General features: G+C 37.0%; 2 protein-coding genes across 11 annotated transcripts; one reads left to right on the top strand and one right to left on the bottom strand.

Annotated features, from left to right (window-relative positions):
* The first annotated feature begins 1056 nt into the window (after nucleotides 1-1056).
* LOC104088864 (zinc finger A20 and AN1 domain-containing stress-associated protein 5) lies at nucleotides 1057-2215 on the top strand. The gene has a single exon (XM_009593612.4). It carries the CDS (start codon nucleotides 1254-1256, stop codon nucleotides 1794-1796), a length of 543 nt encoding a protein of 180 aa, XP_009591907.1. The 5' UTR covers nucleotides 1057-1253; the 3' UTR covers nucleotides 1797-2215.
* A 16752-nt stretch (nucleotides 2216-18967) lies between these two features.
* Nucleotides 18968-33016, bottom strand: LOC104088874 (uncharacterized protein At5g08430). 10 transcript variants are annotated; one of them, XM_070175851.1, is made up of 12 exons: nucleotides 32844-32991; nucleotides 32660-32689; nucleotides 31277-31372; nucleotides 29658-29809; nucleotides 27757-28473; nucleotides 26683-26795; nucleotides 25246-25305; nucleotides 24035-24085; nucleotides 23792-23863; nucleotides 22534-22744; nucleotides 20058-20123; nucleotides 18968-19708 (listed from the first exon to the last, which is right to left on the bottom strand). In XM_070175851.1, exons 5-12 carry the CDS (start codon nucleotides 28394-28396, stop codon nucleotides 19305-19307), a joined length of 1617 nt encoding a protein of 538 aa, XP_070031952.1. In that variant the 5' UTR covers nucleotides 28397-28473; nucleotides 29658-29809; nucleotides 31277-31372; nucleotides 32660-32689; nucleotides 32844-32991; the 3' UTR covers nucleotides 18968-19304. The 10 variants fall into 10 exon arrangements, with proteins under 10 accessions (XP_070031952.1, XP_070031949.1, XP_070031942.1 ...); XM_070175848.1 differs by lacking the exon at nucleotides 31277-31372; XM_070175841.1 differs by having other exon boundaries at nucleotides 32660-32989.
* Nucleotides 33017-72089: the final 39073 nt, after the last annotated feature.

Below are 72089 nucleotides of genomic sequence, written 5' to 3' on the forward strand. Positions count from 1 at the left end.
TTTAAAGTAACTTTTATTATATATGTGCAAGATTTAATTCCCGTAAGTATTTTATCTTCTTTTTACCATAACTGAAGACTTCAGTAATTTTTAGAATTAATAAAAAAGTACGAGTATATATCGTAAAAGTAAAAAATATTCCAGCAAAAAGATTAAAAAAAATTAAAACTAACAAAATAAAAAAAAACGGAAAAGGGCTAAAAATGCCCTTGAACTATCTGAAATAGCTCAAAAATACTCTCCGTTTATTTTTTGTACCAAAAATATCTCTGCCGTCTATATTTTGGATCACAAATGCCCTTAAAACGTTAGTCTTGCCATTGAAGGTGACATGGCAGTCCAACTGTGTTAGATTTGCTTACATGGCCATCCACCTAAGCAATTCAGCATGACAAAATTATTTTTTCGGAAAAAATATTTTTCCAAATTTTAAAAAAAAAATACAAAATCAACACTTATTCCGAAAAAAGTAAAAAAATCCGAAAAAATTATTTCTTTCGAAAATTTTTATTAAAATACAAAATCAACACATATTCCGAAAAAAGTAAAAAATTTTCGGAAAATTATTTATTTCGCAAATTTTTATTAAAATACAAAATCAACACTTATTCCGAAAAAGGTAAAAAAAAATCGAAAAAATTATTTATTTCGAATTTTTTTATTAAAATAAAAAATAAACACTTATTCCGAAAAAAGTAAAAAATTCTGAAAAAATTATTTATTTCGGAATTTTTTTTATTAAAATAGAAAATCAACACTTATTCCGAAAAAAAGTAAAAAGAAATCCATTAAAATAAAGAGGTCACCATAACACAAATAAGAAAAGAAACTAGTGTTACTTTTTTATTAAAAAAAACTATATCCCAAAGGTGACGATTAAGTAAATAACACGTCAGACCTAATCTAGAACCACCTCACCCTCAACCTCAAGTCCTCAACCCACCAAATTTCCCATAATTTAACCCATAAATCCTCAGGGGCATTATCGTCAATCCATCACCCCACACCACAATTTGCCTGATACGCGTATCCAATGAGGCCATTATTCAATCGCCATTACCGACCTCTCTTCCTCCTTAAAACCTCCTTTTCCCCTCCCCCTCTTCCCATTTCTTCTTCAAACTAAACCACAAACCACTCTCTCCTTTTCTCTCTCTACAAGTTTCATTTTTTTTTCTCTCTATATTGAAGCAAGGAAATCGAGTTGTTTGTTAATTTAATTTTCCCCACACAAAAAAAAAAAAAGTGAAAAAATGGCTCAGAGAACGGAGAAAGAAGAGACGGAGTTCAAGGCCGTACCTGAAACGATAACGCTTTGCGTCAATAATTGCGGAGTCACCGGAAATCCAGCCACCAACAATATGTGTCAAAAATGCTTCAACGCCACCACCGCTGCTACCTCAACTTCCGCCAGCTCGCCGACGGGGTCGGTGGTCACGATTCCTCACAAGTTCGCTGAGAAATTGGCTAGATCTGAAAGATCGGCTCGATTTAGCTTGTTGAGATCGTCGCCGGAGAGGAAGTCCGATCTGGAAAGAACGAGTCAACATCTGACGGTAAAGGAGGATAAAATGAAGGAAAGCGTTCCGCCGGCTAAGAGAGAGGTGAATCGTTGCTCAGGCTGTCGGAGGAAGGTAGGATTGACCGGATTCCGGTGCCGGTGCGGCGATTTGTTCTGCGGTGAACACCGGTACTCCGATCGTCATGACTGTAGCTACGACTACAAATCCGCCGGCCGAGACGCGATCGCGAGGGAGAATCCAGTCGTCAAAGCAGCGAAAATCATTAAGGTTTAAAGGGAAAGATAACACGTAAAAACGCATCCTTTTTACCTTTATCGTCAAATTTCAAATGATGAATTATGGAGATACCGAATTTGCAAACTCCATAACTCTGCTACTGCTGTTATTCTCGTCTCAGAGAGAGGGAGAGACGCACTACGAACATCAAAATATCGAGAGAAATTCGAAAAAATATATATATATTTATATAAAATTTGAAGTGAATTTGTTGTGTTGAAAATTTAACTCCCTCTGTGGATTGCTACTGAAGAATTAAATCCCTTTTTAATTTATTTTTCCAATGTTCGTTTTCTGTTTCGATTATTGAAAGATAGCAACAGAAAGATTGTGGCTTAGCAATTGATTTGTTCTTCGTTTAGTCCTTGTTTGGTTATTGAGCTAAATAATGAAATGGAACTTTTAATCAGCTACAATTCGTATCATTTTCTCTGAAAAGCAAACTCGGTGACCGTATCATTTCTGTGGCCGTGAGTGGCATATCGTCGTAAATTGGTCGAAGTGTCGAGGCAATTTGTTATTTGATTTTTTTTATAAATTTATTTATAATAATTATATAAAAGATGAGGACATAATAACAAGTGGGCGGCCAAGTTGCTGGTATCGTAATAAATTGGGAATGAATCAACGCAGACGTGAAAATGAGGGAACAGAGACCGGTTGAGTTTTAGTTTGAGTAGTCGCTATTATTATTGTGTAAACAAACGGAGTACTTAAAAAAAGGTTGCCTAAAACTAACATGTTAGGGAAGAAATTTTTTCTAAAATATGAAGCAGTCTTGGTGGGCGTTTGGACGTAAGAATTGTAAAATTCAGGAGAAATTATTTTTAAGTGAAAATATTATTTGAAATTTCTGTTTGGATATGAATATAATTTTGGGTTGTTTTTGAAGTTTGGTGAGTGATTTGATTGAAAATTTTCAAAAACAGTTTTTTGAAATTTTTCAAAATTTTCAAATTTTCCAAAAGACATTTTCAAATGAAAATTAAAATTTTTATGAACAAACGCTGATTTCGAAAAAGTAATTTTTTTAAAAAAAATAAAAATATTTCTTATGTCCAAACGGGCTCTTAGTTGCCAAAATTGAATGGTTATAGGTTCAAAGGTTTTCTGTTTTGTAGTCGAATTAACGACGATTGAAGGAATCCCGTTTCGTTTCATAATTTATTTTATTAACTTCAGTCTATTTCCCTGTCTAGACATAGGTTTTTCTTTGCTTAATTATGTTATAGTCAGTCCTTTCTATAATAGTTATCTTTGATAAAAGTACTTCATTATTGTATACGGTCGAAATAAATTTTGGCATTCACACGTCCGATCGAATTCGAACGATGATCGATCGAACTAAGACTTCGAAGATGGAACAAACAAGCCTCGAACCCGAGGGGCCGATCCATGTCGAGTTAGACATTATTTTCGAGCTACAATCCAAATCGAACTATGACACAGAGTAAAGCTATCATGTTTATGATCCAGAGACCAACCAACATTAACCCCGAATCAATTCGAGAGCTCGAGTCAGAATCGAGCTCTAGCCAAGATCGAGAGCTCGAGTCAGAATCGAGCTCAAACCAAGATCGAGGGCTTGGGGCAAGATCGAGCTCACAGACAAAAGCCGTTGCAATCCCACTAGCGAGAATCTTGACAGAAATTATGAAAAAACTAATTTATCATGGGTGTCCACTGAGTATTTTTTTATTATGCTTAGAGCAAGGTCCCTTTGTTATAAAGGGCATGTTTATCATTTATGAGAGGACAAGCTTTTGTCAGGCATAGATTGTAATAAAAATATTATATTCTCCTATATTAAAGAATCGTTCTTTCAAGTTTCTAAAAGTGATTCTACTTGTTGAGTCCCTAAGATACATTTTCTTTACAACCTTATCTCTTTCGCATTCTTTGCAATCCATACTTATATTTCTATTTATCCTTACAATTTGTATTAAGTTACGCCACATATCCTTGTAACTACGTATATATTCAACTCTATCCATTTTTCGGGTAAACAGTTTGGCGCCCACCGTGGGGCCAAGGATAACAATGGTTATTTGATACGAATCTGAAAAAACACGCCATTGTGTTTTGCGCTTATTTCCGAAAATATCTTGAATTTCGGATCAACTACGAATAACCATCAATCAAATGGCTTCACCGATCGATAACGGGGCCGGTCTTCAAGACGAAAATAACAACTTGACACCCAGTATAGAAAGACCACTTGTGAACACCGTTGGAGCTCGAATCAGAGCGCCAATTGATATCAATTCGCATGTAGCCATTGAGGCGAACCTACATGCTGAACCCGAGAATAGCATCCATGGTGGCACCCGGTCTGCGGCTCGAGACACTCATAACGTTGAGGAAAACGATGTTAGCTTGCGTATGATTTTCAAAATGTTGCAAGCCCAACAGGCAGCAATAGCTCAGTTACAGAGCTAAACCCAGCTACAAAGCAGGCCGGAGCCCAATCCACCCCGAGAAATCACCCACAGAACAGAACCAGCCATAAGGAAGTCAAATGAGCAAGAATCAGGGACTACTCCCGAAATTGCTAAATTACTCGAAGAACTCACAAAGCGAGTCGAAGCCAACGATAAAAAAGTACAAACTTATAACTCTAGGGTCGATCAGATCCTGGGAGCTCCACCAATGATAAAAGGGTTGGATTCAAAATAATTCGTACAAAAACCCTTTTCCTCGAGCGCAGCCCCGAAACCAATCCCCAAAAAATTTCGTATGCCAGAAATTCCCAAATATAATGGAACGACCGATCCGAACGAGCATGTCACTTCTTACACATGTGCCATCAAGGGCAATGATTTAGAAGACGATGAAATCGAAGTTGTGCTGCTAAAACTATTCGGAGAGACCCTCTTGAAGGGGGCAATGATTTGGTATCACAACCTACCGCCAAATTCCATTGACTCGTTCGCCATGCTAGCAGATTCTTTTGTGAAAACACATGTCGGTACTATAAAAGTCGCAACAAGAAAATCAGATCTCTTCAAGGTAAGACAAAAGGATAACAAGATGCTGAGGGAGTTCGTATCTCGTTTTCAAATGGAACGAATGGACTTGCCACCGGTCACAGACGATTGGGTTGTTCAGGCTTTCACTCAAGGTTTGAAAGAGCAAAGTTCGACGGCTTCACGGCGGTTAAAGCATAACCTGATTGAATACCCAGCCATCACATGGGCTGACGTGCACAATCGGTACCACTCAAAAATTAGGGTCGAAGACGATCAATTGGGGTCTGAACCCGCTATTCGAAGGGATACTAATCGAGAACTGGGTCCAATTGGGGATCGATACTGACCGTACAACGGAAGCCACAAAGTCAGTGAATCGAGACATAACCTCAAGCAAAATAACAAAAGAAGTGATTGAGGTCAAGGGTCCCGAGGAAACAGAAGTAGTTTCGATAGGTCTGCCGGATCTAAGGAAGCACCTCGGTTATCAAAATATAATTTCAGCATTGATGCACCCACCATCGTATCGGCTATCGGACGCATCAAAGACACTAATTGTCCTCGACCCATGCAGACCGATCCTGCCCAGAGGAATCCCAATCAAATATGCGAATATCATGGCACACATGGCCATAGAACGGAAGATTGCAGGCAACTAAGAGAGGAAGTAGCCCGGTTATTCAACAAAGGGAACCTTCGAGAATTTTTAAGCGATAGGGTGAAGAACCATTTTAAAAACAGGGACTTCGGCAAGCAAAACGAACAAGAAGAACCACAGCACGTCATTTACATGATCATCGGCGACGCCGATACCCCTCAGGGACCAGTGCTTAAACACACTTAGACATCGATTGTGAGAGAAAAGCGATCTCGAACTCAAGATTACACACCCATAGGAACCTTGTCTTTCAGTGATGAAGATGCAGAAGGAGTCATACAACCTCATAACGACGTACTGGTAATATCCGTATTCATGAATAAAATTAAAATTAAGCGTGTGTTTATTGATCTAGGTAGCTCGGCCAACATCATCAGATTGAAGGTCGTAGAACAGCTCGGCCTGCAGGACCAGATCGTACCTGCAACCCTGGTTCTAAACGGATTCAATATGGCATGTGAAACCACCAAAGGCAAGATAATTCTACCAATAAACGTGGACGGAACCATCCAGGAAATGAAGTTTCACGTAATCGAAGGCGACATGAGATATAACGCCCTTTTCGGAAGGCCATGGATCCACAACATGAGAGTTGTACCTTCGACCCTAAACCAGGTCCTCAAATTTCCAAAATCGAGAGGAGTCAAAACAGTGTACGGAGAACAACCAGCCACAAGAGAAATGTTCGCCATCGAGGAAGTGAAATCAATATCATCGTCTCTGCCAGTAGAGGGATCGGGCTCAGAAAGGGAACGAGATACCAAATAGCAATCACAGACATCGGCTTTGACCCGACCAGATAACCAAAAGTCCGAAGAAGATGATGATCAGAGGATCCCTCGATCCTTCGTGGTACCCGATGATTCTGACGCTACCAAATCAACGATTGAGGAATTGGAGCAAGTCACACTAATCGAGCACTGGCCCGAACGAAAGGTATACCTGGGAACAGGGTTGATCCCCGAACTCAGGAAGAAACTTATTCAATTTCTTGTCGATAACATTAATTGCTTTGCTTGCTCCCATTTAGATATAACAGGGATCCCACGGGACATAACGATGCATCGGCTAAGCTTGGATCCTAGGTTTAGACCGGTAAAGCAAAAGAGAAGACCCCAGTCCGAGGTAAAACACGCATTCGTAAAAGACGAGGTAACCAAACCTCTTGAGATAGGGTCCATTCGGGAGGTGAAATATCCCGAATAGTTAGCCAACATAGTTGTAGTGCCTAAAAAAGGAAACAAACTTAGAATGTGTGTGGACTATAAGGATTTAAACAAAGCATACCCCAAAGATTCTTTTCCGCTACCTAACATCGATCGCATGTCGATGCCACAGCCGGTCACGAGATCCTCACTTTTCTCAATGCCTATTTCGGGTATAATCAAATCCAGATGAACTTGGAGGACCAGGAAAAGACTTCATTTGTCACCAAATACGGAACATATTGTTATAATGTGATGCCCTTCGGGCTAAAAAATGCAGGGGCTACTTACCAACGCCTAGTAAATAAAATGTTCGAAGAGCAAATAGGTAAATCAATGGAAGTTTATATTGATGACATGTTAGTTAAGTCCCTGCGCGCAGAGGACCATTTGACCCATTTGCAGGAAACGTTCGAGATTTTGAGGAAATACAACATGAAGCTCAACCTCGAAATGTGTACTTACGGGGTCGGTTCGGGCAAGTTCCTCGGCTTCATGGTGTCAAATCGAGGAATCGAGATTAACCCTGATAAAATCAAGGCCATCGAAGACATCACTGTCGTGGACAGCGTAAAAGCTGTACAAAGGCTAACGGGATGAATTGCGTCCCTAGGACGATTCATTTCGAGATCATCAGATCGAAGTCACAATTTTTTCTCCCTACTCAAAAAGAAGAACGATTTCGCTTGGACCCCGAAATGCCAACAGGCATTGAAGGAACTGAAACAATATCTGTCGAGCCCACCACTACTTCACACTCCAAAGGTAGACGAAAAGCTTTGCTTATACTTGGCAGTATCAGAAATCGCAGTAAGCGATGTCCTGGTTCGGGAAGAGCAAGGTACGCAATTTTCAATTTATTATATAAGTCGAACCTTAGGAGAAGCAGAAGCTAGATATCCACACCTAGAAAAATTGACACTTGCACTGATAAGCGCCTCTAGAAAGTTACGACCATACTTTCAATGTCACCTCATATGCTTATTAACCACTTACCCGTTTCGTAATATTTTGCACAAGCCTGAACTATCAGGCCGATTAGCTAAATGGGTCGTCAAACTCAGTGGATACGATATCGAATATCAACCCTGTACGGCCATCAAGTCTCAAATTTTAGCAGACTTCGTGGCCGATTTCACGCCAACCCTCGTACCCGAAGTTGAAAAAGAACTGTTGAAATCGGGTACATCATCGGGGGGTATGGACCTTTTTTACGGACGGGGCTTCGAACATGAAGGGGTCCGGGCTAGGTATAGTTTTAAAGCCACACACGGGTAATACTATTAGGCAATCTATTAAAACTACCAGGTTGACTAACAACGAGGTCGAGTATGAGGCCATGATTTCAAGTCTCGAGCTAGCTAAAAACTTGGGAGCAGAAGTCATTGAAGCTAAATGTGACACTTTGCTAGTGGTAAGTTAAGTAAACAAAACCTTTGAAGTTTGAGAAGATAGAATGCAAAGGTATTTAGACAAACTACATGTCATTTTGCACCATTTCAAATAATGGACTTTACGGAATGTTCCACGAGAACAAAATAGTGAGGCTGATGTACTTGCGAATTTGGGATCGTCAGTCGAGGAAGGTGACTTGAGCTCGGGGACTATCGTTCAATTCTCAAGATCCGTGATCGAAGAAGGTCACGCCGAGATAAATTCTACGAGCTTAAACTGGGATTGGAGAAATAAGTATATTGAATACTTAAAAAGCGGAAAGCTCCCATTGGACCCTAAAGAGTCAAGGGCTCTACCGAAAGACATTCGATGGACCATTAGCAGTATGCTTGGGTTCAGGAGATGCCGCTTACATCCTACGTGAGGTGCACGAGGGCACTTGTGGGAATCACTCCGATGCCGATCCATTAGTCCGAAAAATAATCAGTGCAGGGTATTATTGGATCGATATGGGAAAAGATGCGAAGGAATTTGTTCGAAAATGTGACAAATGTCAAAGGTTTGCATCAATGATCCATCAACCCGGAGAGCAACTTCACTCAGTCCTATCCCCATGGCCATTCATGAAATGGAGAATGGATATCGTCGTCCCTCTGCCATGGACACTAGGTAAAGCTAAATTTATTTTATTTATGACTGACTATTTCTCTAAATGGGTCGAAGCACAAGCGTTCGAGAAAGTAAGAGAGAGAGAAGCTATAGACTTCATCTGGGATCATATCGTATGTCGATTCGGGATACCCCGCCGAAATAGTATGTGACAATGGGAAACAATTTGTGGGCAGCAAAGTGACGAAATTCTTCGAGGATCACAAAATAAGAAGGATATTATCAACACCGTATCACCCCAGTGGGAATGGACAGGTCGAGTCAACTAACAAAACCATCATTCAGAACCTAAAGAAGAGGCTGAAAGACACTAAAGGAATGTGGAGAGAAATCCTACCCGAAGTCCTTTGGGCATATCGAACGATGTCAAAATCCAGTACGGGGGCAACCCCGTTCTCCTTAGTATATAGGTACGAAGCATTGTTACCAGTCGAAGTCGGTGAACCCAGTGCCAGATTTTGATACACAACAGAAGAATCAACTAACGAGGCTATGAACACTAGCCTCGAATTATCGAACGAAAGATGAGAAGCTGCTCTCGTCCAATTGGCCGCCCAAAAGCAATGAATCGAAAGATATTATAATCGAAGAACCAAGCTCTGCCATTTCAAGCCTGGGGACTTAGTGCTAAGGAAAGTCACCCTCAATACCTGAAATCCAAACAAAGGAAAACTAGGACCGAACTGGGAAGGACCATATCAGGTTCTCGAGAACGTCGGAAAGGGATCATACAGGCTCGGTATTTTAAACGGCAAACAACTATCAGGCAATTGGAATGTGTCACATCTAAAACGATACTACTGCTAAGGTACGACCCCTCCATATTCATCTACATTTCAAAACTGACCCTGCAGAAGTCCGATCAGGAGCTAAGATGGATCCTTCGATACGAAGCCATAGATTTGAAAGCACGCGTTGCACTCTTTTTCCCTTAGACCGGTTTTATCCCAAAGGGATTTTTTGGCAAGGTTTTTAACGAGGCAACCAATGATCGTGCTGCACTTACAACAATATCCAAGGCCTCTTTACAATCGACCTCGAATACTGGGGGGGCATTAGGCCCTCAAATGTATCAAGTTCAGATGCAAGAAAGTTATTTCGCAACAACAGGGTTCCAATAGGAAAAGTTGTAAGAGCCAAATGGTCAAAACGAACCATGCTCATGTAGTTGGCCCGAACCCAAGCACGAAACATAAACACATGTGTAGTGACTTGCAAAGAAAGTTCTCCTCTTTACCGACATCTTATACCCAAGAAACATTCCTCTATTTGGAGATTTATTACGCAAACAGAATTAAGATAAATTCGACCATTACGCCTACGGGCTACATTTATTCGAGTTCGAATCATTCACTCGACTTATAAGCCTACGGGCTACTTTTATTTCGAGTTCGAGCAAGCACTCACTCGACCATTACGCTTACGGGTTATATTAATTCGAGTTCGAATCATTCACTCAACTTATAAGCCTACGGGCTACTTTTATTTCGAGTTCGAGCAAGCACTCACTCGACAATTATGCCTACGGGCTACATTAATTCGAGTTCGAATCGTTCACTCGACTAATAAGCCTACGGGCTACTTTTATTTTGAGTTCGAGCAAGCACTTACTCGACCATTAAGCCTACAGGCTACTTTTATTTCGAGTTCGAGCAAGCACTCACTCGACCATTACGCCCACGAACTACATTACTTCGAGTTCGAATTATTCACTCGACAACTAAGCCTACGGGCTACTTTTATTTCGAGTTCGAGCAAGCACTCACTCGACCATTACGCCTACAGGCTACATTACTTTGAGTTCAAATCATTCACTCGACGACTAAGCCTATGGGCAACTTTTATTTCGAGTTCGAGCAAGCATTCACTCGACCATTACGCCTACGGACTATATTACTTTGAGTTCGAATCATTCACTTGACGACTAAGCCTACGGGCTACTTTTATTTCGATTTCGAGCAAGCACTCACTCGACCATTATGCTTACGGGCTACATTAATTCGAGTTCGAATCGTTCACTCGACAAATAAGCCTACGGGCTACTTTTATTTCGAGTTTGAGCAAGCACTCACTCGACCATTACGCCTATGGGATATATTTCTTTGAGTTCGAATCATTGACTCAACTAATAAGCCTAAGGGCTACATCACTTCAAGTCTGAAAAAACACTCAATCAATCATAGAGACTACGAGTCCAAATTCGATTAAGTTGTTTAGATCCTTGTAAAAACATTCATAAAGGCATGAATAAAATCTTCACGAAACAGAAGCAAGTCGGCAGAATTATCAATATACAAAATTATCTACATGGTTGATTACAACATAAAAACTAAGGACTAAACTTCCTGGTCATCCTCAGGAGCGGTCTCTTCTTTATCGCCCCCCACCCTCCGTTCTCGGATCCGCTCTTGCTCTCATCATCATTATCATCGCTATCAGAAACCAGAGCTTCAGTATCGGCTTCGAGCTCTTTCGCCCTTTTTATCTCTTCATCGAGATCGAAACCACCATCATGGATCTCATCGAGGGTTTCCCTTCGAGATCGGCACTTAGCTAGTTCGGCGACCCGATGTGCTCGAGTATCGGCGGTCTCGGCTGCCTCTCTTACTTGAACCTGGGTAGCTTCAGCATCGGCCCGATAGACGGCCACGAGTGCATCCGCATCGGCCTTTGCCTTTTCGGCATCAGTTTCGGCCTTGGCAAGTACAGAGGCCAACCGAGCCTCAAGCTCCTCTATTCTTCTTGCTTGAACTAGGCCTTTTTCCTTCATTCTCTGAAGTTGGGTTTCGGCCGATGATAACTGGGCTCGAGCAGTTTCTTTTTCTGCCGCAAAGCGGTCCATACCTTCTTTCCAGTGCAAACACTCCGCTTTTATTACGTCGACCTCCACACGAAGCTTCCCGAATATCTCAATTTTTTGCTACAGCTGTGAGACCGAAACGTTAGCCATCGTTCCGTTATCAAGCCCATAGGCTTTCAAAAGTATCATTACTTGCTCAGACAAATCGGTCTGATCTCAGTAAGCCTTGGCCAACTCAGCTAGAAGGTCTTTTACTTCATCTTCTCTCTGCCCTAAGAGAAGTCTTAGGGAGTTCCTCTCATCAGTAACCCGTTGAAGGTCGGCCTCGTATCGACGCAGCTCGTTTTGGGATCGAGAACATGCTTCTCGATGAACTGCCGCTGCCTACAAAGAAACAAGAAACGAAGTTAACAAAAAGTAAACATAAAGGTAGTACCGACAAAATAATTTTAAAAGCTTACCTGATTCAAAGCCTGCCGTACCCCGTGAAAATGATCTGATTCATCACCAGTACCGGCAACGTCCTCGATACCGGTAAACAGGTCACGAAAGGGATCCTCTCCATCGTGAGGCCTGTCTAGATCGAGGGCCCCCAAAGCTTGGGCTTCCCAAATTATCCCTGCGGAAAAAGCGGGAAAGGTAGGCAAATCTTCGATTGTTGCTGCCCCAAATGAATCAGCTGGAGCATTCTCTTCTGTTCGAAGGGATTCGAGGGCCCCTTCAGTCATATCCCCCATCCGTTGGCTCCGATGAGATGCGTCTCCGATCTCCGATAATTCGGGGATTCCACCCCGAATCTTTCTCAGGTATATCCTCAGTTCGAGGCAGAGCCTCATGTAGCATCATCGATCCAGCTACCGATGGGGCATCAGTGGTTCTCTTCGTTCGGGCTGCCAGCGCGGACCCATCATTTTCTTCTTCTTCTTCATCTTCATCCCTTAGACGCAGAACTGATTCCACGGTCAAAGGAATAGTATCTTGTTCGGCTTACGGGCCATCCTCTTCTTCAATTTTGGATCTTCGAGAACGGAGGCTCTTTTCCTTTTATTTCCCTTCACCGGTTTTGGGACAAAGGCCAAGATTTCTTCCTCGTTGGACAAGGGCCTCAAAATCGTGTCTTTACCCAAACCTGCATATAGAAAATATTAATAAAACATTTGAAAACCACCTCGTTCGAATTATCGAAGAGTACGAGAAAGGGGCTTACCATAATTTTTGGCCTCCCACCGACCTTTTGACAAATCACGCCATGAGCGCTCGGCGTATGTGGATGTCGAAACAAGAGCTTGTGCCCAGTTCTTGAGATTAGGAACTGCTCCGGGCATCCAGGGAACCGCTACATCACAAAAGGAGGAGTGTCGATGAGAGAAGAAATGAAAGAACAAAGTAGAAGTAACAGCAGGATCACACTACGTTTCATATTCCACTCCTCGGGAAAGGGCATCTTTTCAGTTGGAATTAGGTCCGAAGTCCTCACTCGAATGAACCTGCCCATCCAACCCCGATCCTTGTCCTCGTGAATGCTCGAGAACAGAGCCTTGGTAGCCCGACGCTAAAGTTTTATTAACCCTCCTCGAAAAAGTCGAGGACAGTATAATCGGATAAGATGGTCGAGGGTGAACGACATCCCCTCGATTTTGCTCACAAAATATCGGATCAGGATAACGATCCACCATAAAGAATGATGGACCTGGCCTAGGGTTACCTGGTATTGATGACAGAAGTCAATAATAACGGAATCGAGGGGACATAAAGTGAAAGGGTAAGTATACACATTCAAAAACCCTTTCACATAAGAAGTGATATCTTCGTCAGGAGTAGGAATTATTATTTCTTTTTCACCCCAATTACAATCTTTCTTTAGCTGTTTGAGGTGCTTTTCGGTTATCGAACACATGTACCTCGATACCGGCTCACACCGGCCAGGGACCGATGAACCTTTATCGACCTTAAAATCAAAAGTAAGAACACACACTCCGGGAACGCACTTCTCAGGCCGTGGTTCTGCCGGTGTCTCATCGGCGGCACACTGTGAAGATGAAGCCTTCTCTTTCTGAGGAATGGTTTGTGATGTTTTCGCCATTTTTGAATTCAAAGGTGAGGAATAGAAGAAAGTGGCAAAGATTTGGTAGAATTGAAGAGAAGCTTTTGGGAAATCACAGATTTGCGGGTAAAATCAAAAAATACGAAAAGGGACTTAGGAAATTTGGAAGATTGAAGATGTAAACGTGTTAAATGGTAATAGGAAGGGTTATTTATAGGCTTAAGCGATGACGGTTCAGTATCAGCGGTGGCCGTCCACCGTCTGACATACATTAAATGCCTTGAAAGACTAAACCGACGGGACAGCTATCACATGCGTCATGATCGAGCCTGATGGGGACGTCAGGTTATAATCCGATCGAGATGTTAAAAAATCATATCGTTTATCACCACATTCTTCCTGAAAAACGAGGGGACTATCTATATACGGTCGAAATAGATTTTGTCCTTCGCACGTCCGATCGAGTTCGAATGATGATCGATCGAACTGAGACTCCGAAGATGGAACAAACAAGTCTCAAACCCGAGGGACCGATCCATGTTGAGTTAGACATCGTTTTCGAGTTCCAATCCAAATCGAACTATGACGCAGAGTAAAGCTATCATGTTTATGATCCAGAGACCAACCAACATTGACCCCGAATCAATTCGAGAGCTCGAGTCAGAATCGAGCTCGAGCCAAGATCGAGAGCTCGAGTCAGAATCGAGCTCAAACCAAGATCGAGGGCTCGGGGCAAGATCGAGCTCACAGACAAAAGCCGTTGCAATCCCACTAGCGAGAATCTTGGCAGAAATTGTGAAAAAGCTGATTTATCATGGGTCTCCCACTGAGTATTTTTTTATTATGCTTAGAGCAAGGTCCCTCTATTATAAAGGGCATGGTTATCATTTATGAGAGGGCAAGCTTTTGTGAGGCATAGATTGTAATAAAAATATTATATTCTCCGATAGTAAAGAATTATTCTTTCAGGTTTCTAAAAGTGATTCTACTTGTTGAGTCCCTAAGATACATTTTCTTTACAACTTTATCTATTTCGCATTCTTTGCAATCCATACTTATATTTCTATTTATCCTTACAATTTGTATTAAGTTACGCCACATATCCTTGGAACTACGTATAAATTCAACTTTATCCATTTTTCGGGTAAACAATTATAACGGTCAAATTTTCTTTAGAACCAATTATTCATGTTATATTATAATATAAGTTCTCTATAACAACATTTTACTGTAGTAACAAAAAAGTATCGAAACAGACGAAATTATTATAGAGACGTTTAAGTGTATTAGATAGATCGTCGCTTAGTGAAGAGAATTAGTTCTAGAGTCAATTATAACTAGTAGTTGTTTACACTTATATTTGGTTGAAACAAAATTGTTCACTTTCGAAAAAAAAACTTTTGCCTATTTCCATAGTTAAATTTGATATATATATATATATATATATATATATATATATATATATATATATATATATATATATACTATTATAAAATAAATTTTGATATTCAAAAATTGTAAGAGAAGTGTTGTAAATGTATTGGTGTATAACTACTAGTGGTTTAACGCGTAAAACCCGTATAAATATAATCTATACTTGATTGCAACAATGAAAAAGGGAAGAAGAGGAATTGAATTTATGTTACATATATAGTTGTCACATCCTTCTTCTACTTCTGTTATGGCGATCTTCAATTTAGTCCATTTGAAATATGTCCTGCAATTCTTTATATCTGTAAGTTGTTTTTTATCATGTGGTGTAACATATTTCCTTTTAAGAGCACATTTTTATCGTAGTAAAACACCGAAATTGTTCTCGACTGGATGATGAAATTTTGCCTCATTTTTTTCCCAATTATTTTAACAATTAACAAAACGAAAGAGAATAAATATGATTCTCGTAGTTTATCCTAAAGGATCTTATAATTAAATTATTCATGACTATTTATGTCTCTAGCATGACCGATCGATAAAATTTTCATAATATTACCGGAAGGATCCTCTGTTCCTTACTTCCTTTCAATCCTTACAAACCAAACAAAATTCTTCTACATTTACTCGCAGTTGATACTTAAACTAAATCATATCAATTTGTTCCAGTTAAACGATTTGATGAGATAAAAGTATACACTGATTAATCATAATTAAGTAAGAAAAAAGTCTATGTGCAAAAACACATTTATGTCTATTAATTTAATATAAACACGATTAAGTTATACTATTATTCTTCTTCTATATCGGATGTCTGCTAACATGACACTAAAGACAATGGGATGAATCCTTTTAGCAGAAAAGAAATTCCAACAATAAGAAACATGTTCCGGAATCTAACCTAACCATTTCTATATTGGAAACTACAATATTTTTCTACTAATCCGTGTTTAAAACATTTGTTTGTTTTTTAAATGATTAACTAAAGTAGCTAATATAATATTCAGTGGATTTAAATAATTAATCAAATTCACCGGGAAAGGACAAATGATCGGTGGAATAAAGGACAGTGTTTAAAGTGTCAGAGACCATATAATTATTTTTGCATTGACAAGGTAGAACGGCGTAACAAACAATGGAATTTAACGTTTTCCTTTTTTAATTGTGATGACAGGAAAATTTTAAAAAAAAAAACGAATTCAGCAATATCGCACACCAACCTTTATTTATATTCTTTTCTACCAAATTAAATGTTTGACAAACTCGATTGATTGCTAAGGTGAATTTTTTGCTTAAGAAATTCTTTTATAAGAACTGTTTTGTTAAAGGATTGCACTTTTTAACATTTTTAGCAGATTTTTCATGAAACATAAAAAATAAAGTGGTTATATTCAGCTTCTTGTAAAGTCCTACTAGTGTTCGCAAAATTGTTCTATGTTTCTAACTTCGCTAAAATTCCATTATAATATCAAACCCATTAGATTGTTCTTAAAAGCATTGACGGATCTAGGATTTGAAAGTGATGAGAGTATCATTGTCGAATAAAAATTAGAGCAAATATTAGAGCTGGAATCGAATCCAAGCAATGCACTAAAAGTCAAGTTGTGCTCCTCTAGGGTGTCAATTAAAATATATACACATAGGCGTATGTAGTGTTATAGTATCCGGTATATCTGAATCCATTACTTTTAACACAAAGTATAAATTTAATGTAAAAATTCACTAAAATTACAACATATAGTAGGTTTGAACCCATAACTTTAAAAATATAATAGATTCAATACTAAGAACCGTAAATGCTGAACGAATAGAATTAAAACGTCTCTGCATATACAAACATTTTTTTCGAAATTCCCGGGGCGGTGATCCCGTTACCCAAAAAGTAGGTTCGCTCTCCTTAAAAAGCAAATCTATATACGTAGAAACTACACATATCAATACAATTAAAATTTAAATTATTTGAGATGAAAGAATGTTGTGTTTCTTTCCAAAATATAATAACTTAATTGTCATTGTGGTTCTAAGTAACGTTAGGATAAGATATTGGATATGTTTTGTAACATGTATCACAAAGCAATATATTATTATTTCTAGTTCTCATTATTTTATTATTTTGTTCCGGTACCGATAAAAGCATTTCTGACACAAGCGTAACTAACCTTCAAGGCTAAGATCGTTCAACTTGTGTGGTTTGCATTTATTTTTTCATTGCTTATTTCAACATTAATCTGATTTCTCGTTTTGTATCAAGTTAAATCACATATCCTTAAAACTATGTACAAATTCAATTGTTATCCAATTTTGAGGATAAACATATTTTTACCTTGTTTCGATTTTATTTACAAGATTCTTCGTTTAGTACAAAATAAGGATAAGATCTTTCAAAACGAGAGGAAACCAATGTTATTGGCATTCTTATTATAGGATATTAAAAAACTATACTAGTGCTTGAAAGCAATGGAATCCAGCTTTTAAAGTCTTCCTTTATTTCACCTGATATAATAATCTTTAATAGGGACAATGATATTCAAATATGATCACAAATAAGAGCAATTGATCCCTTTCTTAGATGCTTACCAAAAGTTAAAACAATATTAGCTTCTGTCCCTGTATTCCCTGGGCCGAATCGGAGTCAGGATTTGAATGTTATGAATTTGAGATAATAATTATTTTAAATTATTAAGTTCTAAATTAATATTTGTACATATTCAATGAATTTTTAAGACCAATATATAATTTTAAACAAAAGTTGTTGATTCAGTCGAACCCGTATCTCATACTCTGGCCCCGTCTCTGTAATCCTACCCCACTCCCTACCACCTAGTGGTGGAGATAATGTGATATTGCTTTGCCGAAAGTTCATAAATACTATTGTAGTACTAAATGTTTTCTTATAAAAACTTAAAAAGTACATATAATACATAGGGTAGACTAAATGGCTAATACATCTTAAAAATAAAGCAACGTAAATAATAATTTGGAAGAAGGACCTTAGTGTCATATTCAAAATTGAGCAGTAATAATAAGTTGATATCGCTTACACAAAAATCTACACATGATATTGTACTACACCTATTTCCCCACTTCGCTTAAATTAATCCAAAAGAAATTAGATACTATATGACAACGTCACATGAAACCCACTAAGTAATATTGGTTTTTTATGATTGTCATAAAGCAAAAAAAAAAAAAAAAAAAAGATTTTTGAACTTCATTATTGAGGAAGAAAAATTTAAGTTTGTTGAGAATCATAATTTGAGCGTGACATAGATAGGATTGAAAGTGATTTGTCATCTAAAATACCCAAATTCCATGAAACCAAGAAAGATTCTTTTCAGTAGACTCTTGTTGGCTCTTTTTCGGGCACTTAATTAATTAGGATAAATAAATAGCCCACTTCTTTATTCAAAATTTAATTAAGTCACCAAAAAGACTTTTTAGGCATTCCAAAAAGTTGCATCTTTTTTTGGTTAGTCCAATCATTTTGTCATGTCAATTTCATGGCTTAATAATCTAGACAATTTGTAGTCATGTGAGAAAAATAATGTCAATGACTTTTTAGAGTGGCCAATGAAATGCAAAAATTAGTTCCCCCTCACTAAGCTATAATTTAATTAAAGTTTGACACCTAGTTCAAGTGATAAGGTGGAGACCCTAATGATAGGTTTTTAAGTTTTATTCCCACTATAAAGGGTTATATCTTTAGCAACTATGCTGGTTTTGTTTAGCTTTTATAAGTTGGTATTTTCCAGTAAGAATATGATTATGGATATAACCACACTCCATTAACGTGAAGATGTCTAAATTTCCTTCTTTGTAGAATTTCATAATGTATTTACGTGCTTTACTCTTTCTTATTTAAGTTCCAAATATATGCGTTCGTCTTTTAAAGTATGTATCGTTCACTAGTAATTTTTGCTGTTGAGAAGAAAAAGAAATGATTAATGAAATGCAGCAATGGCTGAAACAATTGGTAACAAAAATTACTGTAAGAGCATTTTGTTGTACTAACTGCTAAAAGGCCACATTATTGATTGGTAACAAAAGGTTCTTTTTGTTCATCACTTCATTACAAAGCCTCGTCTTCTGCTAACTCTGAAAGGTTACCTAATAACAAAGTAAAAATGACTGGTAACAAAACTCTGAAACATGAAATGCAGCAATGGCTGCAAGGATCCATTTTCATGAGAAAGATGTATCTTCAGAATGATCAATGATCATAGAATAAAGACATTTAAGAAGTAAAAGAACCTTTTTCTTTTTTTTTTTTAACTCAGCAACCAAGATTGACAACTTTGATACAACTTTCTTATAGAACACTGAATGTGGTGCTTTCATCTGACGGGGGAAAAATGGCGAAGCACATCAATCAACAAGACAGCTTCTTCTAGTCTTTGGCCAACCATCCATACTCGGAAGCTTGGCTCGAAGTAGTAAGCATCACTCCAGCGTTTCAACAACGTCAAAGGAAAAGGACCCTGTATGTTTCCCCTAGGATCCAGATAGTGCCAAATTGGGACTTCAGGGTTCATATAAGTAGCCTGTTTTCCATCTTTTTGGTCCTCAACATCTGGATCATCATCGCTCAATTCAATTACCTCAGTTTGAGTAACCTGGACCTGTACTTCTTGAGTGACATTGTCTCCTCCAGAGGCCACCACCTGCATTTCTCCGCTTCTTTCAGCTCTTACAGGAGCCGTAGTATCCATTTGTTCTTGAGTCATGTCTGCATATTGATCTGCATTAATCAGACACAGAAACCAATTAGAGGACCGTAAACAACCCTACTCGTTTCTTAAGTTACCAGTAATTATTGGGTTCCATAATTGGCCTTCACAGTATTAAGGGGTTTTCCTGCGTACATGCTCCTCCATTGACAAGCAAATAAGAGTTTTACAGATCTCTCTTTTTATACCCTTAAAAATGCATCATAACAAAATATTTGCCACCTTTGATCACTAAATATAAATGTGAAGAGCCTTGGCAGAGCTAAGGATTTTAAACCCAAATTACTCCCATCTCAATCAAAAAAAAGAGAATCAAATTAAAGGCTCTAAATTTAAAAAACCAGAGGAAGAAGGAATTACCATTTCCATCAACAACGGGTGCATCTCCACTTACAAAAACCCTGTTGGATAGGATCACGGTATCTCCTGAAAATAAAATACAGTCAAACTTAGAGAAGTATAAGAACTCATATTTCAGATATTGACTGAGCAAAGTATTTTGATCCTTAATCAGATTACAGGCGACAATATAACAAAAGAATAATAGAAATGTAAAATAGCTACTTACAACAACAATAACAACAACAACCCAGTATAATTCCACTAATGGGGTCTGGGGAGGGTAGTGTGTACGCAGACCTTACCCCTGCCCTAGGGTAGAGAGGCTGTTTCCGATAGACCCTCGGCTCCCTCCCTCCAAGAACTCCCCACCTTGCTCTTAGGGTGACTCGAACTCACAACCTCTTGATTGGAAGTGAAGGGTGCTCACCACTAGAGCAACCCACTCTTGTCTCGTAAAATAGCTACTTACAACTACAGAAAAGATTTAACCCTACCCTCACACTATGCAAAACATAGTATATAATTAAAAATAGGGTAATGAAGTGGATGAAAACCGTGGAGACCAAGGTTCAATTATCAGCAGAGACAAAAATGCTAGGTAGCCTTGGTGGCCAGAGTTATCCGATACCACTGCTGATGGGAGGTAACAGGTACCCGATGGAATAGTTGATGTGTGAACAAACTGGTGCGGAGACCACCGTTTAAAGAAACATTGATGGTTGCTTACTGTGTAATGAGGTGGCAAAAAGGATTCTTGGGTGTTCTTTTCTCTTTTTTCTTTTCCTTGCCTATCGTCTTTCCCGCCTCTAATTTTTGTGCATGTGATAAGAAATGCTGGACATATCAGATCAATCTGAATGACCATCAACGAGAACAAGTATTGGAACCGTCAGTTGCCAGCAAACTTAATTTGATTTTATGCTGCAAAGTATTGTATATCTTTGCAGTACTCATATGGGAAAAAATGATGGCACTGTTTCTTTTTGTAATATGCCAAATCTGCTATTCAGTTATTCTGTCCCTGTCTTCAGTTGATGAACCTGCCAAAATTGCTCGGATAAATTTCCTTCTGTTGCTTTATACAAAATATGACAATTAGTAGGTTTCCAAAAGGACTCTTTTGACTCTAGTATTCAGTTTCTTTTTTAAAATCAGTCCAGGTTCCCAACCCATCCCCAGAAGCCCTTTGTTGGGTTTTTTCTTTTCCCCTCAAAGTGGGACTTGGACAATAAGGCCGCGCTAGTTTGTGTTGGGAAATTCATTTGCGTTCCCCAATGCTTGGTGATGCCTTCGTTCCCTTCACAAATTGTTGGTTTTTGTTGAAATAGTTTAAGTTTTAGATGAGGTGGTCACACAATTCAATATGGTATCAGAGCAGACAGAGGTCGTGGGTTCAAGTCTCACCGTCATCCATTATTAAAAAGAATCTACATGTGATTGTCCCAAGCAAAAGAGTCATGCTGAACATGAAGGGACGTGTTGAAGCCATAATTAAGTAATTAAAGTGTGCTAAGCTTCTCGATGAGGTGGTCATACAATTCAATAGTTTTCTTGAAATAATCTGCTTCCTCCATCAAATTGTTTGATTTAATACTATTGCTGCCTCCTGAAAGTTAGAGGAAGTTTGAAGTTTGAACCCTGATCTTGATGGGGAAGTTTCGTATTTGGGTTAAGTATGCGAAGTTCGCAAAATGGATGCTATGCTTATCTTAGTCATCCTTTGTTATGTCAAAAATTTGCTAGTCCCCTCTAGCCACATGCTTAGGTGCGCCTCGATCACTTTCACTAACCTGTCTCGCCAAATCTGAAATATCTGGAAGGCTCCACAATACTTTAGATGACAGAGGTCTCTGCTCACATTAAATCAACTGGTGTCTCAAAACAAATAAGACATCCTCATAGGTCTCTTGATATCTAACCCAACTAAAAATCATTTTATTTGCCAATTACAATAGTGAAAGACAATATGTCTCAACCATCAGGACAGTTGGATCTTTTTGAACTCCAGGGGGAAGATATTGTAGTACAGAATTTCAAGATTTCCAGACAATAACCGATTCTTGAGGGGGAAGAGAGGTCACCACTAACTTCAGCCCGTCCAAATATTGTCTGCCGGTTCGACAGTCAACTAATTTGGCTTTTCCATTGCCCACTCAAGCCATTTTAACCTCTCATTCCCTTCCCTTCCTTTCCACTGAAATTATCTCCATTTATCCGCCCCCACCACCAACCTGGGTCAAAATAATTGAAAACAACTCTCTCTGAAATTCTGTTCAGATTAAATTTCTTGTTTCGGGTATCAATCTCAAAAATAACTTGTTTGCGTCTAAACTTTGTTAAGCTTTCAGACTGACATATGCGGATGTAAGAAGCTTACATCTGTATGCTTCTAGAAAATGGCTAAGCTCCAGAAAGTAAAAAAGAATGGAAGGTTTAACTGAATAAGTTTTAAGATATTGTAAAGTTCTGTTGCAGAGTGGATGTTAGAACTCACCTGCACCAGAATAGTCTGTAGCTCCATTAGGAGTTGACTTTGGTGAATGGCTATTTTCTCTTTCTTGTTCCACTGCATTTTCTTCTAGGGCGTCAACCGTTTTAACTTCAGGCTCTAATTCCTCGGCTACAACTTTTGGCATCACGGAAAAGAGTCTATCCTGTTCCTTTTTTGTCTGTAACAGCTGCTTCTTCTCCAGAAACTCAAACAGTGTAACTACTAAAGTAGGTCAAGGAGACAGTTAGGTTCATCAGCAGGATCAGCAAGTATCAAACAGGCTTTTAGCTTTTACACCAAAGCCCCAACCAGAGGCATAATTTTGTTACTATTGCCTGAAACAAGCCATACACACTTATGTGGCTACAAATCATCTCATTAAGGATAAAATAAGAAGTTTGACGTTAAATTACTTTGGAAGTATGACATTCTTTTTGGGACAGACTAGAAAGGGAAGTATGCCACATAAATTGGGACATGAAACATAATAAAGAGCTAAACGTTTTACTCGCCATTCTATAAAGTTAACTTTTCAGGATGGCGACTATATAACTCTTTTCTACCAGAGTCAACATAATAAAGAGCTAAATGTTTTACTCTTAAAATTCCGCATAGGTAAAACTAGGTCAAACATTTTGGGATGGACAGAGTAACTCTTGACAAAATAAAAAGCCATATTAAGGTTTTGGTGTTCGAAGCCTTATTTCATGACAAGTTAAAGTGGCAAAAACACAAGAATGCTGTTGATCAACATCGCATTGGAGTTTCATCTAAACCTCCCAGCAAGTATCATTCCAGGATTTGCTAGTCAGGAGATAAGTTTCAATCAAGAACCATATAAATGCATTCAGGAAGGTAGTATGTCACAGTTGATTTTGAACAACCCAGCTTTTTCTTGACCAAAAACAAACCCACACTAATTCTCAATAGCATGATCTTGAATTGCTACCTTGCACAAAGGTACATGAATTCTGTCCAGATATATGAAGGTGCAAAATAGATCAAAAGACTGTCTCGAACAATGACTCTCTTGTTACTTTAAGTTCCAGTTATTTGAGTCTAGTCCCTCTGACTAAACTTGTGCATATGACAGTTTGAGCTTCTGGAGATGATTACCAACATATAATTTGCAGACAACAATTACGAACTATGCTTCTCTTATGCAGGCAATAAATTGCTGAATTCAAAGAACAAGTTGTGCCATGCAACCATAAAAAGATGCAGATTTAAATAACGGAGCCTTGAGATATATGAAAGGATATTGTTTGCGCCATCCCTTCTCATTGGCATGATCAATGCGCTTTTGTAACAACACAATTTCTCTCTCAATCCACTGTAACCAAATCAACATGAGATAGAGTCAAAAACAAATATACATGACAAGGGGTGGTGATGAACAACATAGCAGCAATCTGTATACAGTAACAAGCAACTAAATGAGTAACATCCTGCAGTTCACAAGAGCAACCAGACAAAGAGATTCGGCGGAGAATTCCAAACTTACATGCTTGGTGATATCCTTGTGCAGAACTTGGGCTTTTGACTCGAGCTCCAGCTGCCAAGGAAGTAGGTAAATGAATTACCAATTTGAAAACAAAATTATGACGTCAAAGTAAAACAAGACATAAATTACTACTCTGAGAACAAAGTTATAATGGATTACACGTCACTCAAAATGAAAGTAAATACCAACCTATAGTTGGCTAACAAGTCATGAATACACAAAATTTATTCTTTCCCACATAAAATAAAAGCATTCATAAGAAGCAAAGAATAGGACCAGAACTTATTAAGTATTAATGTAGTCAACACAGAGGCATTCAAAATCCAAGCTAATTATTGAGAATAATAAATCATTGATAGAAGAATACAGTAGCTGACAATTTCCAAATGCTGCATTCTTCAGAATATTTTTTTTATAAAAAAAGGCTAATATTGGAGGGGATGGGGTTAGAAAGTTCCATCGTGGAAAACATTACTGATTATTTCTCTGAGCCTAAGAAGCGCCAGAAGTAACAACTGGAACAAATTTAGTTTATTTTTAATGCCACATAATAACAACAGCAGTTTTGTGATGCAGAAATGAGTCACAGTAGAGGTTAGGATCTAAGATAAAGACTATTAGATTGTTAAAGAAAAGAAGAAAGCTAGTCAATGTGAAGAGACATGCCTACTGAAGACAATTTTATACACAATTCTTTCCACGTCTTTTCAACTATATAGGTTGTCCATGTGATCATTTCCACGAAAATACTATAATATTAAAGCACAGAAAACCTGAAATTTTCATGAAGAAAAAAAGGTGCACAATAGATTTCTTCAGCATTTAACAATTTGTGGATTTGACCCTCTCTTTGGAAAGAAAAAAAGGTGCACAATAGATTCCTTTTCTTTTTTTGTAAAGAAGTGTGTATAGTATATCTTTTGTAAATAGCTGGATTGCCGAAGAAGCTGCAGAGGATTTAATCACCTGATTAATAACTTTTAAAGCATCACTGCCAAGTTATTCATGTCAGCAGATGATCTGCACTTTAATTTAGGAGAATTTAATGAAATATGGTAAAATACCAGCAGCCAGCAGTTCTAAACGTTAACCTTGAGAAATCTAATATGGTCAGATCTATTAAATCAAATAAATTTGCTTTCATTCTATTTCACCGTGAAAGATCTAAGAATTGTAGAATGAAAAACTTGCTGAGGCTTAAGATATCTTACAACAGTAGGCTTCTTGAGCAAACCAGCTTTAATTCTTTCATGCAACTCCTCACATTCCTCCTGTCAAAAATATAAAAATTCTTAGAAAAGATGGGGAAAATAAAAATATTGGACCAATGAAGCAGCAATACAATTGTATACAGCAGGTAGTCATACACAAGAAAAGCCTTTTACATTTGCACATATATTAATTTTAGACCTATACCTTTTTGTGTTTGTGCGTATGTCTATATATGTAACCATGGATAAAGGTGAAGGGTTGCGGTAGATGGCGTCCAGTATAAATATAGTCAAATATGATAATTGATTGGTTGTACAAAAGGATAAACCCAGTCAACATATTGGAGCCAACACACTACTTTTGTAAACTTTTGTATCTTCTGGATGCCTCTTTAATGAAACTTATTCATCAGAAAAAGAAAAAAAAAAGGATAAACCCACTCAACATAAATATACATTCTATACAATCCTTCCGCGCTAGTTTCGTTGTTCTTATCAGAGTCAATTTATATCAGCTTGTATGTTAGACTGTACATAGATTAATTCACCTTTAAATAATAACATTTAAAAATTTTGAAACTATCTAAAAATAACAAAAATTACAAAAATATCTACAATAAATCTTGGTCAAAGAGTATTATGTTAAATTTTCAAGAAGTGAAATATGACAAATATTTTCAGGAAAAACGAAATGGTATATTTAGGTATAACTGTATAAGTAATATGGATAGATATCTTTAATAGAAAAATCTAATCTCATAAAAAGAACGTAATCACGGGCGAAAATAGTAATGAATACCAAGCAAAACTGCCCCGATAAGTTCAAATTCAAATCGTGGTTTTGTTACAGATTGGAAAACACACAAAGGGAAAAAAAAAAAAAAAAAAGGTGACAAGGAGTTTCTCACACCAATCACCTAGGTTGTACACACAATCAGAAGTAACTTTATCAATAAAATGCAAATATTTCACTCAAGGGTGTGGCTTAGCGGTCAATAAAGTGGGACGAATATCATAAGAGACCAGGGTTCAAATCCTAGCAAAGACAACACTGCTAGGTGGTTTATTTTCCATTTGCCGAAGCCATGATTGGCAAGCATCTGGTGGTGTATTCAAGGTTCACATAAACAAACTTTTAAAAATATGTAATAACTATAATTATAATCATGATTATAATTATAATATTTAAGCTTGTAATTTCCTAGTTTTGGTCAATAATTGAGCATCCTTGGGTGCATGCCTTGACCTTTGAATAGAATACAATTTCTCGAAATCATTTTTTCGTCTTTGTGAATATTAAAAACCACTCAAAAATTTTTCCACAGGAAGTCTCAGAATTACCATAATCCGCCAAAGAGAGGGCAGAGAAAGGAGTAATTTCAGATCAAAGCCATCCAACACTATAATTGACCATATATGCTGTTAGTAGTTGCTTACCTCAGAAAAATCATCATCAGATAAGGAAGATATGGGAATGTCCTTCATCAGATTTGAAAGTTGAAGGTGAACTTCAAAAGCAGCATCGCTGGTTGCTGAAAAATTTCTTACACCTGTGAAGCATTCAACTTTACAATGAAAAAACAAGCAGGACAGAGAATGTGATTTAATGGAGAAGAAAACATTCGCTTTTCCATTTATCATGGTCCTCTTCAACTATGCACGGTCTAAGAGATAATGCAAAATTGTCTTGATCATCAAAGTTTCAGGAAAGCCACATATTCAGTAATTAGGCAAATAGTATTATGTATGAGTAGCTAATTGTTTCTGTTTCCCTTGAAGGAAAGATTCTTAGGAATTCCACAAAGGAACAATGAAAATGAAAAGGGGAGGAGAGAGAATGGCAATAAGAGGAGATAGCCTCTTTTAGAAGTATTTCTTGAGACAAATTAAAGAACTATAAGCAGAAGCAAGCAATTACATTACACAAAAATTTTCTTTTTGGTAGGCAAGCAAAATTGTTTTGTCTTGGACAAGACACCTACAGAAGTCAGGACATGTATTCTCAATCATAAGTGTCGTTCACTTTATAAAGTTACCGTTCCACTAACAATTTTTGCTTCCTTTGGTTAACCAGTACAAATAGAAGAAACATATCATAGCATGTCCAGTGATGAAAAAAGTGCAGTCTCTCTACAGAATGGTAGAATAGTGATATTTTTCTTTTCTTTTTTAGTTTGCTTCTTTTTCCTTTTCCTTCTATAGTTTTAAGTATAGAAAAGAATTTCCTGAGTACTTACTACTTCCAATTTTTATCTTAAGAAAAACTTTTACTCAGCAATCACCTGTTTCTAATTTAACTAGAAATGCTTTTGCAAAGGACTATGACTGTGTAAATGGATATATTTGGAGGGAAGCATAATTTAAAGGCCGGATTGTTGTTTTCTTTACATTTTGCCCAAGTCTGTTTTATAGGGAGTGAAGTCTTCTGTTATGAGAAATATCAATGCAACATCAATGTTATTTAGTCACTACAGGATGTTCAGAAAACAGAAGTGCACAATGACAATATACCTTCAACTTGCTGAAGCTGGTGGGAGTTTTTCTGGAAGTAGTCATTTGGGTCAGATTTTACCCTCACAAAGCAACCCACAATTTTATCTCCGTAACTTTCAGGGGTCTTCATAAGATCCCGAACTAAGCTCCTCTTCAAGAACACAAGCTTAATGTTTTCAGCAATAACAGATGCAAAACAGCTTTTAGAAACAACAGGAGCCTTTTTCTTTGGACTCACTGTACTTTTTCTTCCCTTAGATGCTATCAAAATATCCTCCTCTTCCAGATTGTCAGGAGATTCATCCTCTGATTCATCATGGTTCTCACTGAAGTGCACTTCCAACAAGTCATAGATTTTTATCCGCGGTATAGATTTCTTTCCGAAAAGGGTATGAAGACGCACATCACACATAACCCTCTTTTTCTTTTGCGGATTAAGAAGATTATTCGAATTTACATATTCAGTGACAATAGCCGTCACCTCTTGTTGAGAATATGTTCTGCTTGTATCTTTACCAATTGATTCAAGGAATTCAATCAACGGTTTGGATCCCCATCCAACAAACTCTAGTTTCTTGATTCTGACATTTCTCTTCCTTTTTAAAGAAAAGGGTAACTGATCAGTGAATTCTTCCACCCAAAAGGAGTCCCCATCCATGCCTTCAGGATAATATGCCAACACGAGCTTTTACACTTCAGGAAATGTAATTGCCGCAAACTCAAACCATTAATAATCTGGACAAACGCAGAACTGTTTCTTTACGAATAGAAGCTAAAACGAATCCCTAATATGACGGAATTTGAAGATAAGACAAGCCTCTCCAACTATCACAGTTGAAGGCAGACGCAATGCGCAGTCGCTTGGAAGATCATAGAAAAAAGCAAGCACAATAAAACCAACTTCAAAAGTGATGCTACATCTGATTTTGGTGAAGTAGACTTTTGAACACTTTTTTACTCAATCTGAACAGCTTTACCTACATATATATCAAATTTGACCAGTATATTGCTCAGATAGGCCTATAAGTATTCAGGATGTGATCGGCCTAGGGGACTGAAACCAGAGACTTTCTCATCGGTCCCAGGCTAAATTAATGATTTTACTTCTGCACAAACTTGTCTACTGTTGCATATTATTCCTTCAGTTTACTGGGATAATTTTTTTATTTTTCCTTTTAGGATAAGTAAATAGTTTACTGGGGTGGCTTTGTTGACTTAAATTTGCTGGAGTTATCGTCACATAGGTTGTAAAAGGAGATCTCCTAAAAGTAAATGACAGGGGAAAATATGTTGCATTTTTATTTGTAGGTGGTTTCTTTCTTTTGTACATAGTCCCGTTGAACTTCATGATTCACGACCAAAATTGCAACTCCTAGCTAATATTGTAACAGTATGTCTGACCACTATTATCCTAGTAAAATATACGCTTCCCAAGCATAGGCATAGATAGAGGAGTTACTTGCAGTTAAGAGAAATGATAAACTATCATGAACAGATACCATAAATGTAATCTGTACAATAGATGCAAGGTGCAAGGTCTAAGGCAAGTAACCCGAAATATCTTTTTCTTCTTTTTTTTTATCAGGTAAACTAACCCGATTTATCTATATGCATCTCGGTGCTCCTGCACAAAGTCAAACAAATTGAGGACTAGAAGAACTGAGCACAAGCTGTTGCTAGACTCTGACTTTCAGAACATGCGTGAGCGTAACAAGCATACAAGATTTGGAAAGATAAGATTCAACCATAAATCTACACCTTAAGCTTAGATAAACAAGATCAAAATTTTCTGACAATTGTTTCAAATATTTATCTACAAAAGCCACTAGATCTCCCAGAATTAGTAGATAAATTAAAGATCTCCATATTTCCGCCTCACAAAAAAGAAACCCAAGAGAATAATGTGATTCATGGTTTACCTTCAGGAAAATCTCACTTCCTTGAGTGCAATCTTAACCATGTCAAGGACAAGGACTAATGCATGGTTGCTTTAGATTGTCAAGTAGATAGTCTTCATCTTTCTCTCGCTCTCTCTGTCTCTCTCTCTCAAAGACTAAAACCACGCAGCCACCTGTTTAAAATCAGTGTCATTGAATGAAATTTGCAAATATAGGTGGATGTGTGTCGTTTTCTCTAGAAATAATTAATACCTAGATCTTAACGCCAAAAATTGCGAAAAAAGCATTTATCGAATCCAGACAAGCTTAATAACAAAAGGCTATTCATTTCACCAAAATTCATCCAGGATCCATGCATCGGTTATAAATTCACCTCTCCTTATAGTTAACTCTTAAGGTCATTTAAGAGATCTAGAAAAGAATTAGTAAATGGGTCATCAGGCATGTGTCAATAGTGATTGGAAGAGAAAAAAGCAAGAGAAATATCAGCAATTGATTTAAGTGAATAATTCATTGATAAAGCAGCGGCAAGTGAAATTACTTGACTAGATCAGAAATGAATCCAAAATAAGTCCTGCATTAACAGTGGAGATGCTAGCATGGTAAGTCTTTCACTTTTGATACCGATTCCATCCCCCTTCTCCTCCCTTCCCACCACAATTGCCATCCCAAAAGATAAACAAACATTACAAACTAAGAATTAAGATGCTAATAAAATTATCATTTAATACAAACAATTCTTGGGTTTTCAAATACAATGATCAAAGGCATTCCAGTCCTTGTCACAGCATGACAGCAAGGATGTCCATAATTTAAGGAAAGTAATATCATTAACATGCTGACTACAATCTAGTGATAGTTAAATTGAGAAACACTTCTGTTAAATGAATTACAGTTTTACACAGTCCACTTAGAAATAAATTTTTGAACCCAACCAAGGTCAGAAGAAAACCCTATTTTTTTTTTTAAATCAAGTGGTCAGATTGAAGAAGCCTTATCTTTCCTCTATTGAATTCTTATCTTTTTCTTTTCTCAAAAAGAACAAAGTTTCAAGGACATATGCTTATTTCACAAAACAAAGTATTTATTAACCTTGAATTTTCTGATAAAAGAATAGCGAACAATCATTATCCAAATCGTGGTAACATGTATAACCTATTTGATTGAATGTGACGAAATTGACAAAGGGTATTTGTTGAGAAAAAAAAGGATTGAATAAATGAATGTAATTTCTTGTATCCATCAATTTAAATGGAAAATGGGAATAAAGAAGGTCGCAATTTTTTTGATGAAGTAAAAGTAGGTCGCTATTACTATGGCAACTTATGGAGACAGCTCAATAATACGGTTCTTACAACATTCATACTACGAATGCATTGAAAAGTAGGAAAGATAAGGTTGTATTCAGTTCTCAAGAACAATTAGAACATTTATCCACAAGATTTCACAATCTTCCTTTGTCCTTTTTCATTCTCTAGTCCAGCTGTCCATGAAAATCAAATTGGCGAGATAAAACTTCCACCACCAGATACTCCTGTTTTAATTGACTAGTTGTATCACCAACATACCAGTCATTTCGGATTTTCCTATCTTTAGCTACTGGAACAGAGAAAGAAACAAGCATTTAACAGAGTGTTTACTTGGGTTGAGAGATTCTCTAAAGAGGTAAAGAGGAGAAGGCCAAGAAAGTTAGAAGACTGCTTGCAGTTGATGGAGTTTGTTAGAGCTTCTGGTGGCTGAGCCAAACAACGAACAAGCATTCAGGAGTTAAAGGGTCAATAAATATAGAACGAAAAGTGATGATAGCCAAGGATAAAGAATCGTATACCAACTGTGCCAATTAAATCAAAAGTTGGATTGGATCTCATTAAAAACGTTATAGACACAGTATTTTAATTCAATCGGTAAACCACACAAAATGTCTTAGTGGGTTACTTCTCAAGTTTGGAGCAATCAACTGAAGAAGTATAGAGAATGAAGCAATCAAGAAATAACCTATTTTCTGAAGGAGCAGACATCGAAAAGAAGAACTGTCTCTCACTCTGAACACTATTTCACTTCCTTCACTTCCTTTTCCATTTCTGCTCATATCATAACCTAATACTCTAACAAGTTTAAAAACTTTCCTTGAGTCTAGTGTTATTAAAAGACTCCATTTCATCGCTTAAAGCGGCGAATCAATGTGAAACCAGGGTCTATTGCTTCATGGACAAAGCCATGTGTTTCAGAAAAGTGTGCACTTCATAAAATGACGCGCAAAGTCATCCCAACAAGAGGTGGTCAATTATTCGATGCCAAACCAAACTAAAAAAAGTGGTCGAGTATTTGAATCTCTACTTTAATGAGTTGCATTAATATTGACATTATTGTATATTGGATGCTGAAATCAGTTGTTTTGATTGACACTGTTATAGTAATAAATTCATATATGTTTCATTTTTTTAATTAAATTGTGCGCTTCACTTCAACGATGCATGTCTTCACTTTTGCTTTTCCGCTTCATGCCTCATGGACAATGTCGAAGCTACTCTATGAAAGGGTCGATGGAAAATTCCACTGTGTAGATAAGGTGAACTTTTTTACTATTATGCATATATACTATATGTTGAATCCCCTTGATCTCTTCGTGTATTTACTTCTTTATATTTTGACACCCTTAGTGAAAAATTTTGCTCAGTTACTGCTCATGTACCTTGTCGCTTTTTTGTGCTTTTCACTTTAAAAACATTTCATGAGTCCCTTTGACACCATTGGTTTTAAATTGGTTTTAAAATCAACTACAATTTCATTATATTACCTAGTTTCACTTGCAAGGGGAAAAAAATGTACAAAAACCATTCAACCACTCATGAAATACCAAGATACCTCCTTTTTCCTTTTTTTATGCAGTTAATTCAACAAAGGCATATAAAGAAAAAGGGAAAATTTTAAACTAAAAAAAAAAGGGAAAGAAAGTAATAAATAGTACAAAACCAAAACACACACACAAAAAAAAGGAGAAAGCCTAGTGAACCAAATGGTACCTGTGCAGCAGTAGCAGCAACCAAACGATTCTGTGAGGAACCAAATTCAGCAATGGAAGAATTAAGGCTCTCCAAAAAATAGAGAGAGCGAAATGTAGATGGAATTGAATTGCATATAACAGTTTTTCAAGCAAATATTTAAATAAAAAATTCGATTGAATGGAAACTGGGTTATGGGTTTTACCCTGAAGAGAAAAATTCACCGACAAGCTGAAGTAAAAGGGAAAGAGTGAAAGAAGTGCGAGTGTGGCCGGAGACGGAGAGGAATATGCTCTTGTTTTCTTTTGCGGCTTTGTGCGCACGTTATAAATTCTGTTGCTTTGTGTCAATTGCTGATGAAGGTCCTTTTGTGTCTGTTGTTTGACTTGCCTTTCTCTTGACAAGTGGATTGTTAGGTTGAAAATTATAAATTAAGCATATTTAATTATATTCAATTCTTTAGTCTATAACTATAAAGATTATTATAGCTTATTTATTTGCTATTTACATTTAATTTGTAGTGTGAAGGTATATTGAGGTTTTTTAAGACAAATCCCATTAACCGTCTTAATCTTTTTGAAGAAAATAAATCCCTTTATCTTTTGGATGTGAGGGGGATTTTTTTTTGTTCAAATTAATGGCAAAAATGAGATAATCATTGTGATATCTCATGTGTTTTGTTTTTATTTTTATGTCTTAATTTCTACAATGTATAAAATATAGTTTGAAGATTATTTGGAACTGTAAAAGTATGCCCTAAGGGAAGATACATAAGTCGAGATCAATGAAATATCTCAACTTGAAAGGCAAGATAAAATAAGCGATCGAGATAGGAGGAACAACATATGCAGCATCCTCAAACACTCAAGGGTGTTTCAATATGATTCGAACATATGATGCAAAGTACATCTATATAGTAATGATTTTTAGAGGTATTATATCTTTAAAACAACTAATTTTTGAGGAAACTGGATAAATACTAACCCCGAATAACCCTTTATGATTCTTCTCTAAGTGGTTATACTTCAATTTTTATTTGATAATAATTTTTTTTATTCAATGAAATCGAAATAATTGAAATGAGAAAAGGGCCAAAAATACCCCTCTAGTATGTGAAAAGGATTATTTATGTCCTATGTTATACTTTCGGTCTACCATTGCCCCGTTAGAAAATTGGTGCAAAAATAACTCTCCCCCATTAGACCATCCACCATGGCCAACACCATCCCACGTGGTATGACATTGTGCAGAAGTGGTCGTCAAGTGACATGCCACCTCACCTCACCTCCCCAGCCCCATTTTATCCCTCTCGTCCCACTTCTTCTTCCATCACATCTCCAGATACAGATAAGCTGAGTGTAATGGCATATTCTTATAACTAAAGTATATATTCTGTTGCCATCGACGTTGAGACCTTGGCGGAAAGGTCTGATTTTTTTTCTCTTTGCTTTAAAGTATTTGTATGATTTAAGTGTATCGGTAAATAAAGTTCATGGGGTTACCTTAATTCGTGACTAATTGACTAATTTAAATTTCTTAACGAATGGACAATATATTTACTCTTTAAAATATTTCTGGGCATTGATAATGCATTTTGGCTTTACATGTGTAATTATCCTCTCTTTTTTTTATGTGTGTGTTAAGATAACTTTTTGGCAGTTGTTTATTATGGGATATTGAATTGTATATCCGTTGATAAAAATTGTGTTCTATCTGTCAAGTAATTGTTTTTATTTACAAGAAGATTAACGCTCGAAGTATTCATCAAAAATAGCGATTTTCTTTTCTCTGTGGTGAAATTGCGTGTTTGACGGTTGCATTTATTTCTTCGAAGACTCATAAAATACATCAACTTATACCCCCCCCCCCCCCTCCCAAATTTGTTAGACTCAGAGGGCTGAATAGGTGGTGTTGGTGATGAAGGACGTGAGTAATCGAATTCTCAAGTAAAGCTTTTAGAGCCATTGATATTTCTTTGGTTACAGAAGAACGCAAAAAAATGGTTTTTTTTAATGTTGTTTCAGCTTGTCTTAATTATTGTAGTCCCATTCTATAATTGTCAAATAATTTTTTATTCTGATTGTTTAGCCTTACTGATTGCTTATAAATTTGATTGCTCTTTTCGATCGAGCGGAGTAATCCTGAATGATGTTGATAACACGGGATACTCATTTAGTGTTGGGATTGGGGGAAGTGAGGTGGCATTCCACTTGGCGTCCACCTCTACAAAATGTCAGGCCATATGGGATGATGTTTTGCCATGGTGGAGGGTCTTAACGGAGAAAGGGTATGTTTGCACCAGTTTTATAACGCCAGGGGCAATGGTAGACCGAAAGTATAACGGAGGACATAAATGATCCTTTTCACATAGTAGAGGGGTATTTTTGGCCCTTATCCCTTGAAAAATTATACAACATTCTCCATAAGTGTGTGCCGCTTAATGTCTTCGCATTTTGATATATGGAGAGCATGTCACTTAGATTGACATTGTGCCAATAGCTATTGCCAATAGTTTTTGTCATTATTCATTAAGATCATTAATCAAAAACAAATTATGATGGTTGAAATTTTTTACCCTATGTCTTACTCTTTGTTTTTCGTTTCACATTTTTATTTGTATTTTTTCTCTCCGTTTCATTTTTATTGCTCCCGTTAATTAAGATTTGACAAACATTTAAAATTATAAGTTGATAGTAGAAAACTAAATATGGTTTAAAGAAGAGAAAATCTCACTTTATACCTATTACGCTCAAACTATTTACTCTTTAATACTCACGCCCAAATTATTTACTTTTCCTACCCATGCGGCCCAGACTATTTATGCGGCCCACCCATTAGCGGATTCCTATACCCGACCAAGTTATTTCACCCGGCATCCCACGCAATTAGCGGATTCCCATACCCACAGTCATTTAATGCCTCATTTATTTATTTTCGTCCTTTAACGCTACAGAGTTAGTTTCAAAACCTCCATAGCCAAACCATGAGAAACCATATTTCACCCAGCATTTAGTTATTCGAGTTTTGAATTTTTTTCTTCAGATTTCGTTCTATCTCTTCATCTAATAGTAATTTCTGGGCGAAATTTTTGGATGTGAAAGTACATTTTAGTGAAAGTGGGTTTTCAAAATCATAGAATTTTTGTGTTTTTCTTTGTACTTTTGTGAATCAATGTATGCGGGTTATTTTTTTCACTATGGGTCGGAAGCATTGTGCGTGTAGATGGTGGCGCCATGCACAACATCATTCTTCAACACAAGTAGCTGCTGAATCAGTTGCCTCAGCCATGTCTGGTTCTCATTTTTCATTATTTTCTGATTCTCCGTCTGTGTTTAGTCCTAACCCTAGCAGTAGTCGTGTTGAAAATACAACTGAAAATGTAGAATTATAGGGTAAAAAAGGCAACAATATTGATGCTTCGCGAGTCGATGGAACTCCCTACCAATCATTACCCGAAACAAATTCTGAACCAATCATAGCAGATGTTGGTGAATCAGTATTTTAAAAGATGTTTTCGAGGCGAGCCCCGGGACGAGGAGCACCAAAAATGCCCCGAGGCGATGGTGTGGGGCGAAAGTCTCAAGAGGCGTACGCCCAGCAAATTCTCAAAAGTCATCTCGTTAATTACTTAAAAGTTTTAAAAAGGAATTGAAATGTATTAAATTTAAAAGTCAAGATATTTTTTATTGATTGAAGCCCTAATTCATGGTCTTTTTCAATTTTTTATCTTGTCCGCTAGTCTGCTAATATCTCCCCAAAAGCAATGAATATTCAGTTTTTATTTTTTACAAATACAAATAGAACTCTGTTCTCCTTCATAGCAGCAAGTTCAAAGTTCAAATTGCAGGTTAGTCATCCTTTTTGTTCCTCCGTGTAGAAAACTTTATTCTTTTTGACTCAAGTTACTTGTGCTTCTATAAGTAGCGTATAATATATTGTTTTGACTAGTTTTTTGGGGAGATGGAGCACATCTCTCTCTCTCTCTCTCTCTCTCTCTCTCTCTATATATATATATATATATATATATATATATATATATATATATATATATATATATATATATATATATATATATATACATATTTATAGTTTTCTTCAATTTTTATACAATTTTACATGTTTATAAATATTTACTGTAATTATATTATTTTATAAAATATTAAAAATTAAATACCTATGGGGCTTACGCCCTGTGCCTCGGGGATTACGCCTCACTGAGACATATGTAAAACGCCTCGCCTTTGTAACGACCCGGCCGGTCATTTTGAGTACTACAACCCCGTTTCCCTATTTACTTCTCAAATTATACTTTACAGTTATTCTGTGAATTGTCGGGATAATTGGTTCGGGTCCAGTGAGGTTTTCGAAGGAATTAGAACACTTAGTTCCAAGGTTTAAAACTTAAGTTAAAATAGTGACCGGATGCGGACTTATGTGTAAACAATCTCGGATTCGAATTTTGATAATTTCAATAGCTCTGTATGGTGATTTTGGACTTAGGAGCGTATCCGAAAAATTATTTAGAGGTCCGTAGTGGAATTTGTATTAAATTGCCGAAAGTTGAATATTTGGGAAATTTGACCGGGGGTTTGACTTTTGATATCAGGGTCGAAATCCGGTTCTGGAAATTTGAATAGGTCAGTAATGTGAAATGTGACTTGTGTGCAAAATTTGAGATCAATCGGACGTGATTTGATAGGTTTCGGCATCGTTTGTAGAATTTGGGAATTTGGAAATTTATTAGGCTTGAATCCGTGTGTAGTTCGTATTTTTGAGGTTGTTAGGTATGATTTGAGGCCTCGAGTAGGTCCGTGTTATGTTATGGAACTTGTTGGTATATTCAGACGGGGACCCGAGGGCCTCGGGTGAGTTTCGGATGGTTAACGGATTGATTTTTGAATTTAGAAGACTGCTGGAACTGAAGCCTTCTGGTGTAATCGCACCTGCGGAAAAGTAGTCGCATGTGCGAGTAGGGGGTGCGCTGAAGCGAGGTACCCAGGTGCGGAAGATGCTTCGCAGGCACGGAATCGCACCTACGCGAGAAGGAGTGCAGATGCGGGCAGAGGGCTGTGAGGCATTGGTCGCAAGTGCGAGGGAAAATTTCGCACCTGCGTGAGCGCATATGCGGACGGATGCGCGCAGAAGCAGAAACTGGGCAGGCGAGTGGAGTCCGCAAATGCGACGTCTTGCTCGCACAAGCGGAGGCGCAGGTGCGCAAATCTTGTCCGCAGATGCGGAAATTGCTGGGGCAGAACCTTAAATTCGAGGGTTCGACATTTTTACCCATTTTTCGGATTTTGGAACTCGGGTTGGGCGATTTTGGAGAGGAAATTTTCCACACAACTTGGGTTAAGTGTTCTTAACTCCCTTGTGATTATATTATATGAATTAATCTTCATTTTTGGTGTAAGATTATTGAATATTCAAGAGAAATAGAAGGAAATTTCTCTAATGTCACAAAACAAATTTTTCAAGTTTGAATACCGATTTGGAGTCGGATTTGAGTGAAATTAGTATGGTTGAACTTGTGAGTTTCGTCGAATTTCGAGACGTGGGCCCCACAGGCTGAATCAAATTAATTGTTACTAGATTCGAGACGTTTGGAAGTTGATACATGCAGAGTGGAATTGCTGGAGCATTTCTTAGCTTGCTCGACATTGGATTTGGCTTGTTCGAGGTAAGTAACTCTTCTAATCTTGGAGTTGAGGGTATGAACCCTGAATATATGTATTTTGTAAATTGTTGGGAGGTGACGCACATGCTAGGTGACGGGCGTATGGGCGTGCACTATAGAAATTGTGACATAATTATTTATGTGGAATTTTATAGTTAAATAATCTTGGCATTTTCCATGCGGTTTTATGTGTTAAAGAAATTGAGCAGAAAAGCATATTAAAAATTATGTTGAAGCTATGTGCCAATATTATTGGGACTCACAGAGGTCATATTGCTGTGAATTATTGTGTTAAATTGAAAATCCATAATCAGCCATATTTATTTCATTGCATATCATAACTCAGTCTCTGTTATTATTTATTGATACATCATATCATTATTTGGGGCTATTTTTCATGACATTGTGAGCCCGAGAGACTGGAGAGATTGATGATTGAGTGAGGCCGATGGCCTGATTTGTGAGGATATCTATGGGATTGGGCTGCAGGCCGCAACATGTTTGATATCGGCCGAGGGCCTGATCATGAGGATGAGTGTGGATCGGGGCTGCCCGCCTGCAGCATACTTTATTATTATAGTACGTGAGTTTTCCGTGCAGCACGTGAATTGTCCGTGCAGATTATAGCGCTTGGGCTGAAGGAGCTCCTCCGGAGTTTGTACACATCCCCCGTGAGCGCATGTACCTACTGAGTGCGAGTGCCGAGTGCTGAGTGACTGGGAGGCATGAGTGATTGAGAGGTATGCCCGAGTGACAAGAGTGATTGTGAGGTATGCCCGAGTGGCAAGAGTGATTGTGAGGTATGCCCGAGTGGCAAGAGTGATTGTGAGGTATGCCCGAGTGGCAAGAGTGATTGCGAGGTATGCCCGAGTGGCACGAGTGACTGTGAGGTTTGCCCGAGGGGCTGTATATGAGTGATGTTCTGCCCCAGGGGTTGTTTATGATTTTATCACTGAGTTGCATCGCATTGGCATGCACACATGACATACAGGCATAGAGATGTATTTTTCCTCGTGCTGTACAACATCACATCATTCATGATTTCTCACACATTTTGACAGATGGGCATAGTGATGCATTTGTTTTACACGGGTTATCCGGAAGGAAAATGAAACATATTATTTATTATTGAAGAGATTTTTGGAGAAATTTATTGTTTACAAACTATTCATATTATTGGCAACTTCGGCAAACGATTTGGGTTTTCACTGATGTATTTGAAATAAAGAACTACTATTTTTGAAATCATTATTTGGTTGAGTATTTTATCCCTGAGTTACTTCTGGTATTATTTGTTTTTTGTTGTTATGGATTATTGTGGACTATTGGTTTTGGACCTGACCTTGGTGGAAACTCGTCGCTACTTTCAACCTACAACTAGGTTTGCTACTTACTCAGTACATGGGGTCGGTTGTACTGATACTACACTTCTGCATATTTCGTGCAGATGTTGGCTGTTGTTGCTGCTGTGCTCGATAGTTGCGGGATTTGAAGATGTACCTGCATTCCTGTTGTAGCTGCCTTTTGTTCAGGGTAGCCTTAGATTTATAAAAGCTCTGTTTATGTATTATTCAAACAGACTATGTATTTATTTTATTTCCGCTTTGTATACTCTATTCTTAGAAGCTCATGATTTGTACTACCAGTTCTTGGGAATTGTATAAGATTAAGATCTTTATTCACTTAAATTGCTTTAATAACTATTATTGGAATTGGATAATTAAAAGTTGGCTTACCTAGCGGGTTGGGTTAGGTGCCATCATGACTGGTTGGATTTTGGATCGTGACAAGGTGGTATCAGAGCCCTAGTTTCATAGGTTCTACAAGTCATGAGCAAGTGTCTAGTAGAGTCTTGCGGATCGGCATGATGATGTCCATACTTATCTTCGAGAGGCTACAGGGCATTTAGGATATATACTTACCATCTTTCTTTCCTTATCGTGCGGGATTGATTCAGATTGGGACATAAATCTTGAATTCCTTCCACGTATTCGTATGCGCACATGAGCGCTCGGTATCAGTTGTGTATCGTCGGCTTGTGATTTCAGGGATGATGTGCGAGATGTAAATTCTATGTTTTGGTGATGGGCCAGTCTGGAGGACTTGGGGCCATGGTTAGACCACAGTTTAAGCTCGGTAGCTTCAGTTATAACTTGTACAATTGGACTCATATGTACGGTAATGACCCTACAGTGGAATTTGTGGCTCGATGAGCGGTAGAATGGCGGTATGATGGGTATGATGTGACCGTGGGATGTGTTAAGATGATGTGAACATAACGAGAAGTGTTTCCTTCATATGTAAAGGGAAGGCCATTGGATGCTTGATTTTTGATTTGATGTGACGTACAGTCTCGAGTGTGAATGTTTTGAAAGATCTTTCACGTGTTTAAATTGTGGGACAAATTAAACTCTCAGGTCTGGTTAGCGAGTTTGGACTCAGAAAGATTAAGTGATTTCATAGTAATTGTGGCTGCGAAAGGTTATAACAAGATACCAATTTGAGACTAAGCAGGTGGGTTATCTCCTGCATAGTAATCTATATAGGTGTGTTCCTTATGATGTGAATAGAGAGTTTCTTTTCTACCATCGGGGCGTATGTGTTGAGATTTGAATTTGAATCGGGTTGAGAAAATTTGACTTGATTGTCGCGAGAGTAAATGCTAACTTAGCGGGTGATTGAGGTATTTTATGTTGGGTGTTGCATAAGCTTGAGAAGCATTTTCGTTGAACTAACTGCAGTATTATAGCACTAATAAAGTATGGGTATTATGAGTTATCGAGTGTTTTATTCTATAGCTTTGAGCCAAGTGGGGGAGTCTGCTATGGATAATTCAATTTCATGGATATATGTTAAATTTTAGTTTTGGTTTGAGGCATACTTCTGGGTTAGTTATGACTTACAGAGGTAGAGATCGAGGATGACTCGGGTAAGTAAATTCCTGGATACGAGTTAGAGTTACATTGAACTTTAAACTTTATGAAAACATAAAAATTATGGAATGATTAAGTTATTAATTTGAAGGATGTAGTGCGCACGAAGTATAAATTCGATTGGTCGTCTTAAGGCAGGGTTACTTCTTTGAGTGTTGATCGTGCTAAAGTAGCACATATCTTTTGGCAAGTTTGGGACCGAGTAAATTAGATTTGAGCAGAGTGGATGACTCTCGAGAGGGTTAAAATGGATTCAAAATGTATATGGGGAAATTGAAAAAAATTCGAATTTATATATCACTAGAATCAGTTACTTACATTGGATGGTATCGGGATGTGCGATAATTCTGTTTGACTATGGATTCTACATTTCAATATAAGAAAGGAAAGAGGAACAATTTTAAATTCGCATAAGGTATTTTCAGAGTGAGTATTACAATTGTGGTATTTATGGAGGTGCTTAAGAAGAATACAGTGGCTTATGGGCCTTAGGGTGGTGTAGTTTTATGTTAGGATGTCTTGTAGTGAGCTTTGAGTAAAGTAGTGGTGTTATGACAAGGAGAAATGGCAACTTAAGGATAATCCAAAAGAAACTCGGAGAAAATAGGACAACTGGGTAGTAGGTTGGATCAGTATGGTAATGGATAAGATCGGTTCTTTGGGTGCTTATGATGTGGGGGTTTTCTACAGGTGCTTTGTGGCAATACACTGGGACTTGGCAACCTGCGTGGTTTGGTCGAGTTAGAGAAATTTAGTTTTAAGGGCTTGATTATGTGCAAATGGATTCCAAAGTATTCTTGATGGTTTCTACCGGTGTGGAGAACGTGTTGTGTATTGTTCCTCCTGGAAAGAAGCAAGAGAAAGGTTTCTAACTAAAATGGTATGTAAATTATTGGTGACTCAAAGTTGATAATAAGATTCTTGTGCTTTTCACATGATGGCAAGATAGATGTTATGTGTTGTACGAAAGCTAGATTTTCATGTACAAGGTGGCAGTACAGTCTTGAAGAGAAGGTAACGAATGTTGGACAACATGGACGGTTTCAAATAACTAGATGAATACTATTACTACTTGGTGTTGTATGAGAAAGGGGCAGACTTCAGAAGGCGCATTGTATTTTGACTTACGGATGTATAAATTAGTATTGCGGTACTCACATGGTTGGTAGACTGTTGATATTCAAATTTTGTCAAGTGGTACGGAAGAACATTCAAAGTATTTCTCGTGGGATGATCGTGTATGAGAGAGGTGTTAGGCATTCGGGCGGTAAAGATGGAATCAAATATGGTGATTCGTGTGTTCTATAAATTTGGAGACTAGGAGTTCTCATAAGTATATTGTTTCAAGGTTGCGACTTATTTTAGGTGACTATTTTATTTAAAGCCCAGTGGAGGCACTAGTTGCGTTAATTATTTGTGATAGCTACACGCTATGAGTGCACATATATGTGAGGTTGAGTCCATGTGTGGGTATCGGGGCAAGTATTCCTACTCGAAAGAATGCTTAGGCTATGATATGCCTAGAGTTGACTGTTAAGCGTAAAGTTATAGAGTTTCTTATGTTCGTACCTTTGTTGAAAACTATCTGGGCTACATTTGAGGTTACAAAGAGGCTAATTCCCCCGAATAAACGGGTTAGTTACTATTTATGCGTTAAATCGCCGATTTGAAGTGTGATGGCAGACTTTGCACATGCATACACTATGGCGTGTTATTATTTTTTTTACCAGTCCAGGAGCATGAGAATCTTATTTCATTATCATATATACAAGCGTACTTGTTTAATTGTTCATGTATAATATGCTGGGACTGGAGGCCTGTGACCATGCCGGGTGATTCATATTATTGGCACGTGAGTTGTCCGTGCCGTGTGTGGGAATTTTATTTCTATGATAATTTATCTGATTTATTAATTTTCTTTCTCTACAATTGTGCACATGCACCTACGGTTATCCTCTTCATGAAATTTGAGGAGTTGGTTATAACATTGCGGTTGTGGTGGTGCTTGTTGAACTTGCAATATGGTTCTCTTCCTTGAGACATCTCCCGTATTTGGGTACACAGATTGCACAATTGTGGCGTGAGTTATATTGATGTGGTGTGTATGTGGGATAGTTGTGTTTAATAATATAAGGTCGTTGGACCTAGAATGGGTACTATCAGGTTTGATTTTGGTATATTCGGGAGTATAATATTGAAAGTCGGCTCAGAAAGGGATTATGATTCTGGTTGGGGCGAGAGGGCTCCGTGACTTATTGATCTGGTAAGTGGTCATGAAATTTCGCATGTTTCTTTTATTATCAACAGTGTACGAAGGTTTTGGGATGCGGTTTGGTTCGATATGGGTTTAATACTAGTATGCGGTTGGTTTTGGAGTAGTCACTGCGATCAGAAATGGTGCTACGAGCATGCAAGTTGTGTAATATGTTGGTTGATTATATTCGTGGTTATGATTATAACTCGATACATCTTGTTCAAACTCATAAAGCATGTAAATGTAAGATTCGTGTCTTGAAAGAAATTCTAAAGGTTGGAAATTAAATTCCAAGGTTTATGGGCTAGAGTTAAATTAATGAATTCAGTTGGATTGTGTTGTCAAGCCTATATGGAATAGGGTGACGTGAGTTCACCCCCGAGTACGTGTGTGGTAAGATGGAATAGTGATTTGATGGCTTGGAAATAACTCTTGGCACGTTCGAGGACGAACATATATTTAAGTGGGGGAGAATGTAACGACCCGGCCGGTCGTTTTGAGTATTACAACCTGGTTTCCCCATTTACTTCTCAAATTGCACTTTACAGTTGTTGTGTGAATTGACGGGGTAATTGGTTCGGGTCCAGTAAGGTTTTCGAAGGAATTAGAACACTTAGTTCCAAGGTTTAAAACTTAAGTTAAAATAGTGACCGGATGCGGACTTATGTGTAAACAATCTCGGATTCGAATTTTGATAATTTCAATAGCTCTGTATGGTGATTTTGGACTTAGGAGCGTGTCCGAAAAATTATTTAGAGGTCCGTAGTGGAATTTGTATTAAATTGCCGAAAGTTGAATATTTGGGAAATTTGACCAGAGGTTTCACTTTTTGATATCGGGGTCGGAATCTGATTCCAGAAATTTGAATAGGTCAGTAATGTGAAATGTGACTTGTGTGCAAAATTTGAGGTCAATCGGACGTGATTTGATAGGTTTCGGCGTCATTTGTAGAATTTGGGAATTTGAAAATTTATTATGCTTGAATCCGTGTGTAGTTCGTATTTTTGAGGTTGTTAGGTATGATTTGAGGCCTCGAGTAGGTCCGTGTTATTTTATGGAACTTGTTAGTATGTTCGGATGGGGAACCGAGGGCCTCAGGTGAGTTTCGGATGGTTAACGGATTGATTTTTGAATTTAGAAGACTGCTGGAACTGAAGCCTTCTGGTGTAATCGCACATGCGGAAAAGTAGTCGTAGGTGTGAGCTCGCAAGTGCGAGCAGGGGGTGCGCTGAAGCGAGGTGCGCAGGTGCAGATAAATGCTTCGCAAGTGCGGAATCGCACCTGCGTGAGAAGGAGCGCAGATGCGGGCAGAGGGTTGTGAGGCATTAGTCGAAGGTGCGAGGGAAAATTCCACACCTGCGTGAGCGCAGATGCGGACGGATGCCCGCAGAAGCGGAAACTGGGCAGGCGAGTGGAGTCCGCAAATGCGACGTTTTGCTCGCACAAGCGGAGGCGCATGTGCGCAAAACTTGTCCGGAGATGCGGAAATCGCTGGGGCAGAACCTTAAATTCGATGGTTCGACATTTTCACACATTTTCGGATTTTGGAGCTCGGGTTGGGCGATTTTGGAGAGACAATTTTTTACACAACTTGGGGTAAGTGTTCTTAACTCCCTTGTGATTATATTCCATGAATTAATCTTCATTTTTAGTGTAAGATTATTGAATCTTCAAGAGAAATAGAAGGAAATTTCTCTAATGTCACAAAATGATTTTTTCAAGTTTGAATACCGATTTGGAGTCGGATTTGAGTGAAATTAGTATGGTTGAACTTGTGATTGGATGGTTGTCGTATTTTGTGAGTTTCATCGAATTTCGAGATGTGGGCCCCACAGGGTGAATTTTGGGGCGCAATTTCGAATTTTTAGAAAATATTAGTATTTTGATATGGAATTAATTTCTATAATTTTTGTGGGCTGAATCAAATTAATTGTTACTAGATTCAAGCCGTTTGGAAGTTGATACACGCAGAGTGGAATTACTGGAGCATTTCTTAGCTTGCTCGACATTGGATTTGGCTTGTTCGAGGTAAGTAACTCTTCTAATCTTGGAGTTGAGGGTATGAACCCTGAATATATGTATTTTGTGAATTGTTGGGAGGTGACGCACATGCTAGGTGATGGGCGTGTGGGCGTGCACTATAAAAATTGTGACATAATTATTTCTGTGAAATTTTATAGTTAAATAATCTTGGCATTTTTCATGCGATTTTATGTGTTAAAGAAATTGAGCTGAAAAGCATATTAAAAATCATGTTAAGGCTATGTGCTAGTATTATTGGGATCCACAGAGGACATATTACTGTGAATTATTATGTTAAATTGAAAATCCATACTCTGTCATATTCATTTCATTGCATATCATATCTCAGTCGCTGTTGTTATTTATTGACACATCATATCATCATTTGGGGCTATTTTTTATGACATTGTGAGCCCAAGAGACTGGAGAGATTGATGACTAAGTGAGGCCGAGGGCCTGATTTGTGAGGATATTTATGGGATCGGGCTGCATGCCGCAACATGTTTGATATCGGCCGAGGGCCTGATTGTGAGGATGAGTGTGGATCGGGGTTGCCCGCCTGCAGCATTCTTTATTATTATAGCATGTGAGTTATCCGTGCAGATTATAGCGTAGGTACCTATTGAGTACGAGTGCCGAGTGCTGAGTGACTGGGAGGCATGAGTGATTGTGAGGTATGCCCGAATGGCAAGAGTGATTGTGAGGTATGCCCGAATGGCAAGAGTGATTGTGAGGTATGCCCGAGTGGCAAGAGTGATTGTATGCCTGAGTGGCATAAGTGACTGTGAGGTTTGCCCGGGGGGCTGTATATGAGTGATGTTCTGCCCGAGGGGTTGTTTATGATTTTATCACTGAGTTTTATCGCATTGGCATGCACACATGACATACAGGCATGGAGATGTATTTTTCCTCGTGCTGTACAACATCACATCATTTATGATTTCTCACACATTTTGACAGATGTGCATAGTGATGTATTTGTTTTACACGGGTTATCCGGAAGGAAAATTAAACATATTATTTATTATTGAAGAGATTTTTGGAGAAATTTATTGTTTACAAACTATTCATATTATTACAACTTCGCCAAACGATCTGGGTTTTCATTGATGTATTTGAATAAAAGAACTACTATTTTTGAAATCATTATTTGGCTGAGTATTTTATCCCTAAATTACTTCTGGTATTATTTATATTTTTGTTGTTATGGATTGTTGTGGACTATTGGTTTGGACCCGCCCTTGGTGGAAGCTCGTCGCTACTTTTAACCTACGGCTAGGTTTGTTACTTACTCAGTACATGGGGTCGGTTGTACTGATACTACACTTCTGCACATTTCATGCAGATGTTGGTTGTTGTTGCTGTTGTGCTCAATGGTTGTGGGATTTGAAGATGTACCTGCGTTCCTGTTGTAGCTACCTTTTGTTCAGCATAGCCTTAGATTTATAAAAGCTCTGTTTATGTATTATTCAAGCAGACTATGTATTTATTTCATTTCCGCTTTGTATACTCTATTCTTAGAAGCTCATGATTTGTACTACCAGTTCTTGGGGATTGTATAAGATTAAGATCTTTATTCACTTAAATTTCTTTAATAACTATTATTGGAATTGGATAATTGAAAGTTGGCTTACCTAGCGGGTTGGGTTAGGTGCCATCACAACTGATTGGATTTTGGGTCGTGACAGCCTTATGCCCATGCCTTTTAAAACAATGCGGTGAATGATATGGGAAAAGCTAAAGTTGTTGAGGATTCTGAGTTAGGAGGAAGCCGACGTGAATCCGTGCCTGACACAGAGACTCAACCAGTCGATGTTGATTATAGCGATGGTTCTCAAGTAAAGAAGAAAAAAATTGGTGTGGCACCCAAGAAGGTAATTTTCTTAAAATTAGTATATGTGCTTTTGAACATATAATACATTGTTATGTTTTGATTTTCTGGTATGCTTTTGTATTATATTATAGTTATAGTCAGTTGTGTGAACTGGGAATGACCCCGTACAACTATATACCCTGTTGGTATAGCTATATAATATATTAATTTCATATGTTTGTTGGAACTTTAGTTGCGGGAACGACCCCATGCAACTATATATCCTGTTGGTATAGCTATATACTATATTGGTATCATACCTTTTTGGTTGTATTAACTTCCTTTAATTGGTACGCTATCTGCTTTTTCTTTAATAATAGTAGTATAGTACACTATCTTAAAATACTTTATTATATTAATATGTGCTACATTATTTTTTATTTTTCTCTTTATGCACGTGTGTTTTGTAATAGTAGAATAGTCATATATAGTTGGCGGAAATTAACTAGTAGAACTGTATAACTTGTTGGTATAATTATATGACATATTGGTATCATATGGTAGTTGTAACATTTTTTGGTTGTTTTAATTGCATTTTTTAGTGAATTATGTTTCTGAAATTATTTATATGATCATGTTTTGCATTGTTGAGATTCCCTTATGCCTATGGACAAAGAGTATGTGTGTTATCTAATAGTTTTTATAGTTATAGACAGTTGTTGGAACAATCTCGTACAACTATATACCCTGTTAGTATAGCCATATACTATATTGGTATATCGGTGTCATATGCTTTTGGATCCTTTTTTGGCTGTATTGGCTGCATTTAATTGGTACACTATTTGTTTTTCCTTTAATAATAGTAGTATCATACAATATCTTAAAAATACTTTATAACTGCATACCTTTTTGATTTTTCTCTTTATGCATGTCTGTTATGTAATAGTAGTATAGTCATTTATAGTTGCCGGGAATTAGCCAGTAGAACTGTATACCTTGTTGGTATAGTTATATGCCATGTTGATATCATATGGTAGTTGTAACATTTTTGATTGTTTTAGTTGCATTTTTAAGTAAATTATATTTCTGAAATTATTTATATGAACATGTTTTGCAGTGTTGGGATTTTCTTGTACCTATGGACATAGATTATAAACCAAAGGTAGATTGGGATACCAACTGCAATGTCATTCGTTTGTTGAAAGAGAATTTAACAAAGAAGCAATTTCGGATGTTTAAGAAATCATGCTTTGGGTGTTTTTTGGATCTGCCACCAGTTATTGTGCAGATTCGGGTTATGCACCATTTACTTATTAGAGAAGTACATCATGAGGTAAAAAATGAGATGCGGATTGTAGTGAGTGATCCTAGGTTGCGCTTTGGTTTGGGTAAATTTGCACTCGTTGTTGGGCTGAAATGTAAGGGTAATACAAGTATAGAGAGCGTACCAGAGAATAGGTTGATTTCAAAATATTTTGGGACTGCATCTGTGGCATTGACCCAACTAGTAGATTGTTTTACGAAGAAGAAATGGGAGACAAATGATGATGCGTTAAAGATAGCAGCTCTTTATTTTGTGAACAACTTCTTACTTTCTCTGCTCAAACCAAAGGTTATTTCACGGTCTTACATTGACTTGGTTGAGTGCAGCAATTTTAATAATTATCCTTGGGATATCACTGTTTATAACGCTACAATCGACTCGTGTTCCAACAAGTTTCAAGATAAGCCTTCTTTTTATAGACTCGGTGGCTTTCCGTTGGCTTTACATATTTGGTTGTTTGAATGTTGCCCAAGTTTGGATAGTCACTTTGCTGATCATATTGGAAACAAGCTTCCACGAATTCTGAATTAGGTAGTCAAAGATCAAATACATAATGAGCGAGTTGCTTTGCGAATGTTTAGCTTGCAACGCGAGCAGGTAATTTTCTCATACTTTTATTGCATCTTTTAATGTTTTGGTACAATAGTCTAGTCACAGGTAGTTGTAGCAATATCCCAGAATAATGATATACACTGTTAGTATACATGTATACCATATTGGTATCATATGGTAATAGGGATCTTTTGTGCTACTTATACTTTTAATTTTTTCATACTTTATTGTATTTTTTAATGATTTGGTATAGTAGCTTAGTCACAAGCAGTTGTAGCAATATCCCAAAGAAATGATATACTTTGTTGGTATACATGTATACTATGTTGGTATCATTTGGTAATAGGGATCTTTTCTGCTACTCATAGTTTTAATTTTCTCATACTTTTATCGCATCTTTTAATGTTTTGGTATAGTAGTTTAGTCACATGTAGTTGTAGTAATATTCCAGAGCAACAATATACTTTGTTGGTATACATGTATACCATGTTGGTATCATATAGTTATAGGGATCTTTTATCCTTACATGTTTTGTTATCATTTCTATTTCTAACTAGTATCATTAATAATTGCAGCTAAAGAACATCACCCTCAACTGATGCTAAGAAGCAACTATTTGATGTGTGTGGTCTAAACTTTGAAATTGAAGTTTATTGCACTGACAGTCAGCCAGATAGCTTTCAATTTTTAGCACTCAATTGCCATAGACACAAAGTATGGATCAAAGTACTGGAGGTGATTCCAAACCTACCAATGCTGAGGTAATGAAGGAGTTACAAGGTTTGAAACTTTTTGTATAGACCAAGTTTGAGGAGGTGCTTGCAGCTATTGGTAGGCAATCAATGAAACCAGAGGGAAATTCAACGGTATTGTTCTTTTTATATAATATAATGCTATAGTATATTATTCAAAGATACAATATATACTTATAGGATGCTATTCCATTCTTTACTTTTAGTGCACATAGTATTCTTGTAATATACATAATAATAAAATTATTATTTTCTCATTTTCAGCATAAGTAACAGGATAGTGATCCTTACTTTGGTGAGATGCACAATGATTATGACCAGTTTGAAAGGGGCGACAGTGGGAATGATCCTGTAGTTATTGGAGATAGCACGCCCAAAGCGCCTTCTAATATGTAAATCACAGGGCTTTTTTGCTGTTATTTTTTGAAAATAGTACTCTTGATTATACTTTTATATGTTTAGTGTCTGGTTTTGGTGGGGTTGGCCGAGAGGGTGGTTCCAGTGGTGTCAATATGAAGAATATCACAACAAGGCATGGCGTAGTTACTGATGATTTGCGTTATGGTAAAATATTGTATATACAATTTTTTTATTCTTTTTTTATTTATTTAACTTCATGTATTTGTGCGTTCACTAAACTTTTTTTAACTTTTTTCAGCCCCCTTTGTAAATAAGCATGATCTTGGCTTGGATTCTGACTTTGAACTGTCTGCATCTGCAATTGATCAAATCACCGCCATTACACAACATGCAAAATATAAGCAGCCATCTCATGATGTTAGAAAGTCTGGACTTGCTCTGCTGCCATCGGGAATCGCTGTACAGACACGATCAGATGTTGTTATTGAGTCTAAAACTCCTCATTTACTACAAAATACTGCTCCACAGGGTATGATTGTTGATGTTACTAATTCTGAAGTTGGTATGTAAATGAGAGATTTTTAATAGTTTTTTTTAAAAATAGTGATATTGATAATGCTTTTATGTGTTCAGCATCTCGGGTTGATGGTGTTGGTCAAGCGGATGTAGGTGGCACTAATGTTAATTTGCCTTATGGTAACGTCTTATATATATATATATATATATATATATATATATAACTTTTCATTCTTTTTTTAAAAAAATCTTAACTTTGTATATTTGTTAATTCACTAGCATTTTGTAATTTAAGCTCCCTGTCGACACGAAGATGATCTTGACTTGGATTCTGATTTTGAATATATTGATTCTCAACTTGATCTAATTGTTGCCATTACACAAGGAGGGATATGTAATGTAAATCAATCTGGAAATGAACTGACAACTCGTGATGTAAATAAGTCTAAACTTGATCAGTCGGTATCAAGAACTATTGTCCAGACACAAACAGATATTGAAACAACTCCTGCAATTTTCACACGGAGAAGGCGCCATGCAGCTGTAAAATAGTCGTCGTATAGGAATGACTGGCGATCAGGTATTAGTGCAGTTGGGGGATCCTCGAAGGTTATCAAAGGAAGATTTCTATTTGTAAACGATATTTTAGTGGCTATTGATTATAAGCTTACGACTGCATTTTCAAACTTTGTTGAAGCAGACATGCAATCGGGAGAGTGCGTATTCGTTTCCATGTACTTTTGTTTTCATGTTTTCTTAATTTTTGTTGATGTATTTCTTATCCATTTTTTCTTTTATACGAAATAGGGAAGTGTATTTACTCCGTGATCGAAAGTTGGACCCTTGTTTTAACTTTGAAGTTTAACATATTGATGATAAGATATTTTTCACACATTAAACTATTCTGGCAGGCCACTGTGTAGTTCGGTATATGTACGAATTTTATTTTCGTTTTTATATTAGTTCACGCATATTGTTAGTGTTAGTCATGTTTGCTTTCTCTCTTTTTTGCAACACTTGAATATTATATTCTACTATCTTAGGAAGAAGGCGAAATATGAAATTAATATACCAATCAAAGTCACAACTACAAATACCTTTTTTAATAATATCATTCAAAGGGTTTACACAGAATTTGTAAAATGTGGGAAACAAGATCATTTGATTGATAGATCAGGCGATATCATGGAGTACATGAAAGGATTTAAGATGTATTGCAATACTCCATGTCACCAAGTTGATCATGTCCTCTTTCCAATTAATTTGGTAGAAAAGTGGCATTAGATAATGGGGTGTGTATCATTCCATACGAGATGTTTTTATGTATATGACTCTCTACGTAGTCGAAAGCACAAAAAAGCTATTCAAAAGGTGGCATAGGCATATGTTGTGTTGATACCCCTGTTCTAGTTACTATTGAATTTTATAACCAGAGAAGTGACATTGTAGTAGAAAATGGTCTGCGCATGGGAAATGACTTGACTGATCCATTTGAGATTGAACTGATTACAAATATGCCAACACAGCAAAATTTGCAAGAATAGTTACCTTTTTTACTTTGTTTTGCTCATTCATATTAACATTTTCACTACTAATCGATTTTTATATTCTATTCATTTGTTTTATTTCAAAAATTGTAGAGTATATGTTGCATGCTCTGATGAGTACATTATTGAAGGTCTTCCAATCCTTGTTGCCAATTTTGGTGTGGATGGTCTTCGAGCTAGGTTTGGTATATTGTTGTGGCACTATGGGAGAAACAGACAGTTGCATGATGAATCAAGTGAATATGAGGCTCCAGTAGTAACAAAAAAGACTCGTGGAAAGAAGCACAAGAAGTAGTATAGGTCTCTTTTTTACTTTTAGTTAATCGTAACATGAAAAGTTTGCAAGATTTTAATAGTTTTTTGTGAAGTATGGTATTTTGCATTATTAGATTGTAAAAACGCTAGCTTTTAAAAGTGTGTTATAGGAATATAATTGTAATAGCACAATATGTTGCTATAATTATTTTAATGTTGGAATCTATCTTCAGTTTTGTCACGACCCAAAACCTAACCCGTCGTGATGGCGCGTATCGTGATACTAGGCAAGCCGATCTTCCCAAAACACTTTCAAAATTTAACAGAAAAGAATTAAGACATTTAAAATAACCAGAATTTTTCATTAAAATGGGGGTAAAGCCCAAATAAAACATAAGTGCGGAAAAAAATAGCCCTACATCGGGGTGTCACTAAGTCATAAGCATCTAATAACCAATCTAGATACAGAGTCTACTAGAGTCTGTGCCAAATACCAATACAAGAGAGAAAAGATATTATTAGACAGTAATAATCAGCCCAAATAGAGAATACAACAAGTATCAATAAGAAATGAGAGGGAATAGAGATATAACACACAAGTAAGACTGTGACTGAGTACAAGACAGTAAGACTGCATCTGCGACCCTTGCAGGTGCGGGAAAATCTTTGCACTTGCGGCTCCTACCCAGCTCCTTCTTGGCCATATCTGCGGCTCCTTCTTCGCTTCTGCGGACTTGCACTTGCGGTTCCCATTGCGCAAGTGTGGTTACACCAGTAGCAGCAGCTTTAGCTGTATTTCCTTAACTCTCATCAAGCCGTTAACCACCCGAAATCACCTCGAGACCTCCGGGATCTCAACCGATCATACCAACAAGTCATGAAACCCCATGTGAACTTAGTCGAACCTTCGAATCACTCAAGACAACATCAAAACACCAATTACACCCGGATTTAAGCCTAAAGAACTTCTAAACTTTTAACTTCCACAAATGATGCCGAAACCTACCAAACCACGTCCGATAGACCTCAAATTTTACACACTAGTCAAAAATGACACCACGAACCTATTCCAATTTCCGAAAATCCAAGTCGATCCCGATATCAAAATTTTCACTGCCGGCCAAAATCGCCAAAATTCCAACTTTCACCAATTCAAGCCTAATTCTACTACAGACCTCCAAATCACATTCCAGACATGCTTCTAAGTACAAAATCTCCTAACGGAGCTAACAGGACCATAAAAATTCAAATCCGAGGTCGTTTTCCCACAAGTCGATATTCGGTCAACTTTTCCAACTTAAGCTTCTAATTAAGAGACTAGGTGTCTCAATTCATTCCAAAACTACTCCGGACCCGAACCAACCAACCCGGTAAGACATATTATAGTTGTAAAGCACAAAAGAAGCATAATTGGGAGAAACAGGGCTATAACTCTCGAAACTACCCGTCAGGTCGTTACAAGTTTGTTGTATGAGGCTTTTCTTAGGCTTTTTCAATAATGTCACTACCCAAAATCCAACTAGTCGTGATGGCACCTAACCCAACCCGCTAAGTAAGCCAATTACCAACTATACAATTTTAATAAAATTAATAAGGCAATTAATTAAAAGAAAATAGATAAAACTAACATATTTCCCCAAGAACTGGTAGTACAAATCATGAACTTCTAAGATTAGAATTTACAAAACTTGTATGAAATAAATACATCATCTGTTCGAAATATACATAAACAGATTCTTATAAATCTAAGGCTACCTTGAACAAGAGGCAGCTACAACCAGAACACAGGTACGTCTTCAATTCTAGCTCTTCTCGAGTACAGCAACATCAATATCCAATATCTGCACGCAAGATGCAGAAGTGTAGTATGAGTACAATTGACCCCATGTACTCAATAAGTAACAAACCTAACCTTTAGGTTGAAAGTAGTGATGAGCTTGTACCAAGGTCAGAGTCCAACTCCCATAAGCAACAACAATTCATAACAACATAAAGCAAGTAATAAAAGGAGTAACCCAGATATAAAATGCTCAGCTGAATCATAATTTCTGAAAATAATTTTGCCTTTCAAGTACATCAGTGAAAAACCTAAATCGTTTACCGAAGTTGCCAAAAATATGAGTATGTTGAAAACAGTAATTTTTCCAAAAATCCTTTCAATAATAAATGAGATATTTTATTTTCTTTCCAGATAACCCGTGTAAAACGAATGCATCACTATGCACATCTGTCAATATATGTGAGAAATCATGAATGATGTGATACTGTACAACATGAGGAAAATACATCTCTATGCATGTATGTCATGTGTGCATGCCAATGCGATGCAACTCCGTGATAAAATCATATGCATACTCTCAGAGTATCATTTCACTAAGTTCTCCCAGTCACTCAGTCCTCACAGTCACTCAGTCCTTTCAATCGCTCGGCACTCGACACTCACACTCAGTAGGTACCTGCACTCATTAGGGTGTGTACAGACTCCGGAGGGGCTCCTTCAGCCCAAGCGCTATAGTATCAATATCTGTATCCACACAGACAACTCACATGCTATAATAAAGTATACAAAGCCAATATGGCCTGCTGCGGCGTGTAACCCGATCCCATAATTATCCTCACAATCAGGCCCTCGGCCTCGCTCAGTCATCAATCTCTCCAGTCTCTCGGGCTCAGAATATCATGAAACTAGCCCAAAATGATGATATGATGAATCAATAAATAACAATAGAGATTGAGATATGATATGTAATGAAATGAATATGACTGAGTATAAATCTTCAATTTAAACAAATAATTCACAGCAATATGACCTCTGTGGGTCCCAATAATACTAGCACATAGCCTCAACATGATTTTTAATATGATTTTCAGCTCAATTTCTTTAACACATAAAACTGCATGGAAAATGCTAAGATTATTTGACTACAAAATTTCACGGAACAATTACGTCATAATCTCTATGGTGCACACCCACACCCTGTCACCTAGCATGTGCGTCACCTTCAACAATTCACATAATACGTATATTCAGGGTTCATACCCTCAGCTCCAAGATTAGAAGAGTTACTTACCTCGAACAAGACGAATCCAATGCCGAGCAAGCTAAACAATGCTCCAGAAATCCTATTCTGCGCGTATCAACTCCTGAACGGCTCGAATCTAGGAACAATAAATTTGATTCAGTCCACACAATTTATAGGAATTAATTTCATATCAAAAATACTAATTTTTCCACAAAATACGAAATTACACTAAAAAATCGCCCGTGGGGCCCATATCTCGGAACCCGACAAAAGTTATAAAATATGAACGCCCATTCAACCACGAGTCCAACCATACCAATTTTATCAAATTCCGACATCAACTTGACCCTCAAATCTTTAAATTAAACCAAGAGGAATTTCGCAATTTTTACAACTTAATTCATCAATTAAATGTTAAAAACAACCATGGATTCGGGTAATTTAACCAATATTAAGTTAAGAACACTTACCCCGTTATTTTTCTTGAAAAGCTCCCGAAAATCGCCTCTTCCCGAGCTTCAATCTGTCAAAAATAGAAAATGGGACGAAGTCCCATTTTCACAACTTAAACTCAATGCCCAAGCTTTTCTTCTTCGCGAACGCGGTCAGTGCCTCGCGTTCGCGAAGCGCAAAATTGTTCCCGTCCAAATTCCTCCTTTGCGAACGCGACATACCCCTCGCGTTCGCGAAGCACAAAGTGCCTCTGCCTCAATGCCTTCTACGCGAACGCTTTCAACCAATCGCGAATGTGATGCTTCGTTTCCCTCTCACTACGCGAATGCGACACCCCCTACGCGAACGCATAGACCAATTGTCTAGGGTCCTCAGCTGCTTCCTCTCTTCTTCGCGAATGCGTAGCACCTCTCGAGTTCGCGATGCACACCTTGTCCACCCTTCACGAACGCGTCCTTCTCTTCGCGAATGCAAAGAGCAAATATTTCCAGCCTCTCAGTTCCTCTTCGCGAACGCGAGGCTCCACTAGCGAACGCGATGAACGAAACCAGATGGTGCATCAGAAAATTTCCAGCAGAGTTCCAAGTCCAAAATCCAACCCGATAACCATCCGAAACTTACCTGAGGCCCCCGAGACCTCAGCCAAATACACCAACAGGTCCTAAAACATCATATGAACTTAGTCGAAGCCTCAAATCACATCAAACAATGCTAAAAATGATGAATCATACCTCAAATCAAAATCTATGAACTTTGAACTTTTAAATTCCATATCTTGTGCCGAAATACAACAAATCAACCCGGAATGACTTCAAATTTTGTACACAAGTCATAAATGACATAATGAAGTTATTCCCATTTCTAGAATCGTATTTCGACCCGGATATCAAAAAGTCAACCCCCGGTCAAACTTCCCAAAAAATCGACTTTCGCCGTTTCAAGCCTAATTCCACTACGAACCTCCAAATAATTTCAGACACGCTCCTAAGTCCTAAATTACCATACAGAGCTATTGAATCATCATAATTCAATTCCGAGGTCGTTTACACATAAGTGAATATCCGGATAACTTTTCCAACTTAAGTTTTTAATTATGATACTAAGTATCTCATTTCACTCCGAAATCCTTCCGGACCCGAACCAACTAACCTGATAAGTCACTAAACAATTGTAAGGCATAAATTGAGCAGTAAATGGAGGAACATGGTTATAATACTCAAAACGACCGGCTGGGTCGTTACATTCTCCCCCACTTAAACATATGTTCGTCTTCGAACGTGCCAAGAGTTGTTTCCAAGCTATCAAATCATTATTCCATCTTACCATGCACGTACCCGGAGGTGATCCCACGTCACCCTATTCCATATAGGCCTGACAACATAATACAACTAAAAATCCTTAATTTAACCTTAGCCCAAAAAACTTGGAATTCAATTCCGAGCCTTAAAATATTCTTTTCAAGACACGAATCTTACATTTACACAATGTATGAGTCTGAACAAGCCGCATCGAGTTATAACTATAATCACGGATATAATCACCCATCATATTACACAATCCGTCTGCTCGTAGCACCATTCCTGATCACAATAACTACTCCAAACCAACCAAGTACTAGCATTAAACCCCATATCGAACAAAACCTTACCCCAACACCTTCGTACACTGTTGATAATAAAAGAAACACGTGAAATCTCATAACATCTTTATCAGATCGACAAGTCATGGAGCTCTCCTGCCCCAACCAGAACCATACTCACTTTCTAAGCCGACTTTCAATATTATCCTTCAGAATATACTGTAATCAAACATGATAGTACCCATTCTAGGTCCAATGACCTTACATTATTTAATGCAACTATCCCACGGACATACCACATCAATATAACTCCAGTAACATCTGCGCAATTAGTGTACCCAAATATGGGAGATGTCTCAAGGAAGAGAACCGTATTGCAAGTTTAACAAGCACCACCACGACCATAATGCTACGACCAACTCCTAAAATTTCGTGAAGAGGATAACCGTAGGCACATGTGCATAATTGTAGAGGAAGGAAATTAATAAATCAGATAAATTATCATAGAAATAAAATTCCCACAAACAGCACGAACAACTCACGTGCCAATAATATAAATCACATGGCATGGTCAGAGGCCTCCAGTCCCAGCATATTATACATGAGCAATTAAACAAGTACACTTGTATATGATGATGAAATAAGATTCTAATGCCCCTGGACTGGTATAAATAACACGTCATAGTGTAAGCATGTGCAAAGTCTGCTATCACACTTCAAATATGCAATTTAATGCAGAGACAGTAACTACCCCATTTATTCCGGGAATTAGACTCTTTGTAACCTCAAGTGTAGCCCAGATAGTTCTCAACAAAGGTAAGAATACGAGAAATGTTATAACTTTACGCTTAAAAATCAACTCTAGGCATATCATAGCCTAAGCATTCTTTCGAGTATAAATACTTGCCCTGATGCCCGCACATTGGCTCAATCCTCACATATATGCACACTTATAGCGCGTAGCTATCATAAATAATTAACGCAACTAGCACCACCACTGAGTTTTAAATAAAATACACATCTCAAACATGCCACAACCCGAAACAATATGCTTTTGAGAACTCCCTGTCTCCAAATTCATCGAGCACATGAATCACTGTAACTGATCCCAACTCCATCACTAGAATGGCTAACACATATTTCGTGCACGATCATCCCACGAGGAATACTTCTATATCTCTCGTGCCACATAGCAATAATTTGAATATCAGCAGTCTAACAACCATGTGAGTACCACAATACAAATTATACATCCGTAAGTCAAAATACAATGTGCCTTCTGAGATCCGCACCCTTCTCATACAACACCAAGTAGTAATAGTATCCATCTAGTCATTTGGAACCGCCCATATTGTCTAAGAATTCATGACTATTCTGCCCAAACTTCGTGACCTTCCTTCAAGACTGAACTGCCACATTGTACATATAAATCTAACTTCCGCGCAGCATATAACATCTATCTTGCCTAGGGGTGGGCGTCGGCCGGTTCGGTTTGTTCGGTTTTCGATTTTCTTTTTGGTGCACCAATAACCAAACCAAAATTAGTTCGATTTATTCGATTTTTGCTAATTCGGTTCGGTCGATTTTCGGTTCAATTCGGTCGGTTTGGTCTTGTCGTATTGAGCTTTTAAATCGGACTTTTTCTACTAAAAAATATGACTAATTTCATGTTTTAGTGCAACTAAAACTCAAAAACGAGATTATATCATTCATATAATAAAATAATTCTAATTAAAATATGAAAATACCAGAATTATCATAAATATATTGGTGTCATTCTGTTATTATTCTATTTTGTATAATTAATACTTATTTAGAAAAAAAAGAAGAGAAAGTGTTTGGATGGGATATGGAAAAAGCGTGATTACAAGTGAGAGATTTTGTTTGTTATAAGTTTCTGATATGGAAAGAAACATTCTGTTGCCATCTATGTAAATCTCCTTATGATGCTAGGATTATATGATTTTGTTTGAAACCGTGTATAGTTTTAAAACTTCTTCCAAATAAAAAGGGATAATTTTTGAATGTGGGACTTTATTTGTGTTTGGGATTCAAATTTTGTAATGTAAATATGTGAAAAAGTTGGGCTAGAAAACTTAAAAGGAGCCCAGAGGTTAGGACCCATATTAGAAAACTTCGGTTTTTTGGTTTAACCGAAAACCGAAGTTGTAAAACCGAGCACCGAACCGAACACCGAAATTATAGAAAATATAAACCGCAAACCGACCGAATAAGCCGAAAAACTGAAACCGAATAAACTGAAATTTGCGGTTCGGTCGGTATTATGCCCACCCCTAATCTTGCCATCATGTGAAAAGCACAAGAATCTCATTATCAACTCTGGGTCACCACCAATTTACATACCCAGTTAGTTAGAAACCTTTCTCTTGCTTCCTTCTAGGAGGAAATCACAATACACAACACGTTTTCCACAACAGTAAAAAATATCCAGTTCAAACCATGGTAGAAACTATCAAGAACACTTTGAAATCCATATGCACATAACCAAGCTATTAGAACTAAATTTCTCTAACTCGACCAAACCACGTAGGTCACCAAAACCCAAGAATATTGCCACCAAAACATCTGTAGAGCCTCACCGCATCTTAATTATCCCTATAAATATCACAACTGAATCACTCACTCTGAAAATGCATTATTTGAGTCTAAGGCCGTTTCATTCACCTTCCTGATACCGAAATATAAAATCCATAATAATATACAAAAATACCACAAGTCTCAACACCATCCGACTTAAATCTCAGCTTTTAGCCATAAACAAATCCGCCAAAAATTCTCAATTGTTACATATTAATCTTGAATCCATTAGAACTTTCTCGAGAGTCGCCCACTTTGCTAAAATCTAAATTGCACTGCCCAAATGGGCTGAAAGACACGTGCCCTATTAGCACAGTAGCACTCAAAGAGGCAATCTTGCCTTAACACCACTGATCAATTCAAACTTCGTGCGCACTACACTATTCACAAATAACAACTCACTCACCCCGTGATTTTCATATACCCAAAAAGCGCAATATATTCCATATTTAGAAATTTCAGTACTCGAGTCATCCTCGATCTCAACCTCTGCGAGTCATAACTAATCCACAAGTATGCATCAGACCAAACTAAAATTTAACATATAACCATTAATTGAATTGTCAATAGCAGACTCCCCCACTTGGCTCAAAGTCATATATTAAAACACTTCATAACTCACAATACTCATACTTTATTACTGCCATAATATTACAGTCAGTCCAACAAAAATTCTTCTCAAGCTCATAAGACGCCAACCATAAAATACCTCAATCATCCACTAAACTCGCATTTATTATCTTGACAGTCAAGTCAACTTTCTCAACCAGCTTCAAATTCAAATTTCAACACATATGCCCTTCTGGCAGAAAAGAAACTCCTCACTCACATTATAAGGAACACACCTACATAGATTACTCTGCAGGGGAGAATCCACCTGCTTAGCCTCAAATTGGCATCTTGTTATACCTTTTCGCATCCACAATTACTACGCAATCACTTAATTTTCTTGAGTCCAAAATCATTAAAAAGATAAGAAAATTTAATTCTCTCCACAATTTAATAACGTAAAAGATCCTCCAAAACATTAATTCTCGAGGTTATACGTCACATCAAAACGAAAATCAAGCACCCAATGGCCTTCCTTTACATTTCAAGGAAAAACTTTTCGTCACATTCAAATCGTCTTAACACATCCCGTAGTTTCATCATACTCATCACAACGCCATTCCACCGCCCATCGAGCCACAAATTCCCCTCGTAGGGACATTACTGGACATATGAGTCCAAATTTACAAGTTAAAATTGAAGCTACCGAGCTTAAGCTGCGGTTCAACCATGGCCTCAAGTCCTCCAGACTAGCCCACTACCAAAACACAGAATACACATCTCGCACATCATCCCTGAAATAACAAGTCGGTGATATACAACTGATACTGAGCGCTCATGTGCGCATACGAATGCGTGAAAGGAATTCAAAGAGTTATATTTCAAGATGAATCAATTCCGCACGATAAGGAAAGAAAGATGTGAAATTACCCTAAATGCCCTGTAGCCTCTCGAAGATAAGTATGGACGTCATCATACCGATCCGCAAGACTCTACTAGACACTTGCTCATGACTTGTAGAACCTATGAACCTAGAGCTCTGATACCACCTTGTCACGACCCAAAATCCAACTAGTCGTGATGGCACCTAACCCAACCCGCTAGGTAAGCCAATTACCAACTATCTAATTTTAATGAAATTAATAAGGCAATTAATTAAAAGAAAATAGATAAAACTAACATATTTCCCCAAGAACTAGTAGTACAAATCATGAACTTCTAAGATTAGAATTTACAAAACTGGTATGATATAAATACATCATCTGTTCGAAATGTACATAAACAGATTCTTATAAATCTAAGGCTACCATGAACAAGAGACAACTACAACCAGAACATAGGTACGTCTTCAATTCTAGCTCTCATCGAGTACAACAATATTAGCATCCAATATTTGCACGCAAGATGCAAAAGTGTAGTATGAGTACAACCGACCCCATATACTCAATAAGTAACAAACCTAACCTTAGGTTGAAAGTAGTGACGAGCTTGTACCAAGGTCAGAGTCCAACTCCCATAAGCAACAACAATTCATAACAACATAAAGCAAGTAATAAAAGGAGTAACCCAGATATAAAATTCTCAGCTGAATCATGATTTCTGAAAATAATTCTGCCTTTCAAGTACATCAGTGAAAAACCCAAATCGTTTACCGAAGTTGCCAAAAATATGAGTAAGTTGAAAACAGTAATTTTTCCAAAAATCCTTTCAATAATAAATGAGATATTTTATTTTCTTTCCAGATAACCCGTGTAAAACGAATACATCACTATGCCCAACTGTCAACATGTGTGAGAAATCATGAATGATGTGATACTGTACAACATGAGAAAAATATATCTATATGCATGTATGTCATGTGTGCATGACAATGCGATGCAACTCAATGATAAAATCATATGCATACTCTCAGGGTATCATTTCACTCAGTCCTCCCAGTCACTCAGTCCTACTAGTCACTCAATCCTCAGTCACTCGGCACTCGCACTCAGTAGGTACCTGCGCTCACTGGGTGTGTACAAACTTCAGAGGGGCTCCTTCAGCCCAAGCGCTATAATCTGCACGAACAATTCACGTGCTGCATGGACAACTCACGTGCTATAATACTGAGTGCAGGTACCTACTGAGTGCGAGCTATAATAAAGTAATCTGCACGAATAATTCACGTGCTATAATAAAGTATATAAAGCCAATATGGCATGCTGCGGCTTGCATCCCGATCCCATAATTATTCTCACAATCAGGCCCTCGGCCTCACTCAGTCATCAATTTCTCCAGTCTCTCGGGCTCAAAATGTCATGAAACTAGCCCAAAATGATGATATGATGAATCAATAAATAGCAACAGAGACTGAGATATGATATGTAAAGAAATGAATATGACTGTGTATAAATCTTCAATTTAAACAAATAATTCACAGCAATATGACCTCTGGGTCCCAATAATACTGACACATAGCCTCAACATGATTTTTAATATGATTTTTAGCTCAATTTCCCTAACACATAAAACTGCATGGAAAATGCCAAGATTATTTGACTACAAAATTCCACGGAACAATTACATCATAATCTCTATGGTGCACACCCACACGCCTGTCACCTAGCATGTGCGTCACCTTCAACAATTCACATAATACGTATATTCAGGGTTCATACCCTTAGCTCCAAGATTAGAAGAGTTACTTACCTCGAACAAGACGAATCCAATACCGAGTAAGCTAAACAATACTCCAGAAATCCCATTCTGCGTGTATCAACTCCTGAACGGCTTGAATCTAACCACAATAAATTTGATTCAGTCCACACAATTTATAGGAATTAATTCCATATCAAAATACTAATTTTTTCACAAAATCCGAAATTACACTAAAACATCGCCCGTAGGGGCCATATCTCAGAACCCGACAAAAGTTACAAAATATGAATGCCCATTCAACCACGAGTCCAACCATACCAATTTTATCAAATTCTGACATCAACTTGACCCTCAAATCTTTAAATTAAACCAAGAGGATTTTCGCAATTTTTCCAACTTAATTCATCAATTAAATGTTAAAAACAACCATAGATTCGGGTAATTTAACCAATATTAAGTTAAGAACACTTACCCCGTTGTTTTTCTTGAAAAACTCTCGAAAATTGCCTCTTCCCGAGCTCCAATCTGTCAAAAATAGAAAATTTTCACAACTTAAACTCAATGCCTAGGCTTTTCTTCTTCGCGAACGCGGTCAGTGCCTCGCGTTCGCGAAGCGCAAAATTGTTCCCGTCCAAATTCCTCCTTTGCGAATGCGATATAACCCTAGCGTTCGCGAAGCACAAAGTACCTCTGCCTCAATGCCTTCTACGCGAACGCTTTCAACCAATCGCGAATGTGATATTTCATTTCCCCCTCACTACGCGAATGCGACACCCCATACGCGAACGCATAGACCAATTGCATGGGGTCCTCAGCTGCTTCCTCTCTTCTTCGCGAATGCGTAGCACCTCTCGAGTTCGCGATGCACACCTTGTCCACCCTTCAGGAACGCGTCCTTCTCTTCTTGAACGCAAAGAGCAAATATTTCCAGCCTCTCAGTTCCTCTTCGCGAACGCGAGGCTCCACTCGCGAACGCGATGAAGGAAACCAAATGGTGCATCAGAAAATTTCCAGCAGAGTTCCAAGTCCAAAATCTAACCCGATAACCATCCGAAACTTACCCGAGGCCCCCGAGACCTCAACCAAATACACCAACAGGTCCTAAAACATCATACAAACTTAGTCGAAGCCTTAAATCACATCAAACAACGCTAAAAACGACGAATCATACCTCAAATCAAAATCTATGAACTTTGAACTTTTAAATTCCATATCTTGTGCCGAAACACAACAAATCAACCTGGAATGACTTCAAATTTTGTACACAAATCATAAATGACATAATGAAGCTATTCCTATTTCTAGAATCGTATTTTGACCCCGATATCAAAAAGTCAACCACCAGTCAATCTTTCCAAAAATTCGACTTTCGCCGTTTCAAGCCTAATTTCACTACGGACCTCCAAATAATTTTTCGGACACGCTTCTAAGTCCAAAATTACCATACGGAGCAATTGGAATCATCAGAATTCAATTCCGAGGTCGTTTATACATAAGTAACTATCCGGTCAACGTTTCCAACTTAAGTTTTTAATTATGAGACTAAGTATCTTATTTCACTCTGAAATCCTTCCGAACCCGAACCAACTAACCTGATAAGTCATAAATCAACTGTAAGGCATAAATTGAGCAGTAAATAGAGGAAAGGGGCTGTAATACTCAAAACAGTCGGCTGGGTCGTTACAAATAAAGTTGTTGGTTTATTAGTAGTGCCTTTCGGAGACAAAATTTTCTCATCACTTGAAGTCAAGCCATTAGTGCAGAACAGGTTTGTTACAGGAGCACTGTTAGTTCCTACTCCTACTGCCATTTGTAGTAGGAGGAGCATTGTTAGTTCACTGTAATACAACATCAGAAGTTATTTTTAGAGGTATATTTTTAAGGGAGTTACGACATTGAAAAAGAGGAACTATGTTGCTATTTGGTTGAAGAACAAGGCGACTATTGATTTGAATGAGAATAAATATTTTTAGAAAGCGAATTGGTTTTGAATTTGTATTGAGAGCATTTTTTAGTTATAGTTGAATCTAAGAAATTCTGTGCAGATTTTGGATTGCTGCACCAGTTCTATTCTGCAAAGATTTTTGTTCAGGTATATTAGTGCAGTATAACTATATACCAATCAGGTATACAGATATACCATTTGGGTATCACATTGTATTTGAGTACCTTTTTTCCTGCAGCAACTATATGTGAATACTGACATGAGTTGCAAAGTGTGCCAATTTGTTGGGGAAGTATGAACAAATGTTGCATTTTTTTGGTGCACCACTTGTATTTCTGCACATATTTTGGTTTAGCCATATTAGTGCAATACATCTGTATACCAATAAGGTATACAATATACCATTCGGGTATCATATTGTATTTTAGTACCTTTTTGTTATACTTAAATATTGACATGAGTTGCAAAGTGTGCCCATTTTGTTGAGGAAGTATGTACAGATGTTGCATGTTTTTGGTGGACCACTTGTATTTCTGCACATATTTGGTTTAACCATATTAGTTCAATACAACTATATATCAATACGGTATACAGATATACCATTCATGTATCACATTGTATTTGAGTACCTTTTTGTTATACTTCAATATTGACATGAGTGTCAAAGTGTGCCCATTTTATTAAGGAAGTATGTATAGATGTTGTATTTTTTTGGTGCACCACTTGTATTTCTACACATATTTTGGTTTAACCATATTAGTGCAATACAACTATATACCAATAAGGTATACAAATATGCCATTTGGGTATCACATTGTATTTGAGTACCTTTTCCCCTGCAGTAACTGCATGTAAATGGCTTCCAATTTTGTTATACTTCAATACTTACATGACATGCAAAGCGTGCCCACTTTGTTAACGATGTATGTACATATGTTGCCTTTGGGGCACCCTTCTATTTTTGCACATATTTTGATACCAATAAAGTATACAGATATATCGCTTGGGTATCACATTATATTTTAGCGCCTTTTTTCCTGCATCAACTAGATGTAAATGCATCCCACTTTTATATACTAAAATAGCAAATAAACAGATTCTTATTTAAAACACAAGTAGCCATATAAATTTTTTGCCAAAAAGTAATTTGGCAAAGAATCACCATACCAAATATACATCTAATGCAAGACGTGCATTTTATTCTTTGCAATTCAAATGATATGATTCTACGATATATGAGTTCTATAAAAATATTGAAGCATTATATCAATCTCTCTTTGGAATATTTTGGCACGTTCTCTGGTTGTGTCCTTTTTTCCCGCATAGTGCACATGTAATTGTATTTTCTTCCCAACCTCCTATGCCTATCTTCTTTTTAGGTCTTTCCTGGTTTGATTTTTCCTTTTGGTGGAAGTACCACCTGCGAAGAGACATGTTCTGGAATTTACCACGTTGTTTCATCCGGCAGAGGTTTTACTGGTATCTCATATGTTTTCAGCAAGTAGTCTATGTTGTAGTAATCTAAACAATACTTGTATGAATCCATGTGGAATTTTTTGTATAACTGCCATTGCATGTGGACATGGAATATCATCTAGCTGAAACATTCCACAAGTGCAGTTCTTTTTTCATGTAGGCGCACCACATTTCTTGTTTGGCCATCAACTACTAAATGTAAGAATTGAGTTAATGGCAACACCTAATATAATTTTAGTTAAGAACAATCATTAGTTGTATGAAGTAATAGTATTTTTAATAATAATATGCAATTGTTTATTGAAATCTCTAAAGTGCAGAAGTAAAACTACAGTACATGCAGTGCTTTTATGATTCTAAAAATACATACCGTCATCGTCTGTGATAAGATAGTATTATCTGCCAATAGTTTTTCATTCTTTACACCGATCTTTATAAATGATTCCACAGCATCCTTCCGATTGGTGTAATTTCATTTCTGAATCAACGTCGTCATAAAGTCAAGCAAATTCATAACTGAGAGGTCTCTTGCGTGCTTGTTTACTACATTTACTGATTCAACAATATTCGATGTCGTGGTCATGGTTCTATTTGCCTTGGAATATACCCGGGACCATTTATCATATCCAATATCTATCATGTATGTTTTCACTCTACTATCAATAACTTCTAACTCTGCTATATGCTTGTTGAATTCTTCAACAGTGTATGCTCTTGCTAACGCAAAGTATACTTCTTTGATTTGTTTGGGGCTCTTCCCGAAGTTCGTTTTTATGTTGTTCCACAGATGGAACATACATGCACAATGAGGGACTTCTGGATAAACAATTGAAGTTGCTCTCCATATACCATCATGCATGTCTGATACAATGCACATTCCCTCTCTTTGTCCATAGGTTTCTCTCAATTGCACAAAGAACCACTCCCACGATGCATCGTTTTCCGAATCAACAATTGCATATGCAATGTTAGAATTTGGCCCGTAAAATCAAAGGAAAAAATATTATTTACAACACACAATATTAATATATCATTTTATATAGTAGTATAGTCATAGGTAGGTGCAGGTATATAGCAAAATAATTATATACTCTGTTGGTATACATGTATACCGTATTGGTATCATATGATATTTGAATATCTTTTTTGCTGCTTTAACTGAATGTAATTGTATTGCATTTTTAAAATAGTAAAGTACATCAATTATTCAATACTGATTTTGAGACAACTATTTTTCTTACCCTTTGCGTCTTGCGTGGAAGCCGTGAGTATGGTCTCTCTATACGTTGACTTTATAAAACATCCATCAACTATAATTGTTGGCCTACAATAGATCCAGGCTCTAATCGATGTATATATAGTTATGGATGCATACAAGAAGCTCTCATATACTTCAGTGTGTAGTCGTGTCACTGATCCTGGGTTAGCGTACTCTAACATGTAAAGATATGTTAGTATTTTCTTGTATGATTCACTTGGTGTTCCTCTCAATAGTTGCATTGCTTTTTTGTTTTGATCTCCATGCTTGCGTGTAGCTTAAGTCCATACAATATGCTTTTTGGATGTCTCTCTGGATATCTGTTGGTGTATATATAGTTTTCGGGTCAACAAGTTTATCTTGTACCACAGTTACAACAAAAGCGGAGACAACTTGCTTTTGTGAACAAAATCTCTTATCATTTAAACAACTGTGTACATAATTGAAATCTGTCACTTTGAAAAGATTTGATGCTCGTAGGCTTGATGCTTTAAGTCTCCAAGTACACCTTTCATCCACGCAATCAAGGGTATAGCTGTTTATAATACAAATATAGTTATGTATCATGTTTTACTGATAAAAAACACACACAAACCAGTACAATTCTATACTCACATAGTATACTCATATATCATACTTATATACTATATCAGCTCATCTTTTACTGATAAAAAACACAGATAAATCAGTAAAATTCTACTCACATAGTATACTGATTTAAAATACATATATACTATATCGATATCATGTTTTACTGATAAAAAAGCACACACATAAACTAGTACAATTCTATACTCACATAGTATACTCATATAACATACTTATATACTATATATGTATCATCTTTTACTAATAAAAAATACAGACAAACCAGTACAATTCTATACTCACATAGTATACTGATTTAGCATACATATATACTATATCGGTATCATGTTTTACTGATAATAAACACACACACACAAACTAATACAATTCTATACTCACATAGTATACTCATTTAGAATCCTGATATACTATATCAGTGTCATCTTTTACTGATAAAAAATACAGACAAACCAGTACAATTTTATACTCACATAGGTACTGATTTAGCGCATATATATATATATATATATATCAGCATCATGTTTTACTGATAAAGAAACACATACAAACTAGTACAATTCTATATTCACATAGTATACTCATATAGAATCCTGATATACTATATCAATGTCATCTTTTACTGATAAAAAACACAGACAAACCAGTATGATTCTATACTCACATAGTATATTCATATAGAATCCTAATAGACTATATAAGTATCACATAGTTTTTTATTACTTGAAAAAATGCAGATGAACCTTCTTGGGCATGATTTATTAACCCGATATTGACATTTTTCTCTAACGGCATACTGTTTCATAGCGAGAGCCAGCTAGTTCTTGTCTTTGTAAATTTGTTATTTTTTAACTTTTTGATGAAATTGATCAGCTATGATATTTGCATCATCAAGTTCTATACCAGTGTCATCTCCTTCTTACACATCAAAAGTACTAATCATATCACTACTTTCAAATTGTGTAATTTTTGATGAAATTGTAGGAACGTCAAAACTGGAGGTGTTTGCAGCTATAGTATTTTTAGCAAACGACACACATAGTGGGAGTGTTGTCATCCCTGCACTTGATTTTTTCAATTTCATGTGAACACTAACACTCATATCACTGCAAATTGTAATTGGTGGATATACTTGAGCAATAGCATACCGAATAACTACCGTGTTACTGTCCTTTTGCAGTTGCTTTGCAATCTCTCTAAGAAGTTGTTCAAATTTCTAATAGGTCTTTATTAGAATTGCACCAATATGAAAGTTTATGAAAATATGGTTATCATCCCATTCTCCACTATGTTGGAGCATAATTGGTATAGTTTCCATGCTTATACAGATCTGAAGTTATAACTGTTTTATGTAAATAACCGAATCTCGACAATGCAAATTTCAACAGTGTTGACGTCAAATACTGAATTTTAACAGGATATTTTTCGAACTTAAATCAGCTGTTATGATTCAAACCTCCAGATCTCCAAATCTTCAAATTGAGAACAAAAGTTTCAGTTAAAAATTCAGAAGTTTGAGCGCTAAACTTCTGTAATCTGTGAAATCAAAATCGGAACAATACGATGCGAATTTGAGCATCGAAAGTTTCAGCATCTTCGAAAGTCAAATCAGATGCTATAATTCTAACAGATTGATATTTCTATAAAATTTAAGGAGAAAAAGTCGAATTTGAAAGAGAAATCAACATCTTCGCTCTATTTTTTCAGGCTTGCAATATTCAAATCTTCAACAACGATTATGTGATGCTGGTGGAAATCTTAATTTTTGTGTGCTAATTTTTGTGAAATTCTGCCAAATTTGAGCAGCTTTTCCATTTTTATAAATAGGGTATTAGCGTGGGTAGTTATTTTGAGATACTCTATTTGTTTATTAAATGGGTAGGGAATTGTAATTATTTAATGGGTAAAATTCTTTTATGGGTAGATCAGGATAAATAGTTTTACTTTTATAGGTAATCGTGTCTTTTCCCCTTTAAAGAAACTAAATCTTATTAAAGTTTGAAACTTATTACTACTTAACAATTCCAATTATGAATGAGAAAACTAGGGCACTTTTTAATTTTTTTTAACAAATCTAAATCTTAGTTCTATACTATAGGCTAAGTGGTTGAAGTGTATACAAAATACTGAAATTTAATCATATATATGATCTATCAACTTCAAATTAAATTTTCAATTTTCGACACAATTTTTTTGCAACTTCATTCTTATTTATCTAAAGTTGTTCCGAAGTAAGTAAACTTGCAGAGCTGTCAATATGGGTTGGACCGGGTTAGCCCATCCCAGCCCACGTTGGCTTTAGCAATTAACGGGTTGGGGCTAGCCCGCCATTTTGAGCCTTATAATGGTCAGCCCACCCCATCTCTATGTGGGTCGTGGCCCCCACAGGCCGGTCCATCATTTTTAAAAATATAATTTTATATTTTTTCTTTAAGTTCTAATAACTTATGCAAAAATTTCGCAAAACTTAATAACTATTTAGATTGTTCCAATATATCATAATAAACACTAAAAAGTAAAAGACAAGACTATATTTCATTCACTAAAAGTCAAAACTCAAAACAAACTATTCAAGAGAACGTCCATGATGCTTATGAGATATCTAACACATCATCTTCATCAAATACATTTGAATCTGCTTGTGACAAGGTTGTCTTAACATCTTTTATCTACATCTACAATTCACATGCAATATTAATTAGTTAAATATTTAGAATAATAAAATTTAAAAAATTAATAATATTCAAATTCATATAAAAAATTACCAGTTTGAGTTTGGGGAAAGTTGTGCAGCCAATTTCGAGTAGTAATAAGTGTTTGGACATTTTCATGATGGATGCAACTTCTTTACTTTGTCAGAACATGCCCACCAATACTAAATGTTGATTCCGTTGCTACAGTGGTAATAGGAATACTAATGTCACGACCCAAAATCTCACCTATCGTGATGGTGCCTATCTCCATACTAGGCAAGCCGACAATCTCAATAAACTCCCATATCTTTTATGTTTAAAAACAAAGTGATTAAATTTAGCGGAAGAAAATTCATAAATACATACATAAATACTCCTAAAACCCGGTGTCACTGAGTACATGAGCATCTAAATGAATACAAAGTCTGACTGGCAAAAATCACTGTCTGAAATATAGAACAATACAATAACTAAACATGAAGGGAATCAAGTCTGCGGTCTTCAAGCAGCTACCTTCATAGTCTCCAACGGAAAGAACTCCGAATTCTAACAGCAGTCGTATCCGGGAGCACCTGGATATGCACACGAGGTGCAGAGTGTAGTATGAGTACAACTAACTCAATAAGTAACAA

This window comes from Nicotiana tomentosiformis, chromosome 1 (genome assembly GCF_000390325.3).
Source record: "Nicotiana tomentosiformis chromosome 1, ASM39032v3, whole genome shotgun sequence".
Taxonomy (NCBI): domain Eukaryota; kingdom Viridiplantae; phylum Streptophyta; class Magnoliopsida; order Solanales; family Solanaceae; genus Nicotiana; species Nicotiana tomentosiformis.

Coding starts and splice junctions, on each gene's coding strand:
- LOC104088864 (XM_009593612.4), top strand. CDS start 1,254: ATGGCTCAGAGAACGGAGAAAGAAGAGACGGAGTTCAAGGCCGTACCT.
- LOC104088874 (XM_070175867.1), bottom strand. CDS start 28,396: ATGGATGGGGACTCCTTTTGGGTGGAAGAATTCACTGATCAGTTACCC. Junction 25,306..26,682: donor CTGATGATGATTTTTCTGAG/GTAAGCAACTAC, acceptor TATTTTTGACAG/GAGGAATGTGAGGAGTTGCA. Junction 20,124..22,533: donor TACAGACTATTCTGGTGCAG/GTGAGTTCTAAC, acceptor TTTTATTTTCAG/GAGATACCGTGATCCTATCC.